General features: G+C 43.0%; 2 protein-coding genes across 9 annotated transcripts in view; both read left to right on the forward strand.

The window, feature by feature from the left end:
- Positions 1-5694: 5694 nt before the first annotated feature.
- On the forward strand, positions 5695-32526 carry LOC125911112 (thiamine transporter 2-like). 8 transcript variants are annotated; one of them, XM_049614773.1, is made up of 7 exons: positions 5695-6032; positions 9150-9532; positions 24772-24923; positions 26676-27501; positions 29354-29546; positions 30996-31137; positions 31990-32526. In XM_049614773.1, the coding sequence occupies exons 2-7, from the start codon at positions 9418-9420 to the stop codon at positions 32164-32166; spliced, it is 1605 nt and encodes a 534-aa protein (XP_049470730.1). In that variant the 5' UTR covers positions 5695-6032; positions 9150-9417; the 3' UTR covers positions 32167-32526. The 8 variants fall into 8 exon arrangements, with proteins under 8 accessions (XP_049470730.1, XP_049470734.1, XP_049470731.1 ...); XM_049614777.1 differs by having other exon boundaries at positions 9150-9212; XM_049614774.1 differs by having other exon boundaries at positions 5695-5999.
- Positions 32527-55642: 23116 nt separating this feature from the next.
- LOC125911113 (thiamine transporter 2-like) overlaps positions 55643-72089 on the forward strand; it is a 24629-nt gene continuing 8182 nt past the window's right edge. The window contains 5 exon segments of the mRNA XM_049614781.1: positions 55643-55796; positions 57799-58239; positions 58241-58616; positions 62783-62975; positions 69220-69361. Coding sequence (XP_049470738.1) covers positions 55647-55796; positions 57799-58239; positions 58241-58616; positions 62783-62975; positions 69220-69361 — 1302 coding nt within the window. The 5' untranslated portion in view covers positions 55643-55646.

Below are 72089 nucleotides of genomic sequence, written 5' to 3' on the forward strand. Positions count from 1 at the left end.
AAAAAGAAAAAAAAAAAAAGAAAGAAAGAATACATTGTATGGGCCCTTCAGTCAGTTGCAGGGATATGTGAGTCTTATCAGAACCCTAATTAGATAACTGTTTTTAGAGTAAGATATGTGTGAAAATTTGAGCATGGCTACTTATTAGAAGTTAATTAAAAATTACTGTTAATTGTTAAGCATAACAATGGTATTGTAGTTATACTTTAATTCTTACAAATTGGCTTCAAAATAATTGGCTCAGAATACATCGTTGAAGCTGGATACATGGGAGCTCATTATATATATTTGCATCCATAATATAAAACACATTTTTTCTTACAATGAACTTCACTAATAATTAAGAAAAACATGAATTTTTCTCATCTGTTATATTAACAAAGCATTGTTTTAATCATGTCTAGTGCTGGTTGCAGAGTATAAGGAAAGCATCACGCACAGTGGATGGGAACAACTGATGAACATTTTATAGAGAGCAATTTTGTAACTTTCATCAGCAAAACGGGGATAACGTTTGATCTAGCAAATTCCACCTTTAAGAAGTTGCTCCAAGGAAATATCAGAAGAGAGAAAGGATGCAATGCACAGCTAACATTTAATAAGCTCTTACTTTTTTGTGTTGGGCACTGATTCCTTTAATCCGCAGAATAACCATTTTGGTTAGGTTTATTATTATTATTATTATTATCATCATCATTTTAGAAATCAGGAGACCAAAAAGGTGAAGTCACTGCAGAACTAGTAACTTTAGAAAGGGGATTTGAACCCTGGGATTTGAACCAATGCCTGGGTGGGTTATGTTGGACATTCATTACAGCATCGCTTATAATAGCAAAATATTAGAAACCATCTACAGTTGAAAACCAGATTCTTGATCTTCCTACCAGTACCCCCCCCCCCCGCCCCGACCACCAAAAAAAAAATGCTTTTCTCACAGATACACCCTTCCCGGTTAATCCTCTCCAGCATGACTTCATCCTTCCTGTGACCCAGGCCAAAGAGACATTGGCACCCCTTGACTCCTATCTTGTTCGCATGTCCTGCGCTAGATTGATCAGCGAAATGGGTGGCATCATCGGAATCCAACCCGCTCACCCCCTGCACCCCTCCCCCAAAGGTCTGGGCCCCATCGCCACCCCCAGCAAGAGTTCCTCAGACTCAGGGTAGAGCTGCCCCCATCCAGCCTCTCCCCATAGTCAGCTCTCAAGGTACAGTTTACAGTAATCCTTCTGCAGTGAAAAGGCGGCTGATCTCATCTCTAACTCGCACCCTCCCCAGGTTGCCCAGGACACTCAGCGGCAAGGCTGACGTTTGCAGTGACTAACTGCAAACTCTCTGCAAAAGTTAGTTTCTGCAAAAGTTTGCAGAAACTAACATGGGGACCTACAATCTCCTCATCACCTTGCTGAACTCTTGCTCCCAGCACCCTCATCTGTTACAGTCCCACAGTCCACAATGCTCTTGACTTTTTACCACTGGATGTTTCACTCCTTGTCTGCGCTCAAATGTCACCCATACTCTCCATGAGTCCTATTTGAATCACTCAATTTAAAATCGAAGTCCTGGGGCACCTGGGTGGCTCAGTCAGCTGAGTGTCTAACTCTTGATGTTGGGTCAGGTGGTGATGGCTATGGGATCGAGACCCTAGTCAGGCTCCTCGCTGGGCATGGAACCTGCTTTAAATTCTCTCTCTCCTCTCTGTCCCTCCCCCATTCTCCTTCTCCCTCTTTTTCTCTCTCTCAAAATAAATAAACTTTTAAAAATATATATTTTAAAAATAATATGGATGCAAAAAAATAAACTTTTAAAAATAAACTTTTAAAAATATATATAAAAAAATAAAATTGAAATCCTACTCACCCTCCCTGCAATCCAAATCTCTCATATACTGCTCTTTTTCCCCCCATGATACTATATTTTAATACAGTACTTTATTTTTTAAGGCCTTTCAAAGCCCAGAAATCAATGAGCCATAATCTCTGATTCATAATACACTCTAAGCATAGTCTTCTTTATTTAATTTGCTAATTATTTTAGTAATATAACGGGACAAAGCCTTGACATCCTAGTCTAACTAAAAGTCACCATCCCAACCCTTCTAAAACTAAAACTAACCCATCCTAACTGAAAGGTCGCCATCCCAACCCTTCTTTCTGCACCCCTGCACCCAAAGTAGTCATTACTCTAAAGTCTGTGCTATTTCTTTGCTTTTCTTTGGACGTGGATTTCTTACATCTATATGCATTCTTTTATGTCAACATACTAAGATTCATTTGTTCATCTACTCTCTGGATGATGGAAATTTCCATTGTTTCCAGGGTTTTCTTTTTTATTTTTTTATTTTATTTTAGAGAGAGAACATGCATGAGAGGGGCAGAGGGGCAGAAGGAGAGAGAGTAAACCTTGTGGAAATAAATGAAGACCGAAGAGAATAGACAAAGGTTATTTATGTATTCGGAGCTCACTACGGCAAAGGGGTCGGCCACTGTCTCTTGCGTTTGGGCAGAGGCTTGAATGTGGGAGAGATTTATAGTGGAAAAGGAGGGGTCTCAGGTGTGCCCTGCTGGACCCTGTGACCTGGGGAAGATGGACACCGACTAGAAGCGGGGCACCCGATGTTACTGGTTGCGGGGGGGGGTGCATACGTGGCTCTCCATGGTTAGTCCTAAGCTGGAAGCGGGGATGAGAATTTGGGAAGCTGGCAGTTACTGATCAGGTCCTGACCGTTTGGGGTAGATTACAGGAGTTATCATCTGGCTTCCTGGATTGTTTGCTGTAGACAGTGGTCAGACTATGTAAGTCTGACTCGTGGGTAGTACATTGGCTGCCTCAGCAGCTTCCTTAAATCAAGGTTGGTTTCCTGGCTGGTTGCTGCCCATTATGGGTGAGAGTTTTGTTTTATATCTGGTTTGGCCATTGGCCATTTGTACATGTAGTCTTTAACCTCTAACATATCAGATAATGTACGTATTCATTAAGGATATAGTCCCACTCCCACAACGAGCATAATAGTTCTAGGATGATAAGAATTTTTATCTGCTTTGTTCATTGAAGTACCCTCGGTCCCTAGAACAGCGTCTAGCTGCTCAGGTCATGGGTTCAAGCCCCACATCGGGCTCTGCATGGTCAGTATGGAGCCTGCTCAGGATTCTTTTTCTCTCCCATTCTCTCAGCCCTTCCCATGTTCGTGCTCTCTTTCTCTCTCAAAATTAATAAATAAACTTTAAAAGAAAAAAAGAAAAAACTATTTAAAAAAAAAAAAAAACAGACTTGGGCCAGGCAAGAAGTGCCCATTTCTTTTTTTTTTTTTTTTAAGTTTATTTTTATTTATTATGAGAGAGAGATAGGGAGCAAGAAGGAGGTGGTGGGCAGAGAGAAAGGGAGAGAGACAGAATCCCAAGTGGGCTCCACACTGTCAGCGCAGGGCCCGATGCGGGGCTTGAACTTACTAACGTGCCATCACAACCTGAGCCAAGGTCAAGAGTCAGACGCTTAACTGATTGAGCCATCCAACTGCCCTAAGAAGTGCCGATTTCTGCTCGAGTCTTTTTCTTTTTAATTTTTTTAATGTTTATTTTTATTTTTGAGAGACAGAGAGAGACAGACAGACAGACAGAGTGTGAGCAGGGGAGGGGCAGAGAGAGAGACTGAGACACAGAATCCAAAGCAGGCTCCAGGCTCCGAGCTGTCAGCACAGAGCCCGACGTGGGGCTCAAACCCACAAACAGTGAGATCATGACCTGAGCCGAAGTCAGACGCTTAACCGACTGAACCACCCAGGCGCCCCTCAAGGCATATTTGAAAGCTACTGACATGACCCATATTGCACGTTCCATATGGTCTGGTAGAGAATGTGCAATATGCTGGCTGTATTCCCAGCCTTATTCCTGTCCTAAATCACAGACCAAATAATGGCACAAAATAGTCCACTATAGAACCTCCTAGCAAGGAACATCATACATGTCAGGAGCTGAATGCGACTTCATTACTGAGAAATAATTTCTTTCACCAAGTCTCAGGCAACTATATCACTTTGAAAAACTACATGAGAAAATACTTTGGAAAGATACAACAGTGTGGTTGGGGTTCTTAACCTCGGCACTGCCGATATTTTCAGCCAGACAGCTCCTAGTTGTGGGGGGATGTCCTATGCATTGGCCTCTGGGCCTCAGCTAGCTGGTTGTGACAACCTCTCTCCCAGCTATGACAACCCAGCTGTCTCCAGACATTGCCAGATGTCCCCCAGGGGGCAGAATCGCCACCCCCTCCTTGAGAACCAGAGGCCCCACATCAGAGCACTCTGGCAAAGGATGCATGTTTAGAAATAGCCCCTTGAAGGCTGCAAAAGCGTTTTGCACGGAATCCTTCTTTCCTTTTACGTGTTTGGAGAGAACCCCTGGGACATATGATCGTGAAGGAGTGGAGTACGCGGGGTGGCTGGTGAATGAGTCCAGGAGGGCCTGGCCCACTCTTACACAGCCCTGCCACCGTGCTGATGAGGACTCAGTGCTCCAGAAATGCTGTTGGAGTGAATTGATTTGTGCTCTGATTTGTGCTCTCATCAGTTTCTTTTCTGTCAAATACCACAGGGAGGCAGCAGTAGGAACACCACAGCAAAGTCTAGTGATGCCAACAAAACAAAATTCCAGCCCCTTCTTAAAAGTGAAACAGAAAGAGCACCGGACTTCACCTCAGGTCACGATCTCATGGTTTGTGAATTCAAGCCCTACATCGGGCTCTGTGCTGACAGCTCGGACCCTGCTTGGGATTCTCTCTCTCTCTCTCTCTCTCTCTCAAAATAAGCAAATAAACTTTAAACAATAAATGAAGTAGAAAGAGCAAAGCACACACACACTCACACACATACACGAAAGCCACAGGACCTATCTCGTTTTAGCACAACCCACCATTCCATCTTTCATCCCCATGGCGGGGCCGGGGGAGGAGGGGGGAGAGAGAAAAGGAAGATGGAGAAATGCCAGAGATGCCTGGTGAGGGGAAGGGGCGGGTGCCATGGTTGGACCAGCAGGCTTGCCTTCTGACTCCTGGCTGCACGATCGCTGCTAAAAAGGGGCCTGGGGACATAACCTTTTTATACCATTGTGCCCCAGGGAACCCAAAATGGCTTCCACGAGGCCTAAGGTGCAAGGAATCGAAAGGCAATGCTCCAGGAAAGACGCCGTAAAAACGGAGCTGGAGAATGCCGGGGACAGATCTGACATCTCGTTACTTTGGCCCAGGCCGTACCCCAGCCCTCTTTCCCCCTCAGTTCCTGTTGCTGACAGATGGGACAGGAAGACCCCATCTTTTTCAAGGTCTGTCACTTCCTCTTCAGTTTCTTTTTGGAAGCCTCTAGGATGACTCTTCTTCGGCCCATGCTATTTTGTCCGATCACATCTGTCTTCGTTTGGGTTGCTCTAACTAAATACTGTAGACCGGGTGACTCGGTAACAATCACGTTTCCAAAGGCTCAAATACGAGATGACGATGCCAGCATCGTGGGTTTGGGTGAGAGCTCTCTTCCTAGCTGCGAACTTCTCAGTGTATCTTCACAAGGTGGAAAGAGGCTGAGGGAAGTCCCTGGGGTCCCTCTATAAGAGACTAATCTCACTCATGACAGCTGCACCCTCATGACCTAATCACCTCTCAAAGGCCCCGCCTGCTCATACATCACAATGGGGGTTAGGGGTTTAGCACATGCATTTTGGCGGGATATAAACCTTCAGTCCATTGCACCATTCTCAACTCTCACCAGCCTGCCCCTTTATCAATTCACTTCTGTGTTCCTGGTACCGGGATGCGAATAGAAATAAATATGATCCCAGACTTCAAGGAGCTCAGTCGGGGCAGTAACGCAGAGAAGGTGACATGAAGACATCAGAAACGAGTAGAAAAAGTGGGAAGGAAAGAGTGAGTGATGTTCTGTGGGCAATGATGGTACACAGAAGATGTTTTCATTGAGCCTTGAATAAGAGCAGAAATCTTCCAAGAGGCCACAGGTGAGGAAAACAGTGGTGTCGAGGTAGCGTTCGGTAAGTATCATTTTTGTTAGTGACCGATTATGGTATACTACAAAGTATGAAAAAACAACCAAGAAATTAAGCTTGGTCATGAAAACAAAGGTCATGCGCCATTCCCCCAGGCTTTGCCACCTACGGTGACGTTTGCAGAGGGCACCCAAGCAGTAAGGAGACACGGGAACTCCTTCGGAAGTGACGCGTGACCGAGTAGGTGCGAGCCATTGCAGGCATTCCCGCAGAGAAAACTCAAGTAGCCGTTGTTCTACACAGCGTATGTTAAATATGATCGGAGGTAATTGTCACCATTGCTCATGATGTCAAACCTCAAAGCTATAACTGAAAGGAAAAACAGAGCCTGGAGATTTCAGCTGTAGGTTCTGAGCACACAGAGCAGATCTTAGAATCAAAGGGACACGATCGTCCCTTTGCTCTGTTCCGCCAGAGTGAGGCAGAGCTGAGTTGGAATCCTGGCTCAGACCCCAGATGTGACACTCAGCATGTACCTTGACCCCTTTGAACCAGAACTGCTAATGGCATTTACCTCTGAGGACTGTGCCGACACTAAACATGACAAAGTACCTGGAGTGGAATTATGTATTGTATACTCCTGGTTAGTTTTTCTTCTAGAAAAGCTAGAAGTAGAAGCTACAGTGGCAAAGTAAGTTTCCCATATTTACTAGGAAGCCCAATAAGTAATAGTCAAGGTCTTGCTGTGATCATTTTATGTGTGACAACACGAATCTAGGCAGGATTAAGTTATATACAGTTGACCCTTGAACAATGCAGGATTGGGGCGCCAGAGCCCCGCACATTTAAAACTCTACATATAACTTTTGACTCCACTAAAACTTCACTACTGATAGCCTGCTGTTGACTAGAAGCCCTCATGTTAACATACAACATCGATTAACACAAGTGTTGTATGTTGTGTAGACTATATACTATGTTCTGACTTGAAAATAAGCCAGAGAGAAGAAAATATTATTAAGAAAATTGTTAAGTGGGGAGCCTGGGTGGCTAAGTCTGTTAAGCGTCCAACTCCTGGTTTCGGCTCAGGTCATGATCTCACGTTTTCATGAGTTCGAGTCCCACGTTGGGCTCTGTGCTGGCAGCACGGAGCCTGCTTGGGATTCTCTCTCTCTCTCTCTCTCTCTCCCTCTCTCTCTGCTCCTCCCCCCTCGCTCTGTCTCCGTCTCTCTCAAATAAATAACTAAACTTTAAAAAAATAAATTAAAAAATAAAGTAGACATAACTTAACCTAAACTAAGGAAACTGAGTCACAGAGGAACCGTGGCTTTCTCTGGGCCTTGGAGCCAACGTGGCTCTGTCCACTACCCCATGAGCACAGAACACAGGGAGTCATGAGCCGGCGTGGGAAGCTCATGCTGAAATAAATCAGCACAAACCCTCTAGCCCCAGAGCAATCCCTTTCAAGTGACTTTCCCATATTTGGACCCATGAGCCAAGGACAAAGTGAATCTGAAACTCGAGAGAAACTCTTTGGAGTCTTTAGCCTCAGAACTTCTGACATGTGAAAAGAGACAAATGTGGGTGCTTTGCTTCTGCACATGGGGTCCCACCTTCCCCGGCACCCAGCAAAGACCATGTGCAAGCAGAGAAGGGGCCCCGTGCAACCAAGGAAAAGATAATCATTGGCACCAAGGGATCCTGATGCTCACAAAACAGATGAGCTCTGGCCACGTGAGACTCGTGTGTGTGTGTGTGTGTGTGTGTGTGTGTGTGTCTTACTTGCACTTGAAGGCTGCTGGATTCAAACAAGATGAAACACCTGAGAAACGCGTTGTTTTATTAGAAGCACAACTTGAGGAAGAGGTGAATGTGAAAACAAGCGATCCTATGAAGTCACAGGTGCTCGGTGAGGAAATACATTCAGGGTCTTGTGACATTCTGCCAGGGAAGCTGGGGGAAACCACAACAAGGAAGTGGCCACGTGCGCTCGGTGGGGTCCCAAAGAGGATATATAAGCCCCTCCCCCTGCAGAAGGCGGCACCAGACCTCCCTCACCTCCCGAGTCTCCCTCCTCCCCTCTCCCGAGTCCTCTCTGCCGACACCATGGGGTGCTGTGGCTGCGGAAGTTGCGGCGGCTGCGGCGGCTGCGGCGGTGGCTGCGGCGGCTGCGGTGGCTGCGGCGGCGGCTGCGGCGGCGGCTGCGGCGGCGGCTGCGGCGGCTGCACCACCTGCCGGTGCTACCGGGTGGGCTGCTGCTCCAGCTGCTGTCCCTGCTGCTGCGGCTGCTGCGGGGGCTGCTGCAGCGTCCCCGTGGTCTGCTGCTGCCGCCGCTCGTGTGGCTGCGGCTCGTGTGGCTGCGGGAAGGGCTGCTGCCAGCAGAAGTGCTGTTGTCAGCAGACGTGCTGTTGCAAGAAGCAGTGCTGAGCTAGGCGGGCGGGCGGGCGGCTCTGCCTCCAGGGCAAGAGCTGTCCGGGGCTCTGCTCGCATTGGGTAAGACTTCCCTCCGTCCTTCCGCCCCCCTGCTCCTGTTCTGTGTCCTTGGATGTCTTGGAGCTACTCATGCTGTCCTCGGGCTCTGAGGTTTCAGGGCTGGCTCTTTCCCTCCAATGTGGTATCATGACGACACCAGTTTCTTCACCCTGGGTTTTCCAGAAGGTACCACGAAGCGCGTAAATACTCTCGGTCACCCGTGTAATCCCGTCTCCATTTGAAAGAAAGATGAATAACCACCTATATTGTGGCGACATCAGCCACCCGTGTCAAAGATCGATTTATATCATAAGCTTGGTAAAGTGAAACCATGATAGCCAAGATTTCTTTTTCTTCAAAAAATTACTTTTGGTCAACTTTTCTATTGTACATTCACTAACTTCCTCCCATTTCTATGTCTCTCTAAAAAAAAAAAAAAGGCAACTCTTTCTTAATAAAAAAAAAAAATCTGCTTATTCTAATGTGTCTTTCCATTCTATAAAGATGTGTACCTTCCCATGACTGAGGCCAGTACAGCGACTAATCAACTAATGGATGATCGGTCCTATAATGTCTTATAATGGATTCTATAACAAAGATAGAAATCGGGGGGGGGGGGGGGGGGGGGGGGTAGAGCCCCAACTTTTGGTTGTCAGTCTCATTGAGGGAAATTTCTGTGTTTTCCTACAGATGACCTCCTGATGTCTGTGTTTGCAACCGAATTCTGGTTGTAAGTGTTGGACACCCCACATGGTAGGTCATTGTTTCACTCCATCGCTTCATGTCCATTTTCCTCACTCGTTCATCCAGCAGATACGTAAGTGCCGTGTTAGGCCACGTATTTAGGCCAGCACCGGAGATCTAAAGAAAAACAAGCCTTTGCCTTCCAAAAGTTCATATCTGAGAGAGACAGAGAGAGCATGCGCGCGAGAGAGAGTTCATTACCAAACAGCATCCCATGTCAGGTTTCTTTGGTCCCCTTTTTTCCACTCCTGTGTCAACTTTTTGTGAATATCATTGCCGCCATGATGTTGAGTACCTACAACATAAGAGACTCTCCATTCATTTGCTGGGTAAGATGACCAAGTGAGAAGTTGACACTGTCTATGGGGTTTTTCCCTTGGATCCCAGTGGCATTTGACACAACTGAGCACCTGATCCTCCCTAATAAACTTTCCTCTCCCAGGTTTTCATCCTCCTCCCGGTAACTCCTTTACATCTTCTATATGTGCTTGTCCAACATGCACACCCTAGTGCTCAGACCCTAGCCCTCTCCTGCATCATTCTACATCCTTCTATCTACTCTGTCTTTTTTTTCTTTTCTTTTCCAGCACACCTGAAACTTTCTAAAATACCATAAGATTCAAGAATTTCTCCTGTTTACCTTGTGCTGTCCTCTCTACCTCACCCCATGCACAACTGAAATGTACGTTCTACAAAGCAAAGATTTCTCATTCTCTGGTTGACTATCTCAAGCACCTAGAACAGCATCCGGCATATAATATATACTCAACAAACAGCTTCTTTGTGAAGAAATGATTTTTTTAACGCTTTTGGTATGGAAAATGCCAAACATAAACAGAAGTGGTGAACAGTACAATAAATTCCTAAGAACCACCACCCAAGTCAACAGTTATCAACATGGCCAGTCTCTTATCGCGTATGGCCTCACCCATACCCCTCCCACCACTGGATAATACAGAACCAAATCTGGACCTCAGGTCACCTAATCAGCAAATATGTTTATGTCCCTTCAAATGAATGAATTCTTCATCGTCTCTCTGTGACTTAGACTATGGCCAAGGGCTATCAGAGAAACACAGAGGTAAACTCAAGGTCCAAAATGAGGTCTTCTCTTGGCAAGAGGTAGGGAGGAAATTATGACACCCTCGACCTTTAAGAAAATTCCAGGGTTCTCTGGTAGAGCCTGGCAGTCAATGTACAAGGGCACTCTGTTGCACAATGAGCAGGGTACTCCCATCCCCAAGGTGTATCTTGGTAACTTATAAATCGATTTTCCGCAAATCACAGAAGGATGAGAATAGAAAAATCCAAGCCAGCAGGACAGTCACCCAGAACGCCTGGAGGACTCTTAATCAATTTCATTTCCAGTCGTAGTCCTTAAAATCAAACAGTATTAATCTTTGGGGAGGGTTTTCCATTTCTACCAAAAGATAACAAAAACATTTTCTTTTCCATTTTAATCAACGAGAACTTCATATTGCTTTTTAAAACAACCTCCGCTTAACAAAAACTACTTAATATTTGAACTATTTGTTCAAATTCTCAAAGGGCAAGAACCCCACGCCATCTCACAACCTTGAAAAATAAAGCAAAATAAAAGAGCACGGTGATTATAAACATTAGCTCTGGAGCCGGGATGCCCAGACAAAAATCCAGACGTCTCCGTTTACTATTCCCACTGCCTTCTGCCTCGCTTTCTTCATCTGTAGAATGGGCTTCCTAGCTGTTCCTCTCTCACAAGATTTGGGGAAACGTAAATGGATTTGTAGGCAAGGATCTATCTGTAAATAGATCCACACTGTACTCAGTTCATCCTGCTTTATCACACTGATGTATCAGGATAATACTTTTATTGTTATAAAAGTTGCTCTTTTGGGGTACAGAGGGTAGCAGGTATGAGCTGGCCCTCAGACCTCAGACCTCAGATTTACTTCTCAGAGTTTCCTCTTATAATTAGCATATGCAAAACGTGGGGCGGGGCCTCGGGGCTTCATGTGTGGCAGGCTCCCTCCCCCGCCCCTACCTTCAGCTCCTGGCCGGACCCAAAGGGACGGCCTCGCGGCGGAAGGGGGCCCTTCCCGGGGGCTCGTTCTCCCGGGATGTGAGAAATTTGGCGAGCAACAGCCCCCTCCTATAGGTAAGACTGCCTGTGCGGGAGGCGAATTCCTGGGCGAAACACCATCACCCCTAGGCTGCAGCGCTCCCCTTCTCCCCGGGCGGGAGGCGTCCCCGCGCTGCAGCGGGCGGGTTGGGACTCGCCCGGATTCCCCGCGCCCCGCGCTGCCTCGTGCTGCGCGGCCCCTGCGCTCTCCTGCCAACTCGGTACTGAAGATTCTCCCAAGCGGGTCTGGCGAGAATCTCACTTTCAGCCATCTGCAAAGCAGACTAAGACTACGACTCGGGGAAAGGGCCAGCATCCCCCATGGTTACACCCGCGTGCACAGATTTTCACCGAAAAGAAACTTCAGCGCAGAATTCTAAATCCCAATCCAAGAAGGGAGACAGGGCTCCCGGTGAGGGAAGCAGCAGCCGGGAACTTTGAAGGGCAGAGCCCTCTCCGCCCCCCCACCCCCGCCCTCTACTGAGACTACCATAATTGAAATTAAAGGAAAACACAACCGTACCTTACAATGATATTTCTGGAAAGGAGGCCTAATTCATGAAAGAACATGCACAGCAATTAGTTGGCAAGTCAGTGTTGCTGCTGTAAATGTGCAAAAGGCTTGTGGTTGTGGCGTGGGTGCTTAACGTGTGCAAGGGGTGAAGGAAATGTTTTCTGGAAGTACTCACCAAGCCTGGAACACATTTGTATCTCCTAAAGCAAAAAGGGGTGTTTTCAGTAAGGTACATCTTTTAAATAGACCCAAAGGTAACCAACTTCCAAATGTGTCTTCGTAGTAGCTGAAAAGGGCAAAAATACCGACTTTGCTCAGTCATTGTTGGTCAGAGATCGTCAGTGGTTTCTCAAGGTTGGGTAATGGTGAATCCAATTCAAGGAGGAATATTCAAATGAATTGAGGTGAAGTTATTTACTGTGTACCTTTTCTGAAGTCACTCTTCCCTGAACTATGAGTGCCAAGCTGTTTTCATTCTGGATGAATTTGCTCTGTGGCTTGCCGGAGGCAGATGGGAAGGAAGCTTTATTGAGCAACTAATGTGTGCGGAGAACCAGATTGAGCAGTTCCTGAGACAACAGTGGGAGGTGGGTGTGGTTATCCACATTTTAAGAGCTGACTTGAGGGAGGTTATAAGTACACGCCACAAACAGGGGTGGGGTTAGGAGAGGAGGGTGGGGGAGGTGGAACTTGAGCTTCAGACCCCCTTGTCGCTGAACCACACCGGCCACCAAACCTGGAGAGAGAGAGGAATGAAAAAGAGAAGCCTAAAGCTGGGAAGGTCTGCAGTAAGAGGTCAAAATATTAAATACTGTATTCAGTAATTAACAACTATTAGCAAATCATTTAGATTCAGAGGAATAAATTGGATAGGCTGGAGATAATGATGAATGGTAATAAGAACGAAAAGATAATTTTTGGAAAAGGATAATTTTTGTTAAAAGTTTTATTAATTCATAAATAAGGAAACTGGTAATACTGTTACCACCAGATCAAAGAAAAACGCAAAGAATGGGTATATTTCTAGATCGGTAATATTGAGAGGTAAAACCGGTTTTCCATGGGGGTGGGAGCAGAGGTCTGTCCCTTCATTGGATAGAATTCATTTGCGTGTCTGTAGTCAAGAATTATTTCATATTAGGGGCGCCTGGGTGGCTCAGTCGGTTAAGCTTAAGCAGCTGACATCAGCTCAGGTCGTGATCTCACAGTTTGTGAGTTCGAGCCCTGCATCAGGCTCTGTGCTGACAGCTTGGAGCCTGGAGCCTGCTTCAGATTCTCTGTCTCTCTCTCTGCCTCTCTCCTGCTCATGCTCTGTCTCTGTCTCTCAAAAATGAATGCAAGTTAAAAAAAGTAAACAAAATTTTTTTTTCATATTGGTATTGGTTACTACAGTTTATATAGTTGAAAAATAGCTCAAACTATGCATAGTCTTTCCTTGCAGCACAATTTTTTCCCTAGCCGGGTCCACACAGCTAGCTACCCACAGGTGTTGGGCTAGTTGCCCACACGGCATTTCAGTGGCCAGACATGGTCAGTTGACTTGCCATGTAAGCCGTCTGCCAGTTTTAGCCCTCCAGCTACACCTGAGACTAGATTGATCTAACCGCAGACAAACAGAGAAGAAACAGCCTGGAGAGGCCTGAGTAATTCATCAGCAGATGTTTCACGCATTTGCAAAACAGAATGACACCATATAGGACAAAATGGAATCTGAAGCCTGTCTCTTTTTTTTAATTTTTTTTTAACGTTTATTTTTGAGACAGAGAGACAGAGCATGAACAGGGGAGGGGCAGAGAAAGAGGGAGACACAGAATCGGAAGCAGGCTCCAGGCTCTGGGCCATCAGCCCAGAGCCCGACGAGGGGCTCAAACTCGCAGACCTCGAGATCGTGACCTGAGCCGAAGTCGGACGCTTAACTGACTGAGCCACCCAGGCGCCCCTGAAGCCTGTCTCTTAAAGATCACTTGTATCTACTGTTGCCATGGTTTTGACCAAAAGCAGAACTATTCTGGTCTGCATATTGAATCTATGGACCTAATTCACACCTTTTGAAGCTGTGTGGACTGCTTAATTTCAGCAAAGATGCCCTAGTGTTTGTTTTTGTTATGGTTTTTTTTTTTTCGGGGGGGGGGATACATAAAGGATTATGAGTGGCTGACAGTAGATAGTACTGCTTCTTGGTTTTCTGAGGGTCTGAGTCACTTAATACAAAACTTTAAAGACACTAAATTAGACTATTTTTTTCTCTTTTTGTCTTTTTAAATTTTTATTTCATAACGTTTACTTATTCTTGACAGAAAGAGACAGAGCGTGAGTGGGGCAAGGGCAGAGAGAGGGAGACACAGAATCCGAAACAGGCTCCAGGCTCCGAGCTGTCGGCACAGACGCGGGGCTCAAACTCGCCATCTGTGAGATCATGACCTGAGCCAAAGTTGGACGCTTAACTGACTGAGCCTCTCAGGTGCCCCTAGACTATTTTAGTACTAACCTTCAGGTGAGTGTTTTTGATATGTTTAACTCCCTAACTGTCTGTGTCTCACAAAGATCGGTTTCTCCTTTTTTTTTTTTTTTTTTCTGATGAGATTCCAAAAGAGGATGTCTGCGGAAGAGGGTGGGTTCTAGTGTCTCAAGAAGGGGGTGGGCTTTGCTGTATAAATCCATTGCTGTTGACAGCTCAGTTCTGAAGGACTCTAGACTCCCGGAGGGGTGGGTGGGCATAGCGACTAGGACTCCCAGCAGGGGACGTCAGGAAGGAGCTGCAGTTGAATCTGAAGGCAGGAAACTGGATTTAGTTCTGGAAAGAAATAAACTCAGGACACAAAAGGAACAGGTAACTCTGATTCCCTCTGTTTTATTTTGAAGCGTATTCTATGTGGCCAGACTTACAAAGTTTGTGGTCTGTCCTAGTTTTGATCTGTGGGCACTGTTTTCCATTCCAAATTTTCTAGGACAGACCCAATTTGAAAGATGCTGTTCTGTTTTCCGATTGTGCCTGGTAGAATTTGGAAAAACCTTAGTGCTTACAACAATAAGCAAAGTCCAGGGCTAGGGAGGGTCCCACACAATGAAATGCTTTAAAAAACATTTTTTAAAATCTTTATTTATTTTTGAGAGAGAGACAGAGTGCGAGTAGGGGAGGAGCAGAGAGAGGGAGACACAGAATCCCAAGCAGCCTCCAGGCTCCGAGCTGTCAGCCCAGAAACCAGTCGGGCTCCACGCGGGGCTCGGTCAGGCTCCACGTGGGGCTCGACGTGGGGCTCGAACCCACGAACCGTGAGATCATGACCTGAGCCGATGTCGGATGCTGAACCAACTGAGCCACCCAGGCACCCCACAATGAAATGCTTTTAAAGATTGGGGAGTGGGGAGGGGAAGTACGATGTGTTTTTTTTACTTGAAATATAATTTACATACAACATAAAATATGGATTTTTAAGTTCGAATGTTTATAATTACACCCATGTATCTGTATCTCATCAAGACATAGGATATTCCATCACTCCAGAAAGTTCCCTTGTGTTCTTGTGCTCTATTGCAATAAGTCCCTCCACTGTCTCCCCGTCCCCCCCCCAACCCCCAGGCAACCACTGATCCAGTATCTATCACTGTAAGTTACTTTTTGCTGGCTTTAGGACTTTACATACCTTAATGGAATCACAGTTTTGTGCCTGGATTCTTTGGCAGAGCATAACTTTTTAAATATTCACCAAGGTTTTGCAATAGCTCATTTCTTACGTTGCTGATTAAATCAGCATTCGTTGCCTAAATACACAATATTGTTTATTCCACCCCCATTCACCGTTTAGGAGACATTTCGGTTGCTTCCTGTGTTTTCACTATTGTGACTATATGGAATTATTGTATAGATTTCCAAATGGTTTTCCAAAGAGTTGTTGGTGGCATTTTACTTTCCCACAAGCGATGTGTACGAATTCTGCTGCTCTAAATCTTTGCCAGCATTTGGTTTGCTAGTCTTTTTGTGCTTAGGCATTCTAGTGGTCGTAAAGTCTTCTCTGTAGTTTTCCTTTCCATTTTCCTCATGGTATCTCTTGATAAGGAGATACGGTTTTTTGATGAAATCCAGTTTATCAATTCATGTCTTCTAAGCTGAGTCCTTTATGTCATTTCAGTGATACATTTCCCAACATCTATGTCATAAAGACGTTTTCTTCTAGACAGTACTCTGTGGTTTCTAGAGCTGATTATGTCAAATTAGTTTTTGTGTATGGGGTGAAGTAGAGGTCAGGGAAGTGCGTTTTAAATCAGATGAAGCCTAAAATACAGTAGGGCAAAACTGACCTCCGATCCTGATTTTCAACAGAGGAACAGTAATTAAGCAATTCCCTGGAATCATTTCCCCATACTCTTCCAGCATCAACTTGCCTGGATTCAAGCAGGCTGTGGCTCCTTGACTTATTTGGACGTTTCGCTCAAAGTTATATTCTCTTCTTTAGTAAGTAAGTGGTAAGTAGATTGAAAGGCGTAACTTCAGGATGTTGTTCTACTCTGTTGTCCGTGAAAAGGATACATTTCAGTTTTCAGTAATCAGACTTTGGCTTTGCTTCTGACTGGTGAGGGGCTTGGGCCAGCAGTGTTGAAAACCTGAAAGATGGGTTTTTGGAAAGTGTAACAAATACCTCCCAAACTCTGTTTTTAAAAAGGCTTTGGACCCTGGGGAGTGAAACTGTTTGCAAATGTCATCTCTCTGGACCAGCTGCCCAAGTCTTTTGGCATTTAGAGGTTGTAAGATTCATGGTTATTTTAAATGACCAGTCTGGTGCTCTGTTGTTTGAAATTGGTGTTTTGACTGCAGCAAACATTCTGGAGAATAATGTGAAAATGAGGCCAGCCCATTTTCAGATGCTAGTTGACTTGTCAGGTATCCTCTCTGAGATGACTAGAATGTTTAATAGGGAGTACTGGGCAGGAATTCGGTGGAGACTGGGGATTCTGGATAGTTTTCTCCTCAGTTGTTGGCACCTCGGTTAATTCTGGCAATATCTTCAAAACAAGCACGAAGGAGGATTTGATAAAATGATGCCTTTCCGCTGACCAAGTCCCTGACACTCCAGGCTGTCTGTTATAAGAAACCTTTGGAAAACGGGGTTTGGAAAAGATCTTTACTCGGACTAGGTCATCTTGTCCCCTGCATCAGGGAGCTCACAGCTCTGAAAGCTTTGGCTGTGGGAGGAGAATTCCATCTTCACGAAGTGGGTGGTGGAATCTGATCACCTGGAGTCCCCCTAGCTAAGAAGTCTACCCAGTCCACTCCCCAAGGAGCCAGGAAGCCCACCAGCATGGGCCGGTGTCTGTGGTTCTTGCTTTTGAATAGTTGCCTGTTCTACGCAAATGGAAATATACACTCAGAAATATTTGCGGCCACAAAGTTTTTACAGCTATACTTACAGGTGCACACGCATAGCCTATCGTTTAGGAAACAGGACACTGGCAGGGCTTGCAGTTTGGATAAAGTCCACATTGGCCTGGACCCACTGGGGTCCCCCATGGCATAGATAAACAATACGTGACAACTTTTGTGTGCACAAATATGGAAATGGTTTCGTTCACACAGTGAGTCGATACGTTAACTAACTGAAGGAAATACAGCAAAGTGGATGGCTGTAGACTTCAGCAAGCAGAAAATGTGAGTGCTACGTCTACCTTGCGACCCGATCCAAATGGGATCCTGGCAACCGTAAAATCAAGTTTCCTTTTCGCCCTACCATAGAATGATAATGACGAGTATCACTCTTTTGCAGCCAATATAAGAAAGTTGGGAATTTCAGGGACAATATTATAAATCAAAGAACACTTGAGATTATTGGTAAAGCTATGCACATTCGTGTGGAAAAGCCAGTTGGAAAGATTTAAGGCTGTGGTCAAAGAACAGTAGGAGTGGGGAAAGGTCAATAATGTGGTAACGATTGGAATGAAAGAGAAGACAAAAACATGAACTCTGATATCAAGAGACTGGAAACACGTAAGAAGATGCATAAAAAGACATTGTTCCGAGGCAGATGAAAACAAAACTAGTGAGAAGTCGCCCCAGCCCAACCTGATCATAGCTGAAACACAAGTAAACCTTGAAGTTTTTAGGAGATGGAGAAAAGTCTCCGAGCACCTTAAAACAAAGTTGGTTTAGATACACTAACAAAGGGATTCTCATTCTGAAGGCTACAGCATCCCACAATACCCTGAAGAAAGGGAGGTGGCCGGAAAACCACGAGATCTTCCAGAACCGGACCCCACGTAGCACTTGAGAGAAGAGACTGCAGACCTGGCTGAAGGGTCCCTGGTGGACGTTAATGAAAAATAATCACTGTTTTCTTGCCGCCAAAAAGAGAAAGGAACGTGTCACTTCCAAAATAAGTTAGGTGGGTCTCTTCCCAATGCAGAAGTGTGGCCTCCAGAGCTCAGGCAAGGTCACAGGTGCTGGCTGATAACCCCAACAGTACACGTGACCATTTACTACTGGGGCCCACGTGATGTGATGGAATTGCCGAGGTGGTGCAGTTGGTTGGAAGTAAGTGCTCTCTAGTCCACTGGGCAGGGAGAACACTGGCACCCTGCAGTGGGGGGTGGGGGGGAGAAGTAGCTGGGGGTGAAGCCGAATTGCATGCTCAGTGCTCGCCTCTTCCAGCGGCTGCTGCTAAGGAGAGCTCCCCCTCTGAAGCGCTTTCCCACGCGGCCCCGCCAACCAAGGTAAGTTCGGTGGTTGACTCAGCTACGGCTCCAAGTTGCCTCCAGAAGGAGCAGCTGATGCATTGAGCCTCTCTGGTTATTTCTGGCATTTTCACTCTAGATTTCAAGCCACGATCGTCCGATAAGCTGACTTTTGTTTTGGAGAATGTCCTTGTATTGTATTTTCTTTCAACCACCTGCCAAAATAGTGTTCTTGTGCCTTTAAAAAAAAAAAAATAGTAATGGAGCATATGAGTAATATGTGAGAATTATGACTGCAGGAGCAACTTTTAGAAGGATTATCTTAAGCACAGAAAGGGGAAAGGTCAACATCTTGCTTTCAGAGGCATCAAGTCCGAAAATCAATACAATTCATGACCTTGAGTTGGAGTCAGTGAAGTGAAGGAAAGTTTAGAGTGTTCTCTAGGGGCAAGATAATATTACAGGCTCAAAATTAATTATCAGTGGAAAAGTAGCAAAAGGACAGTCTTTTCCATGATGGTGCTTTGCTGTGGAGGCTGAGTGCTTTGGAGACAGAACAGGTGTTCTATGATGTTAACAGGTATGCTTCTGAGGGACATGTGTAAATATTTCGTCCTATATTTTCTTCTATAACTTCTTTTTTTTAAGTTCTTTTTATGTTTATTTATTTTTGAGAGAGAATGAGCGTGTGTGAGCAGGACAGGGGCAGGGAGAGGGGGAGACAGAGTATCTGAAGTGGGCCCTGCGCTGACAGCAGAGAGCTTGATGCGGGGCTCGAACTCATGAACCATAAGATCGTGACCTGAGCCGAAGTCAGACGCTTAACCGACTGAGCCACCCAGGCGTCCCCTCCTGTGCAACTTCTAGCCCTATGACTGTGTCCCACAGAAAGATATAATATAAGGTGTGATCATTTTTCTATGTTTATATGTTGATAACCCAAACGAAGCCCAGAAAAAAATAGCCTCACTCCGTGGTGCACTTGGATTTTTAATATATTTTTCTGCAACATAAAAAAAAAATAATTCTGTTTACAACTCACTGAATGTTCTTGACACCCACGATCTGAAAAACACTCTCCCAAAACAAACAAGGAATTGGAATCTTGAGGGTACGACCAGTCCTCTCCACGCAAGGGGTAAGATTACTGAACTTGGAATTGGAAAAAACAAGTACAGGCAAGTACAGGAAAAAAAGTCCAGGCTCTAATGTTCATTAAAGGTGAAAACCTGCACAAACATGACTGCCTCTGGCCCTCAATTTTCTCGTCTACACAATGAGGACAATACCGTCTCCTCTATCTACCTCACAAAGTCTTCGAGGAAAAAATCAGATAATTTTCCAAATATAAAAAAGTATAGACTGTGTAATCTGATTATCACTATCATCGTCTTGGTGACAGAAAAGAGTAGCATCTCTTCAATAAGATAAAAATAAAAGGTAGTGATCAATACCGCCAGACTTTATGAGACCATTAGCCAGAGGTTTCTCCAGGAGGAGAGAATGATTTGGGCAGTACCTGGATTGTTGGGTTGGAAACCCAGGGGCCACATTGACAGTGACTCTGGGGACACCTGGCGAGGAAATTTGAGGAAAACGTCCAAGAGGTGAAAATGGTGCCCTAGAAGTAGGAGATGCCTACCCATCCGAGTAGAGGGAAGATGCAGACGTGGCACCAACAGACCCGATCCTGAACTCAATCTTAACTTTCTTAGCGGAGTGGCCATGAGCCATGAGGAGGCTCCATTCCCATGTCTGAGAAATTGGCGACATTTTAGAGACACGTAAAAAATATGGAATTACAATTGATCCTCAAACAACATCGGGATGAGGGATGCCAATGCCCTGTGCGGTTGAAAATGCACGTAGTAAGCTTTTGACGTAATAAACGTCCTAAACTTAACTACTACTAGCCTACTGTTGACTGGAAGCCTCACTGATAACAAAACAGTCGGTTAACACCTATTTTGTATGTTATATGTATTATATACTCTATTCTTACAATCAAGTAAGCTAGAGAACAAAATAATAAGGAAGAGAAAATAGATTTACAGTACTGTACTGTACTTATCAAAAAAAAAAAAATCCACCTGTAAGTGGACCCATGCAGTTCAAACGTGTTGTTCAAGGGTCAACTGTATAACCCATAATATGAAATATAATAAATTAGGGGCACCTGGGGGGGGGTTCAGTCGGTTAAGTGTCCGACTTTGACTCAGGTTCAGGATCTCGCAGTTCATGGGTTCCAGCCCCGCATCAGGCTCTGTGCTGACAGCTCGGAGCCTGGAACCTGCTTCTGATTCTGTGTCTCCCTCTCCCTCTCCCTCTGCTCCTCCTTGCTTGCACTCTCTCTCTCTCTCAAAAAATAAACACTTTTAAAAAGTTAAAAAAATATATAATAAATCTGTATTACATATTATATAATTATATGTATATTTATTTCACATAATCATAGCTAATATGATTATTTATATAATAAATATCTGCATATGATTATTGTGTTATATGAAAATCTAATAACTATAGATAAATACATATAATGTATATAATTAGGATCGTTCTAAGGATTAGAGACAATCATTAAATGTCTAATACAATGCTTGTGTCTCATACAATAACGGATACGATGCTTGGTGTGAAGCAGGAGGCAAGCGAACAATAGCTGATAGATTGTTGTCCTCTTACCCGTGTGAGTTGCGGGCTTTTACATAAGGAAGAAAAAATAAATCAGTGCCTTCAGAAGGTGGGTGAAAAGTCATGCTGGGCTGGAGAATTTCAGATACCCATCTGTGTGCTGTGATAACTGAAGGAGCCAGAACCTTGCTGTTGATTCAGTGCTAGATACAGGCACTCCAGGGTCCCTGCTAGAAACAGATTTGGGCTGAATGGGACAGAACGGGTCACGTGATGTGTGCACATGAAAGGGTTGGTGGGTCGAGGCAGACAGAGCGTGAGAGGCATATTCAAAACACCACGGTCGCCTCAGGATTTTTCCACCTGTCCTGGACTCTTCAGGCCCTAGAGAGCCAGAAAAGAACTTCAGGGTCTTATGTGTCTACATGTAGTTTTGCAAAAGCTCCCTGGACGGTTTCCATCCACTTCGCCCTCCACCCTGTTAAGATCCAAGGCTGTGGCGTGGAGCCGGTGTCCCTGGAGGGTTGAGTAACGGGCGAGTGGTCCTTGGGCCTCCTGTGTCAGAATCTCTGTGTGTATAAACACAGATTCCTGGGCCTCCATACCTACTGACCCACGAAGCTCCCAGGCCATCTGATATGCCAGTCAAGTTCACACAGTCCTTGTTAACAGACCAGGGTAGGAAAGGATTATGGAAAGAAGCTAGTGCTAGACAAAGAGAACTTGGGGTAGGGGAAGGTGAAAGAACAGCCATTCGCCTCTGAGAAGTCTCCCAACGGGCAGTCACGATGGCTGTGGCCCTGAAGAATAGACACTAGGCAAGACATGGCCTTGGTAAGGGTCTGGGAGCTCCTGTTGCCATTAAACCAGGAAACTTGAACTCCTCTGCCCAGTCCTTCTTGGTTAATGGATACCTGCTATTGTTTGGTTAGATGCCTTCTATTTCCTCTGGCCAGAAACCTAGCTTTGGAGCATGTGTTTGCTGTTCTGTGGGGCAGAGGCTTGAAAAGGAGTGAGGAAAGGAAGCCCAGCTTCCTAGGATGCAGGGATGAGCTCCCCAGATATTTCCCATTATCTTCAGCTAAGGTCAGACACCTTCCCTCCTTTTCTCCTCATTAAGCCAGAATCACTGTGGATCCTTGAAGCTGAAAAAGAGCAAAGGGAAGAGAAATTCCTTGTGTTTGAGCAGCAACCCTATGCCTAACATGGCACCAAATCCCTTGCAGATATCAAGTCACCTGATGCTCATGGAAAGCCCACACACGTAGTTAGCATCATGACCCCATTTTACAGATGCACAACTAAACTGCAAGGTGCTTGTAGAATTAAGGACCTCCCTCACCTTTACCTGATGCAGCTAGCAGTACATTCTGGAAATGTGGACAAATCTTTACTAGATCTCAGTGGCGAGGTTTGACCTTCATCCCCTTCCTTCTGCAAGTCATACCATGTGTTGGACACTCTTCTAGGCACTAGGCTTAGAGCACTGAACCGACCAAACAAAACACCCCGCCCTCCTGCTTACACTCTAGTGGGACATACAGTGTCTTTTTCTGTGTGACCTTCCTCACCAAGTCCAGCTGGGTAGCATAATAGAACAGTTAAGAGAGGAAGGGGCAGATAATCCAGAGGGCTCTTAACAGCCCAGGGAGCCCTGAGAGCAGTGCTAGTTCTCTGAGATGCATGGAGAAGATGAAGGGGACAACTTGAAGTCAGTGGACAATCCATGGTCAACATAGATGGAGAGAATATTCTAGACGTGGAGTCCACAGATATTACCCCATTAAGACCACCCTTTGAAAGACGGGCAAGCCTCAAGAATTGCCGACCTCTGATAGACTTTTAGACTTTTCCACGAGAACGTTACTTACAAAAAAAGAAGGCCCCAGCAGGTCTCTGGAGCTTCTAGCAACCACTCAGGAAGAGATCAATCCCAAGCATTGAGGGCCGAGGGCAGTCAAACCCAGTATGCTCTTGGCAAAATTTTCACATTGTCAGCCTTGCTTGCAATTATGATCCCATCCAAATTCTGATTTCCGTTGTCTCTGCGCTGCTTCATTGGGGGTTTTGTTGACATAAACAGACAGTGTTCCCCTCATTTAACTCCAGATAGGAACCATGCAGCGGTCTGAGGTCACCTTATGAAAAGATGGGGTGGGTGGCAGACCCATGGTGTAACCCAATAGCCCCTCCCCACATCCCTCTTCCTCTTCCTGGATCTCTGGAATTTCACTCAATGACTTGCTCCTCTGGAGTGAGCATTACTTTCCTTCTCTTGGGTCCACTTTCAAACTACAATTGACCTGGGAAGCTCTATGTAGTAAGTCATAATCTTTAAGACAAATGTGTTCGTGAAAACACTTTCTCCCCTCACTGCAAGGGGAGGTTGTCAGTAGCTTACTAGTGAAATAGTAAGCCCAGTGAAATAGGGCCACCAGAATGAGACAGAGTGGAGCAGGAGAAGGGACCCAGAGAGAAGTCAGGGAGATCTGTATTCAAATCTTGACCGTGTGGCTTGAAGCCAGTTGTAGGACACCTTGGATCTCCCATAGGCTCACCTGGGAATTTGGGGAAATAGTGTATATTTTATAGCTATTATTAGGACTTAATTAGATAACGTGCAGAAAAGCCTCATACTCACAACAAGTTAGTTTCCTCCCTATAAATTATCTCAGAGAACTTAACCTCATCCAAGGCCACCAAAAATGTATATATTTTGTAAGTAAAGCTTGATCCAAAATAGGAAGGAATAAGAAGGAATTTTCCTACTGCAGATAATCCATTGGACTTTTTGTCTGAAATTTGAACTTCAAGCAATCTCATTTGTGGGTTAGGAAGAAAGTATAAACCATTAATGAGCTGCCTGCCCCACTGAGGGGTGTAAAGCTGTAGACTGAGACAAGAAATGGACCCAGTCATCATGAAAAGCAGAATAACAGTCTACAAAGCGATGCCTTTCATTCCCAACATAGAATTAGCATCAATCTGGGAAAGGGGGGAAACATGGAAAAATGGCCAGTTGGATCTGTACCTGGTTTCATTTTTTTTTAACTGAAGAATTATAAATTCTCAGATTGGAGACCCCTAACAAAAGTATCTTGGGTGTCCGTTATGTGTCAAGCACAATACTAATCAAGGGATAGTGTAATAGAGAGATAAATGTGTGAATAAAGACGTGCCATTCGACGTGTTAAAGATTTCACGGTCACGGTGCAAAATATAGTGGGCAGATTCGTAGCAACTTGATCGATTAAATGGGTATTCAGTTACATTTGACCTCCGGAAGGTACTTCACCTACCACATGTACACCAGTAATTCACCAATCAATGTTTTACTTACTCTCGAACACTGATTAACCCATTGTTTACCATTTATTAGTAACTACTCGTTATCATGTTTGTGATGGAGAACACTAGGGAAGTGTGACCCTGTCCCAGCAATAGTGAGGACCAAGCCCGTTGACAAAGAAGGGTTTCACTGGCGCACCTAAGGAATATCTGAGAACACTTACTCATCACTCACCTATCCATTTCAACTGCAGACAGGTGAAATTTTGTCCTTTCACAAAATGTTTAGCAGTCGGGTTTTCTTTATATCCAAGATACCGAAAATAATTAACCATCAGCTAATTTTGGCTTTGTTTCCATTTGATCAGCAATGGGTTGTTTCAAAGCTTCACCGAGCCATTCCTGGATTTATCCCACCGTGATCCTGTGTTTATTTGGATTTTTCTCCATGATGAGACCCTCAGAACCCTTCTTAGTCCCGTATTTATCTGGACCAGATAAAAACCTGACCAGCTCAGAGGTAAATTGATACATGTACATATCTTAACGTGGTTTAATTTTACAGCATTTGGACGGGACTTTGGGTTAGGGTTTCTTTCAACTTGAGACATTAACACACTGACCTCAGTGATCCTATTTTCATGGTATTTGTCATTTAATACAACTATTCAAACTACTCTTTCCTCCTCACACTTGCAATGTGTGTAATATGTGTAATAGCTATATGTGTAATAACTATCTTAACTCTTGTGGAGTCCTACTATTAGTCTCAACGCATGGTAACTTTCAGGTCTCAATGGATTCTGTTAAACAAATCCTAAAGCCAAGTCTGTGCCAGGCACAGGATCCAGTCCTAAGAAACTTTCAGGCTGCCGAGGTAGGAGCAGGATCTGGTAAAGAATTGCATCATTTCTGTAGGACACTTACTCAGTCTTGAAAAACTATTAACCAGCAGGTGAGACATTAACAGCTTTATCTCCCAGTTTTAGCTTCCCCTGAAGATGGAATTCTCTTACGTAAAAGATTCACCTCCCTTTTTATAACAAGGGCAACGAGAAAATGCACTCACCCAATGGGAGCGCTACCGTGGGCTGGTTTTGTAAGCTCCAGCCATAGCCATGAGAAACACTGCAGGGTGTGCAACTCTGCCCAGAAGGCTAATTGATGCTAATTATTTGGTGGTGAGGTGCGAAGGACAGGAAAGCAAACTTGTTGTGGGGTGATGTAATATCAGTTAGGGGCGACTCTGTTTCCAGTTTTGTCCAGATGGAAGCCTGTCAGGACTAAGACAAAACAAAGGACAAAGACAGGTCCAAAACCAGCCAATGAACTCGCTGGGGGCTGCTTCTGTGACCACTACAGACCAGTTAATGCACCCATGCTGAGAGGTGCCGCTCAGTCCCACTAGCCTTTCAAATCACTGAACTGTTTCTCATCATTGACCTTGGGACCCATGGAGGTTGCTGTAGACAGCAGAGAGGCACAGGACAAAGGCTGGTGCGAATGAGTCTCAGCCACACCCATCCTGCCCCAAAGATCAACTCCTTTGGTCGGTCTTTCCTTTCTTTGAATGATCACTGAGGTCCCCTGCATTTCTGACGATAGCCGTGTGATGCCCACATCAAACCGAGGCCAGAATTGAGCAAGCAGAGATCAACCAGTAGCATTGGGAGAGAAGAAGGTTAAGGAGCCCAGCAAATTTGGCACCGAATTTTCTGTGCATTACTTGTTCCCACTTTGTAATTCTGCAAGGTTATTGAGTCTTTGCTGTCTTCGCGTGAGCTCATCAGACTGTGGATTTTTATGACGTGGTGATGGATCAAATAAACGTAAAGGTTGTCCGATTCTTCTAACATTGGGGCTGCTTTGTCTAACGTTAAAACCTTTGAACAGGAAGGGGACGGTATATTTTAAGAGCCTGAAAACCCCAGAAGTGTCTGTTGAACGATTGTTAACTAATTTAACTCAAATGTACGTACTATTTAAATTTTAAAAGAGTTCGGATTGCACATGAAGCAAATACATTCTGGTGGGATTCGCATAAACTGATAAACTGGTTTGGTTTTAGAGAAGGGGGAGGAGCTGTCTTTTCCTTGAAAATCCGTTTTCTGTCGTGCTCTTCGCTAATACGAACACTATGCTATCCAACTGGACGCAGAATTTGATAGTGGGCGAGCCACCTACACTATAGCAATGTACTACCTAAAAAGGTTTCTGTCTCTTTCACCTCCTGGCGCTTCGTGGTCACGTGATCCATCTTTCAACCTCACAGATCACAAATGAGATCCTTCCCATCTGGACATACTCTTACCTGGCACTGCTGCTTCCAGTGTTCATCGTCACCGACTACGTCCGCTACAAGCCAGTCATTATCCTGCAGGGGATCAGCTTCGTCATCACCTGGCTGCTGCTTTTGTTTGGCCAGGGAGTGAGGGCCATGCAGGTTGTAGAGTTCTTCTATGGGATGGTCACCGCCACCGAGGTGGCCTACTATGCCTACATTTACAGCGTGGTCAGCCCGGAGCACTACCAGAAAGTGAGCGGCTACTGCAGGAGCATCACCCTGGTGGCCTACACGGTGGCCTCGGTGCTGGCCCAGCTCCTGGTATCCCTGGCCAGCCTATCATACTTTCACCTCAACGTCATATCCTTGGCCTCTGTCTGTGTGGCCCTTCTTTCCTCCCTGTTCCTACCAATGCCTGAGAAGAGCATGTTTTTTCATGTACAGCCCAGCAAAGAAGTACAAAAGCCACCAAACAACACCGCAGTGTTAGATGAAACTTACAAGGTTCCCACACCAGGCGGCGAAGAGAAACCCACTTCAGAAATACCCACCATTTCACGGACCCTGGAGGGTCGGCGGGTGAGCAGTCCGGTGCCAAGAAATGTCGCCTTGAGTGTTTTTGTGCAGTGGTTCCAAGATTTGAAGGGATGCTACTCCTCACATCATCTTTTTTACTGGTCTCTGTGGTGGGCCTTTTCCACAGCAGGTTTTAACCAAATTCTGAACTATGTTCAAATCCTGTGGGATTACAAGGCACCATCCCAAAATTCTTTCATCTATAATGGGGCAGTAGAAGCTGTTGCAACCTTTGGAGGTAAGTAAACATTGATTTATCTTCCTTTGATGGGCTACCCCCATTGAGTTTATGTCTCCAGTTGCTAAACTCAACTCCACGGTGGTTCTGTTCAGAAAGCATATTAATCTTCTCTCTCTCTCTCTTTTTCTTTTCTTTTCTTTTCCTTCTTTTCCTATTTTTTTTTTTTTGGAATGGAAGGTACAGGAGATAAAAAGAAAAAGAGGACCATGACACTTTTATTTAATATGGTAGAGTTACAATGGATAACTCGAGAGCTCAGGATTAGGCACCAAATGATTAAAATCTAGCCAAATTCCTAAGATTCCATTTCATCCTCAGGAAAGGTACTAATAACTCCCCTTGTTCTTCCAGGATTGTTTTTAATATCCAAAAGAAAATACCCACCGTGTATATAAGTGAGTAGATTTTATTATTTTAGAAAATGGATGAAACTCTTACGACTTCCGAATTACCAGGGAAAGAGTTTTGTTAATAAAAGATTTGATTTAGCTCATGCTCACCTTTAGCAGTTTTAGGTTCTACACCAGATAGCTCCAAAAGTAACTTTCTTAAGAGATCTAAATGAGAAGTGGGATATATGTGAGAGTCAGGATTCTAATGTCAGAAGGAAATCTGCCTTTGAAGTTTACAATAAATATTTATATCCTGGTAAATGAGAACTTAAATTCAACTGAGACTTTAAAGATATTTTCTAGGAAGTAAGAGATTTCCACACCCTGACATTTACAAAAAATGTCAGAAAACTCATGGAGTGTCTGTTCTCTTATTGTCTCTCCTTTGGGAGGCCTCATCTTAATTCCTGCAAATCAGGACTGCACTCGAATTGGTTTATTGATATTATTTCCCCAATGTTCCAAATTCAGGGCGAAAAAATAATTTTATTTCTTTGTAGCACTGGTTCTTTCCTGGATCACATGTGGAAAGGGAATTAATCAAACATTAGTCATTTGAAAATAAATACCTTTCATTTTGTTAAAGAGAACTATAAAGACTAACCCTGATTACTGTCAATTACTCAATCTCTTTTTTTAAAGTTTATTTTTTATTTATTTGTTTTGAGAGAGAGAGCATGCTCAAGTATGAGTGGGGGTCAGGGCAGAGAGAGAGAGAGAGAGAGAGAGAGAGAATCCCAAATGGACTCCATGCTCAGCACAGTGCCCGAATCGCAGAACCCCAACACAAGACTCAATCCCACGAACCGTGAGACCATGAGCTGAGCCAAAATCAAAAGTCAGACACTCAACCAACTGAGCCACCCAGGTGCCCTAGTTACTCAATCTCTTAAACCCCATAAGTCAATATCAGGTTCACCCAAATGAGGCCAGATCTCAAAGACACTGAGATGGAGACTAAAGGACTAAGATTACTAATAAAGACCAAAAGGTTCTACTCAGTGCAACACATCTGTTACCCATTGAAAAAATTTACGGTAAAAAGGCAATAAAGAAAGGCAAGTGTGGACGGGCTAGGTGTACTATCTAAGCAGCTGTCTCATTCTTCTCTATCCCTGCCCTACAGTGATCCCTGTAGTCACTGACTGGTTTGTGTGCTGTGTACCCCAGTCTGCTGTGGTAAAGAAACTTTCTGGCCCCTCTGCAGGGTGCAGTTCATGGCATGTAGCAGATACGAATTGAAACTGATTGGAAGAATAGGAGGTAAAGGGAGAAGCCAGAAGAAAGCACGGTTGAGAAAAAGATAAATCCACATTTAGGTGGATCACACTATTTTTGTGAAAGCCATATATTCATCTTGTAGATTTACCTATGACCTGGATTTTTGAAGGGAGCATGTTGACATATCCTGTGTGTAAAGTCATTGTGTTGGATCTCCCTTAATGTTTCTTTTCCAGGGGCCGTGGCCGCCTTTGCTGTGGGCTTTGTGAAAGTCAACTGGGATCTCCTGGGAGAGTTGGCTCTAGCGATCTTCTCCATCATTAGTGCAGGCTCTCTGTTTCTCATGCATTACACAACCAACATCTGGGTATGCTATGCTGGCTATTTAATCTTCAAATCCAGCTATATGCTTCTTATAACCATAGCAGCGTAAGTATTACCAGCCATATCTCTCCACACCTAACCCCACGCCATATTCTCCCTTCGGTTGCATTTCGAGAGTTTCTTTCAGAATTTCAGAAGGATTTTAATCGATTGCAGTATTAAATGTTGATTACATATTAAATTGGACACAATTAAGCCGTGTTTTCATTTAACCGTTTGCCCTCTGAATGTTGTTAAGGTCAGTCATCAGAGAAAAAAAACAAGGCTCTGTGGGTTCATAAACCAAAAGCAATGATACACTGTCAGGTTGTGATTTTTATTGCAAGCCATTTGCCCTCACGGGGTATGGTGCAACCTGATTTTGAATGATCACACGTAGATTTCATGACCGATTTCATTGGTTTATGTAATTGTAGGCATATGCTTTTGTGTGAAGCAAAATATACTCAGAAAGTTATAAAAAGTTGTATTTTGAAAGAAGTAGATGCAACAATTATAAGAAACTGTATACCCCAGAAATCTTTTTTTTTTTTTAACAGTGAAAAATGTGTTGTTACATATATAGAAGTGCAGAGAAAGCAGACTATAGGAAATAAGCTTTGGTATTAACCAAAGAGATAAGAAACATTTGAATTTCAAGTCACAGGAAAGAGGTAGAGCCAAAAGCTGTATTAAGTTTTGGTTTTTAATGTGTGAAAAATATTTGATAAGCAATTGATGAAACACGGAAATATAAGCACCATGGGAAAAGATCATGGAACAAAAAAAAGAAAGTTTGTTGGCAGGTTTACTTTTTTCATGGAAATATGTCAGTTTAATGAATCAAGTTTCTTTTTTTAACGTGAGGGCATTGTTAAGGTAGGATTACATTACTTCTTTTCATTTTAAGGATATTCAGAACCCAAAGCCTTTCACCTTTGTTCCAAGGGAGAGCGCTCGAGAACATACATCTGCCACTCATTCATGAGTTGTAAGATGCAGAATCTATCAAATTATCAAAAATAAATTACAGATTCACTCAGCTGCGTAGCCAGACATGATCTGATCTTCCAATGAATAAATAATTCACCTACAAAAATTTGAAACTGTGAATACAATTGACAATAAAAAGAATAACGCTCCAAACGATTCCGTAGATGGGGCGGTGCTTACATTTTCACAAAAATTTGCTGCGAAAGGTATCAAAAAACAGATAGCGTTGAATATTCTCAGGTTATGAGTGAGACCTGAGAACATTTAGGTTTCATTTCTGGAAGCATTAAATTGGAGAGGAGGAATTTTGTCCTATTCCCTTCAACTGTATTTTAATTCGGCCTTCAAATGTATTTTTTAATTCCCTTTCTTTGCTCTGCCCCTTTGTCAAAACGGGAGGAGATTTAGACAAAAAGTGCGGGTAACAAGTCACCACGTTTATCTTCAGTTTCTGTCTTTTAAAGGTAAGAATCCCACGTGTACTTTGTTTCCAAAAAAATGTAATTCAACGTTTAATGATAGATTTCAGATTGCAGTTAATCTGAGTGTGGAGCGCTATGCCCTGGTGTTTGGAATGAACACCTTCGTGGCCCTGGTGATCCAGACCATTATGACAGTGATCGTAGTAGATCAGAAAGGACTCAACCTGCCTATCAGCATTCAGGTAAGCTGCAGGATTGCTGTTTCCTACTCGGGTGTTGCGGGGAGTGTAGAATAACCAGGTTATCGCAAAGGGTTTTTGTCAACCTCACCACTGCCAAGCCTTCGTTTCTTGACTTGCTTAGCTAAATGCTTAAGTCAGCAATTTCCTTTTCCCTGCTCCACTGAGGTACTTGAAATCAGCCCAATCTCACATTTTACGTATGGATCTGGAAAAGGCAGGGATAAGGCATGTAAGAAGTAACCTCATTATCTAAAATTCATTCTTGGGGACATTACATATGGCGTCGCACTGTCCTGCAAACATACACACATATCAGTGGGATTTAGTGGGGTTTTTTTCACTATTGGTCATGTCAGCTGGCGTTTGAACCCAAGCAACCTTGGCTCCAGAACCCGCATTCTTAGTTACTGCGTTTCTTTTTTTTTTTTTTTTTAATTTTTTAAAAGTTTATTCATTTTTGAAAGAGAGAGACAGAGCATGAGCGGGGGAGGGGCAGAGAGAGAGAGAGAGGGAGACACAGAATCCGAAGCAGGCTCCAGGCTCTGAGCTGTCAGCACAGAGCCCGATGCAGGGCTCGAACCCACAAACCGTGAGATCATGACCTGAGCTGAAGTCGGACATTTAACAGACTGAGCTACCCAGGTACCCCTAGTTACTGCCTTTCTTACACTTTCATACTTGATTCCTCTAAGATAGAAGAAAGTATTGTGCAAATCTAAATGACTCCTATTAAGATCCTGGGTCTTAGTTATCTCATAATGCAAGAAAATCAACGGCACCACTATGTATTATCAATAATAGACACAGTCATATTTTGTGTGTGTCTAATTAATTCTACTTGTTTTTCTCTAGTTTTTAGTTTATGGGAGTTATTTTGCAGTTATTGCTGGCATTTTTCTAATGAGAAGCATATACATCATTTGTTCAACCAAGTTCCAAGAGCAGCCACAGAGCTCTGCTACATGTCAGAATCCAGCTGAGCCCCACCCAGACGGACCCAGGAATGTCAACATGGAAACAAAGCTCTAACCTTACGGCAACCACTGCATCCACTGAGAAAGGACCCGCCTGGTCACAAAGCCACTGAGTGACACAAAATGACACACTTCCTAAGTCTGGATTTCAAGGAACCTTTTCAAAACCCCAACAAAATATCGGTTTTAGACCAGCTGTCTATGTGCCCAGCTGGATGCATTCAGCAGGTCCCATCACCTCAGTCAAACAGTCCGTGCTGGGGACCCCAGGGAGTAGCAAGGACTGGGAAATTCTGGTTTTGATTACTCGTTAGGACATGCAAATGGCATGGAAACAAACCACGAGAAACTCCAGCCATTCTGGAGTTGATGTTCCCGACTCCAGAGCAGAAATACTAACTAGATTCACCCTGTTGCTTGGCTCACATCTTTGTTTTATCTTGCTGAAACTGGCAAGAGATGGGACATTTTTTGTCACATGGCCATTTTCCTTCTTCTTCTATTCAGTATATTTCTATGTAGCATGCAGTTCTCTGAGAGAATTTCAAGGTTTGGTCCCATTTCTGAGGATCCCTCTTCAATCCCGATAACATGGCATTATTCACAAGCTGAAATTTGGTAATATCACCATTTAATTTGGTCATGATTGTTTTTCGCTTTGTGTTCTGCTGAGCTTTGTTGTTAAAAATCTACCTCAGGAATAGCTCCAGACGTTCCTGGATATCCACAGAATGACATTCCAGTCAATTCCTCGTGACCATAGGGGAGACAACGAGCTTTCTCCCTACCATGACCCCAGACGGGTGTTTTAATGCTGTGTCCGTGTGATCTCTGTGTAAAACAGAGAAACTTAACTAGAAATTTCTAGGACTTTTTAAGTATTTTTAAGTAAGAAAATACTAATAGGGTGGGGGAAAAGCCTAATTTTTAAAGGGCAGTGCTTGTGCCAAATAAAATAATGTGGGCAAAAATATTGAAGAGTCTTTCTAGTTTTTGGATGAATTGTGCTGAGAATCATCTGTGCTTGTCCTTTGCAACTTCAATAGAAGACATATTGAGCAGTCTGCCATGGAAATATAGAATGCCGATTCAAGATTTGTGTTTCAGATATACTTTTCTCCAAATTCTAAAATCCAATCCCTGGACTGAAAATAAAACTCAGCCCCAAAGCCAACATTTACTTACTAGGGAAAAGTAATGATATTCCTACTTCTATCAAAACCAAGGAGGGGCGCCTGGGTGGCTTAATCGGTCAAGCGTCCGACTTCAGCTCAGGTCACGATCTCACGGTTCGTGAGTTCGAGCCCCGCGTCAGGCTCTGGGCTAATGGCTCAGAGCCTGGGGCCTGCTTCTGATTCTGTGTCTCCCTCTCTCTCTGCCCCTCCCCTGCTCATGCTCTGTCTCTCTCTGTCTCAAAACTAAATAAACATTAAAAAAAAAAAATTTAAAAAAAAAAAACAAGGAAAGGATGACCACTATTATTCTTCCTATTTAATTGATTGGACTAGTGGTATAAGCCAACACAGTTAGACAAGCAAAAAAATGAGAAGTGAAAAACTGTATTAGAGGAGGCAAAATTATCATTATTCCAGAGACTACAAGCATACACCCAGAAGACTCAACTAAAAACTAAGATAGAAAGTAAATATATAGCAATCGACAGCCTTCGTGGTACAACAACCATTTAGAAGATGCGTGGGACTTACAGACCTGAGTTATGGTAGGACAAAAATAATACAACAATAATTATATTTAACCTATTTAGTAATTTAATAAATGTGTAAGGCATATATGAATATGCCTGGCAAACACTTCTGAAGATTACAAAATAACACCTAAACATATAGAAAGGCCTATCTTGTCCTTGGTTAGGAAGAAAAATTATATAAAGACATCATGCTTTCTAAATAAGTTTATAAGTTAAATCCTATACCAGAGGAAAAAACACATTTTTTTTTCAGAACTCATAGGGTGATGCTACATTTTACTTGGAAACCTAACAAAGAAGAACCAAGAAAATGCTTTGTCAAGGGAAAATGAGATTAAATTATTTGCAGAGAATAACATGCTACACTAAACTCTTAACTACAATAACATAGCAACATGAAGAGACAGTCCACTGGAATAGAGTAGAAAGTTCTGATTTAGTCCCTAGTTTATATGGGATTTTAGACTATGATAAAGATACCATCTTATACAAAGGAAGAAAAAATGGAATATTTAATAGGATTGGCAGAATTTTTTTCAAAGAAAAACTAAATTAGGTGCAAAAGTGATAAAATAACTTTATCAATATGCAATATATATATTAGTACACAGATATAAAAAATGAAACCACAAAAATAGTAGAAAAACCACGTAAACACTATTTATAGCCTCAAACCTTTCTAAAGTTGCATAAAACCTCGAAGACAATTAGAAAAATGAATTGACACCATAAACTTACATGTGGGAGAAAAATCACGGCAAACAAACCCAGAAGACAAACAGTAATCTGGAGTAAATATTGCAACTCATTAAAGCTGCTTTCCTTAATTTCTAAAGAAGCAATACCAACTGATAAGAAAAAGATCAGTCATCTAATAGAAAAATGGGCAAAGCATGTGAACAGGGAATTCAGAGAAAGCAAAATAAGGCTCAGACACGTAGATGTTGAACTCCTAAGAAAAATGTATATTAAATGACAATGAGATACCATTTGTCCCCTGGCAGACTAGAAAATAATCCAGAAGAGTAACAATACACTTAGTTCTCCGGCAATGGGTCCACGGGCAGTCTCAAAGATGGTTGGCGCGTGTACAAATCAGCTCCATTGCCGTGAGGGAAAACTCCACACTCCCAATTACAAATGCACGTATCTTTCCACCTATAGATTTCTCTGGTAGAAATAGACACTATTGCTATACTGCACACCTGGGAAATGACTCACACAACTGTTTTTCATGACAATACTGTTTCTGAGAACACAGGAGTGGAAACTATTTAAAGGGTGTTACATGGAGACAGGGATGATGTATTATGGTCCGTCAATATGTTCACCTGTAATACTATTAACGGGATAAAAATGAGGAAGATCATTACATCGTGGTAAAGGCCTATAAAATAAATCATTAGGTGGAGAGAAGTATGAGGTGGAATAAATTATGAGGTGGAATAAATCATTAGGTGGAAAACAATGAGTGTAGTAGCTCCTCATTTGTGTAAATGTAAGTGTGGGTAGTGGCTCATATACACATACAACTTTTCTGGAAGGACAAACAAAGCTAATAACAATGACCTGACACGGGGGAAGGAGAAATGTGGTGGACGTGTCAGCTTCCCATGGATTTTGATGCTTTTTGCACCGTGTAAATGACTCATAACCAAACTGAAATGCTAATTTAAAAAAAAAAATGTTTAGTCTCTTGAGAAATAACAAGGGAAAATAAGCTGCAGATATTTTTACACGTGACCGTTCTGATGGTTTTTTTTCCATTTTTTTGCAATATGAATGAATATCCTAAATGCACATTTATAATTAAAAGGAACAAACACAGAAGGCGAAAGAGTATTTTGAAATGAAAAATTTTTATTTGGTATCTCATTAAAGAGAAAGATTTATATATAATATATATGTATGTATTATATATGTAAGATATATATAAAATTTATATATATATTTAATATATATAATATAATGTATTATTATATATATATATATTAAAATATATGTTTGCTTTGTAAGGGGTAGGTTTTCTTGATTGGTAAGAGCACCTTAGGGAGAAATATCTTAAATGCTTCGTTTTGTACATAGAATGACTTACAGAAACAACAACAAAAACAGAAGTCATGGGGCACCCGGGTAGCTCAGTTGGTTAAGCAGCTGACTCTTGATTTTGGCTCAGGTCATGATCTCACAGTTCGTGGGATCGAGCCCGGCATTGGGCTCTGCATCGACAGCACGGAGCCTGCTTGGGATTCAGTCTCCCACTCTCTCTGCCCGCGCCCCCTCCACACGCTCGTGCGCAAACACACGTGCTCTTTCTCTCAAAACAAATAAAAATAAAAACTAAAAAAAAAAAATCATAAACAATAGAAGTAAGGGGAGAGAAATGACAAGATGGGGGCTCCTGGGTGGCTCAGTCGGTTGAGCTTCTGACTCTTGTTTTCAGCTCAGGTCATGATCCCAGGGTCGTGGGACAGAGCCCTGCAGGGTACTACATTGAGCGTGGAGCCTGCTTGAGATTCTCTCTCTCTCTCTCTCTCTCTCTCTCTCTCTCCTCTCTCTCTGTCCCTCTGCCCCTCTCCCACTCATGTACTTTCTCCTGCTCAAATAAAAAATAAAACTTAAAAAAAAAAGGGGGGGGTGCCTAGGTAGCTCAGTCGGTTAAGCGTCCTACTTGGGCTCAGGTCATGATCTCATGGTCCATGAGTTCGAGCTCCGAGTCTGGCTCTGTGCTGACAGCTTGGAGCCTGGAGCCTGTCTCGGATTCTGTGTCTCCCTCTCTCTGCCCCTCCCCTGCTCATGCTCTCTCTCTCTCTCTCTCCCAAAAATAAAATAAAAACATTAAAAAACATGAAACAACAAAAAAAGAAAGGAATGGCGAGAGAATAACCATTTCTGAGAAGAAAGAAAAAGGTTACGGTTTTAGCCCTTTGCCCTGATGTAGGTGAAATATTTAGATCTGGCTTGAGGAAATTGTCGCTACTGGGCACCTGACCCACATTTGACAAATGAGTAGGGTCACTGGGCCTTTCGGGAAGAGGCACACAAGGCAGTGGGTGCTGAAACGTCTGGGGGAAGTGCCTACCAGTCTCAGGAGATGAAAAAATGACAGGTGGCTGGGAGGGGAGGCCCCAGGCCTGGCGGTGGCCTGCCCAGCAGCCCTGAGCTCCTTCTGCTGCCATATACACATCCGTACAGCTCGGCCAGGATGACAGAAACTTCCTGCAGGCCCCCTGTAGCCACAGCAGAATAAAAGCAGAATCACTTAGGGCTGTTTTCTGCATCTTTGATTTTTTTTTTACCCCCCTTCCCCTGTTTGTCCCACCCTCACCCCCGGTAACCACCTACCTCTTCCCTGTATCTATGATCTTGTCCTTTTTATGATTCCACATACAAGAGACCTCAAACAGCAGTTATTTTTCTCTGGCTTCTTTCACTTACACACACGCACACGTATACACGCATATCACATCACAATTTCTTTGCCCGCTTGTCCATCTGTGGCTGTTTTCTGTGTTTCATTTGGAAATTTGGGCAATACCTACATGGTGACTGGAAATAATAGTGAAAGTAATGGAAAACGGTAATAGTAATAAAAATAGTTTGTGCACAGGTGCAGAGCAGTAGAAGGACTAAGTTGGGAGACCACATGAATACAGCTCAGAGAGAATACTCAGGATCGTGATCCCTTTGGCTGGGCTCAGGGAGTCACTGATCTTCAGGTGTTGGCTGGGTTTCCATCCTTGCAAAGCCCATGACTTCTTTGGGATTTTTTCAAATAAAATGGTTTGGGACCATTGAGTTGATAGAGAAGGGCACAGAGTTCAAAAACCAGCAATATTGTTCCAAAGAGGAAGTCCTGGGGCGCCTGGGTGGCTCAGTTGGTTGAGCATCGACTCTTGTGTTCAGCCCACGTCATGGTCCCAGGGTCGTGGGACGGAGCCCCGCATGGGGATCCACACTGAGCATGGGGCCTGCTTGAGATTCTCTCTCTCTCTCCCTCTGCCCCTCTCCCACTCATGTACTTTCACCTGCTCAAATAAAAAATAAAACTTAAAAAAAAAAAAAAAAGAGTGGGGCACCTGGGTGGCTCAGTTGGTTAAATGTCCAACTTCGGCTCAGGTCATGATCTCACATTTGTGAGTTTGAGCCCCACAATGGGCTGTGTGCTGACAGCTCAGAGCCTGGAGCCTCCTTTAGATTCTGTGTCCCTCTCTCTCTCTGCCCCTTCCGTTCTCACACTCTCTCTCTCTCTCAAATAAACATTTACAAGATTAAAAAAAAAAAAAAAGAGTAAGTCAAGGGCACCCAGGTGATAGCAAGCGGGGAGGTGTGGGAGCAGAGGCAGACAGGAAAATCTCATTAACTGGAGGGAGCGGATGCCCCACGGCCTCTTACCCCCCAGCCACCTAGCAACAGCACTGCGTCTTGCCCTTCCCACAGCCCTTCCCGCAGCCGCAGCAGCAGGGGCAGCAGCCCACCCGGTAGCACCTGCAGGTGATGCACCTGCCGCAGCGACCGCCTCAGCCACCGCAACTTCCGCAGCCACAGCACCCCATGGTGTCGGTAGAGAGGACTCGGGAGAGGGGAGGAGGGAGACTCCGGAGGTGAGGGAGGTCTGGTGCCGCCTTCTGCTGGGGGAGGCCCTGGAATGCCATCTCGAGGAGGATGGTGATAGAGCCACCCAGGACACGTGACAAATGGCTTCTTCTTTACTATTTATTCCAACATCCAGAAAAGAATGTAGCGTCCTTTCTCATTTACATCCTTACTGGAAACATTTAGAGTTTTTACCACATGGAGGAAGGACGGTCCCTCTACTGGGCAGAGTTCACCTGCATGAAATAAGAATTATTTCATGTTGCATGTAGTTATCTACAGTGTGCAGGTCTGGAAAATAGCCCACCTGGCGATGAAAGGCTAGGATCAGGTAACTCGGAAGAATGTGCTTCAAAGTCGAGATAATGTCTAGTTCTTTCCGGACGCATATAGATTCTTCCCTACATATCAAAACACCTCCTATTCGGGTGGAAAGTGAAAAAGCAAGGTAAAAGCAACAACATTGTGAGCTGACCATCTGATGCCCCTTTACTCTCGCAGAGGCTGGAAAACATCATCTGTGGGAAGGGGGGGAGGGGAGGGTTCGGGTGGCGTCTACACCAGGTGGGAGGCGGCGCTGGGAGTCTTTTCTAAATCTGGTTCTAGGACTTTAAGCTACTGAGCACAAAATTCTAAAGAAATTCTGAATTAGGTTTCTTTGGTCACAGCAGTCTGGAAAAGATGTTGGCCTCCACCCCCCCCCCGCCCCCTTTCCCCCACCCCCAGACACCTATATTCCCAGAAAGATCTAGATCCCAAACCCGAGTCTCTGTGTGACTTTACAAAGGAAGTTGGCTCGAGCAGGGTGCACACTTCACTGTGTGGACTATGCCCCGACAGCTTGGCCAGGGAGGGAGGGGGCACAGAGGACTGGGAGCTGGGCCATCTCAGATACCGGAAGCAGGAGAAGCAGAGATCAGGACTCGTCCAGAAAGGAACAGAAACCAGCAGACCTGAGAAAAGCTAATTGGCCCAATTTGCCAACGTCCTGTGTCCCCGACAACAGAAGAAGGAAGGAGATGGCCCGAGATGGTCTTTGATGGAGGGACATTTGTTTCATTCGTGCAGCCAACCCGCCCCGCTGAAGAGAGTCCGGCATGCTGCATGACCTGGGGAAAGTTACTTCACTTTTCTGCACCTCAATTTTCTCACCTGCAAAATGGGGACAAGAACAGTCATACTTCGTCAGATTGTCGGGAAGATTAAAGAGGTTAAGACGTGCGTCAAGTGGCCAGCCCACAGGCAAGGCTCGGTAAGTCTAGGCTGACGTTACTGTTAGCAATTATTTTTCGAAATGTGACATGGCCAGGCACCCCTTTTCTTGGGCTGCCTGAGGTTTGATGGCAAGACCACATTACTAGCATTTTGCTAAGACAGTCGGAATTGGAACATCTCCTGTTACTGCCTAATTACATCGCAGAGCATACGTGTGAGTTTGGGAACCCACAGCCATTGCACTAATGGGAAAATGAGAAGTTTTGAGACACGACTGCATGAGGAGGAAACTACTGAATGGCATTGGTAGAGATTCCTTCTAACGTACTAACCCCCCTTATTAACAATTAATTCAGGGCTTAATACAAACTAGGCATTGTTCTAGCCCCTGCAACGAGCGTATTTTTACTCAGAGGTCTTAAAAAAAAAAAATCCTCCTTTGTTTTCTATTTGCGGCAGAGAAAGAGAAATTAAACAGCTCTCCTTACTTCCTACAGCATCAGCTTCTCCTCCAATTGATCCTGGCCCGGATTAGAACAACATATGCTGGCTTTATCTAAATTTACCGGGCTTTTCCTGCTTTAACACTAAAGAGTAAACTAAAATGTTATTTTATTTGAAAGTATATGGAATTTAACTAAATGCTTAAATTTCATTTACAGGTGTCCAATTTTGGCAGACCGTATCCCCACCTTTGGTCTGTAACTTTCTAGTATAGTTATTCTGAGGACACTGTAGGAATTGGGGGGGGGGGGGTTATAAAGAGGGTGTAAAACATAGTTGCCAAAGTAATGTAGGCATTTTTGGCAGCGGGAAGCAAATCATTCTACAAATTCATTATCTCTAGCTTAGATTTTCCAGATCTTGGGAATTTAAAAAAAAGGCTGGGTGAGGGGAAAAAACAATATTAGGAAACTTAACTGTGTCCACTCCACAGACACTGTTATCTGAGGTATCACACTGGATACCTCTTGGTATACCCCTCTTGGGGTTTCTCTTCCACAGTCAGGGTGACCCAGAAAGCTAAGGAGAGAATGTTGAAGAGTTGGAGGGGGCTAAAATACCCACAGCAAGTTCTTACAGCATTGGGGGGCGGGGGGGTGGGCATCCCACACACACCCTGTTCTCTTCTACTAAACACAAAAGGAGAATTTTGGACAACACTGGTTTCCTTTCCTTTCCTTTCCTACCTTTGGAAACAATTATAAGGGCAACTGACCTAATCTAAGAATGTATGTGAGTTTCAAGGTCATTATCTAAAATCCACAGTGCTGACTGGCCAGTGCCAGCCCTGGGAGCTACACCCACAAACAGGGAGAAGAATACTGGCCTGGAACCAGCTGCAAATGTCCGGAAGGAGGTGGCTCAAAAGCAGGTTGTAAGTGATACAGCAGAAAAAAAAAAAAAAAAAAAAAAAAAAAAAAAAAAAAAAAAAAAAAAAAGATGTAGCACATTAACAATGGCAACAAAGAGAGGCAGGTGGCTGAATCTTCATCCTCAGAGACCAAATTGCTGTGGAGATTCTGGCAATGGAGCCTTGCTCGAAGGAAATGGTTGGGGGTGGGAAATGCATCAAGCTTTGGAGATAAGCATTCAAGTAAAATGTCATGGAAGAAAAAGGCAAGTATGTGCCCTCAAAAATTCAACCCAATTAGATGTTCCAAGGAAGAACACTGTGACTTGGGAAAAGACCCGGGGTGTGAGATCCAAATACGAAGCTAGTAAAATAGTAGCAGGAGTGTGACTGACTGGTCTTCCTGCCACTAACAAAAATAGGTGCTGAGAAAATCGGAAAACTTCGCTTCTCCAAGAAGCTGTTAATATGATAGCAGTGATCCATTTTTAATACAAGGGAAAAAGTCAGTTCTCTGCGGATGCAAAGGCGGAGGGCTCATTAATCCGTGGTAATGAACTCTGCCCGGTCCTTCCGGTCTGCTGCGGATTGCAGCACGCCACGGCGTGCCTCATTGCTCAATCAAGGTTTTCGGCAGGTGTTGCAGATCTGCCCTGCAGACCGGAACTTGGACATCGCGGCTGACGGCGGCTGGCCTCGTGTCCCAGCAGAGCAGAGGACAGAACGCTGCGCTCACCTTGTGAATTTTTTTTTCTTTTTTTTTTTTGCTGACTAATGCTCTCCTTCTGTGCAAAGCGTCCTCTTCTCTCGCTTTTAAGACCACAAAGGTAAGCCCAGACAAGCTTTACTTTTCTGCTGGAGGGAACAGCGTGTGCAAAGACCCTTTTCCAGTGTCTGCTTCAGACACCGGTTTCACCCAATAGGGGACCACCCTTGCTTTGTCCTAGTAGGGCAAAATAAAATACGGAGAAGTATTCCTTCCAGAGAGGAAAAAAAAAAATTATATCAGAACAGAGAGGGCCATAGGAAAAGAATAATGTGTATAGAATCCTTATTTCTACTCCTTGTGATGGAGAAGGTATGTGAATCAAATAATAATTAAAATGTCATTGCTTTTTATCATTTGCCCAAGGCTGGAGGGGGGCTGCCACATTTACTCAAAATTGTATGCTGTTGAGTGGGGTGGTAGAGGCAAAGCATCCTGGAAACAACTTCTGAAAGTCGGCTAGCAGTATCAGCAGCAGGCTGGAACAGAAGGGGTCGATGCCTCATAGCATCCAAAGGATAGAGCTGGCTGTCAATGCAGACGCTCTTCCCCCTACATCTGAACTTTCAATCTAGGAACCTTTCCAGCTGGGAATTAAGCACCCCATCCCGGAAAGCCTGACAACTCTTAGATGCCACTAGCAATAAATAGCGCAGGATCTCTTCGGCCCAAGGAACAGCTTGTGGGGGGCTTAAACTATTCAAAGAAAACCTCTGTAAATGTCCACTGAACTGATTTCAAGAATACATGCTGCATTACTCAGCCATGAAATGAATGAAATCTCGCCATTTGTGACAAAACGGATGGATCCAGAGAGTACAAAGCTAAGTGAAATAAGTCAGAGAAAAATACTATATGATTTCATTTGTATGTGGAATCTAAAAAACAAAACGAATGAAACAAAACAGAAAGAGACTCACAGATACATAAGCCAAATTGGGGGAGGGGGGGCTGGGAAGGGGCAAAATACATGAAAAGGATGAAGAGGTACAAACTTCCAGTTTTAAAATAAACCATGCCAGGGCGCCTGGGTGGCTCAGTTGGTTGAGCCTCTGACTTCGGCTGAGGCCATGAACTTGCGGTTCATGAGTTCGAGCCCCGCACTGGGCTCTGGGCTGACAGCTCAGAGCCTGCAGCCTGCTTCAGATTCTGTGTGTCCCTCTCTCTCTGTGTTCCTCCCCCACTCGCGTTCTGTTTCTCTCTCTCTCTCAAAAATAAAGATTTTTTTTTAATTTTAATGAGAAAAAGGGTATGCATGCCGCATCTTATAGCAGTAGGGATAGATAATACGTGACATTTAATGACGGGCATCGTTGTAGACGGCAACCTGAAGCTGTACGTCACACAGTGGAAATTTGGGGGTGGGGGGAGGGCGACCTGGACAGAGGAGGAGGGAAACAAGGCTGTAGAACAACTTGAAAGGAATGAGAGAAGGGAACTTCAGATCAGCATGCCCCACCCAGCAGGCAGAAGAAGATTTCGAGCTTTACATTCTTAATGAACTGGATTCTAAACTGCATGACCCCGGGCAAGCCACATTATCTCTCCTGGAATGTCTGCCTGCCCATCTGCCAGGATGAGACAATATCTGCTTTGTGAGCTTCCGAGGATTCAAAATGAGGCGTAGAAAGCATGTAGTATCAATGCCTGTCCAAGCAGGTATTAGGTTAAACGGCATGTGCTGGAGGTATTATTTTTCTGTGCTTGTTGATGGTATGTGTTAGGAAGCACTGATTTGGTTTTGATTGGGAATTGCGTCCTTGGAGTACACGCTGAGCACTCAGAATCTCAGGACATGTGGACAGACCGGTAAAGCCAGATTCTAGAAGGTCGCTAGAAGTAATAATTATGGGTGGTTATTCAAAGGTATCAGGAGGAGACAGGTTTCACTTGACTACCCACGTGCTTCCAGGGGTGCGGAGTGGCTGAAAGTCTTTTGTGGGCTGAAGAAGTTCAGATATTTGTGTGCACAAGTCATTTAAAGAGCGTGGCCCTCCACACTCGCCTCGTGCAGCACTAAATCCGGCAGCGTGCAGACCTGACCCTCAGGGGCTCCCTTTTTGGGAAAGTAATCTGGGCAGAGGTCTCGGAGTGGTTCTCGGCTTGGGGGTGGGGTGCATCGGAATCTGGAGAATCTCTGAGTAGCGGCTGAAAATTGCACCCAGGAGAGTCCGGTACTTCCTCTTGGAAGGGCACTCCAGGAACTCCATGAAAGATGGGGAAAGCCCTGATGGAGAACTCAGCCATTCATCCAACAGATGAGATAAAGAATGCAAAATCACCAACTGAGAAATGTTGTCCAAACAAAAACCCTTAGAATGAGGTTTTTTTCCCACACAGATGTGATCTAAACATGGGCAGGTGATGGAGCTTAAGGCATTGGTATGATTGTTGTAGAAATAAGGGAAAGAACGAAAGGAGAAGGCTGGAATATTGGGGGGCGGGGGGGACAGATATCCCAATGGAGCTAAGGAATAGTACAGTGACCGTAGCTGATGACATAGCAAGAAGAGATGTTTGTAGACACAGCCAGACGACTGGATCCCTTATTAGAGGGAGAATACAGTACAGCCATGAGAATGGGGAGCTGAGGTAGAATGGAAAAAAGGGTCCTTGGAAATGAGGCCTAATCCTGGCACTGTGGCCTATTCTTCTCCTCCTCTCTCCAAAGAGGCTGTGGTCCTCTTCCATCCCCATCAAGTGGGAGATTGTGTTTCTTCCCTTAGATTGATCTCTGGTTTTCTCAAGCCAAAATTCAGAGTGTGGAGGAATTTCAGCTTCTCCAGGACAGTGGAAATAGCTGTAGGTAGGCCCATGGAAGTCGGGGAGAAGAAAAGACCAGAAGTTCAGCTCAAAGTTCAACTGTAGAATTGTGCAACAACCCACAGGCGGGCTGAACAGAAATATGATGAATGAAAGAAGAGAGTAGGCTTCCAGATGGCTGTCAGTATGGTTCATCGATGGCTCCACAGATAGTCATTTCCTCAGCCACTTACACAAGAAACACCTAGAACACCCCAGAAACGTTCCATATGGAAGAGCATATCCCTACTCTCTGTGAAGTAGAAGTAAATGGAAAACAGATCTCTCAACCCAACCACTGGCAAATAGTTTTCATTGTCATTATTCGTCTTGACTGATGTAATTGAGCATCTATCATTGCCACCTACTCCACTTAAGTAAGAGCTTTATTGATATAATTTGGACCAGCATTTATTTTACCTCAAAGAAGAGGACAGTCAATGTAATAGGTCCCCAAATAAGCCAGTCTTCATGGGGCCCACCTTGTGAAGGAACAGAGTGGGCGGTAGATAACATGGGGTAATCCGGAAGATCATCCCTCCCAAAGCTCTTTGCCCACGGAAAGCCGAAATTCCACCCAAAGCATCTCACTCTTTTCCAGGGAACTTCATCTTCTATGGTGAACGTTATCTCTAACCTCCTTTCAAAGTGAAATTACCAGACAGCCAGGTGATTGTTACTAGCAAGTGTGTGCGAACACACTTACGGAACTACGTGTGTTGCTCACTGTAGACCGCACACGTGTAGATCGCTCCCACTAAGAATACCAGAAGCCAAGTCCTTAAGACAGGAGTTCTTTAACACAGCACATCGATTTCCAGGCTTTGTTTTCTATCTAAGACACCACACACGCATACACACACTCCCTGCCCCCATTATCTCAATGGTCCGCAGGGCAGGAGGGACCTTGTGAGTCAAGGAGAAGGGATAAAAAAAATTCTGTGAGACTCAGCAGGGGAAGGCTCCTCAGAAGGTGGATTTTTATCTTAAGCTCGTTCAGCTCACAAACGTCTGTGCTTCTTTGTCCGTCGGCAACTCCAGATCATCCCCACCACAACCACCTGTCAGGGCATCCTCCCTCCTGCACGGAAGAAGCCTGGAATGATATTTGCCTGAACTCGCTTCCACTGTGTGGTTACAGGTCAACCTGCTTACGAGAAGCACCCCTGTGAGATTTGGAAGATGGAAAATTCAAAAAAAAAAAAAAAAGTGGCCAGAATTTTCCAAGGCAGTTACCTTAATTGCAGTAAAATCCAGTGTAGAATTCCTTCTCAGAGAGGCCTTTGGATACATACAAAATCCCCACTCCCTTAATAATATTTGAATCCAAATTTCCTGAAGCCTGGAAGAATATTCTCTAACATACCAGGGTGTATAAAAATAAAATATGATTAAATTTAAACAGTTACTGGAAAGTGTCAGATGTTGGAATTTTAAACCCAGAAATGCAAGTGGAGATTTTTCCATAAATTCATATAGTGTTTGGATTATCTGGGTCCTGTCAGAACTATTTCGTAAAACACACCAGTTTTTGCCATTTTAACACGCAATATATAAAACTCCTATTGGTTCTATTTCTCTGGAGAACCCTGTTGGGTACAATAGTCAATCTTATGCTATATTCTTTGATAGCACTAGGTAATTTATCCTAAAAAAATGCTAATTGAGGACCTACTAAATACTAAGAATATAGTAGACACCACAATGGATGGATACAGCTCTTCTTTTTAAAGGGAAGAAATAGGGGTGCCTGGGGGCTAAGTCGGGTAAGCCTCTGACTCTTTGATTTCAGCTCAGGTCATGATCTCACAGTTCATGGGTTTGAGCCCCGCATCAGGCTCTGTGCTGACAGTGGGGAGCCTGCTTGGGATTCTCTCTCTCCTTCTCTCTCTCTCTGCCCCTGCCCCCCAAAAAGATAAATAAATAAACGTTAAAAAAAAACAAAGGGAAGACTTGAACAAAAACCATTACGCATATAGAGAGTGACAGAAAAAAAAACAACCATCTCGGACAGGGTGTTTTTGTTTTTTTTTTTTTAATTTTTTTTTTTTAACGTTTATTTATTTTTGAGACAGAGAGAGTCAAAGCATGAACGGGGGAGGGTCAGAGAGAGGGAGACACAGAATCTGAAACAGGCTCCAGGCTCTGAGCTGTCAGCACAGACCCCGACGCGGGGCTCAAACTCACGGACCGGACCGCGAGATCGTGACCTGAGCCGAAGTCGGCCGCTTAACCGACTGAGCCACCCAGGCGCCCCTCGGACAGGGCGTTTTGAGAAGTCAAAAGGGCCATTGGAGCACAACCTGTATGAACGTGTGGGATGCAGCCCACCTTCAGGTGCCTGAAGGAAAAGTATTCCAACAGGTGGAACAGGAAGGAGTCAAGGCCCCCAAAACCAAGTGCATTTGACTCACCTGGGCATGGGCAGCACATGGTCGTGTAGGTTTTTCCTGTGGAAGGTACGCTGAGCCTCGGTCAGGAGACAGGCCCTGTCATTACCCAGCAGTCACGTTATCTTCCAGTCTCTACTTCTTTCTAGAGACATGAAGAATTAGGACCAGATTGGTGTTTCTTTCCAAAACACTCACTGTGGCTCTGCATTCTCTGCCCCCTCTCAAGGAACTCCAACGTACACATAAAGATTGTGAGGAACATTCCAGCAAGGGAACTCTTGTGACTTGACTTAACCCAATGCTTCTGAACTTACTTGGTCTCAAAATTCTATTTCTATTATGAATCGAATTTGAATTCGTTGAAAACACTCTTAGAAACGCCATACTCTAAAGAGCCCATTTATCTTTCAATTCTAAAGCAGTCTGAACAATGGGACATAAAATCACACCCCCCCCCATTCACCCCTCATCTCCAGCAAAAAGAGAGCAGCTTTTAAATTTATTCCTGGAAGTAGAACCTTTCTTACATATAAATTCATATGTGGAAAAAAATAAATACATTCCGGGGCGCCTGGCTGACTCAGTTGGTTAAGCGTCTGACTTCGGCTCAGGTCACGATCTCACGGTCCGTGAGTTCGAGCCCCGCGTCGGGCTCTGTGCTGACAGCTCGGAGCCTGGAGCCTGTTTCAGATTCTGTGTCTCCCTCTCTCTCTGCCCCTCCCCCACTTGTTCTCTGTCTCTCTCTGTCTCAAAAATAAATGAACATTAAAAAAAATTTTTTTTAATTTAAAATAAATTCCTATGTGAACGGTCAATAAACAAAACAGATAAAAATCAGAGATGTCTGGGCTGAAGCAAAGGTCTGGATTTGATGGGACATCATCTGCTCTCTGTCCCCGTGTGCCGGGATCACACCGCCCTCTAGTGTCTAATCTTCAAGGAGAGTAAAGCCAAAACCAACCCCAAAATCTCATTCAAACTTCCAGCCTCAGAACTGCCTCCAAACTGCTGTTTGCTAAGCTGTGACTCTCAACGTGAGGTCCCCCAAATGGCAGCCTCAGCATCGCCTGGAAACTTGTTAGAAATGAAAATTCCCAGTCTCAACCCTCCAGGCTGAGACCTGCTGAATCAGTGAGTGGGGAGAGACCCACTAGATGGTGTCTCCCGTTTTAGCACATTCTCCTACCAATTTTTTTTTTTGTACCATGCTGCTTTCAATTAAGGGGTAAAAATGGACTCGGGACAGCCTGTCAAAACCCAAAAATTCACAAAGGAGTTTCTTCTTTTTTTTTTTTTTTAATTTTTTTTTCAACGTTTTTTATTTATTTTTGGGACAGAGAGAGACAGAGCATGAACGGGGGAGGGGCAGAGAGAGAGGGAGACACAGAATCGGAAACAGGCTCCAGGCTCCGAGCCATCAGCCCAGAGCCTGACTCGGGGCTCGAACTCACAGACCGCGAGATCGTGACCTGGCTGAAGTCGGACGCTTAACCGACTGCGCCACCCAGGCGCCCCCACAAAGTTGTTCAGCAATTTTCACTTTACACCATTCTTTCTGACTCAATAGGAGTTACATCCATTCCAACAATACACTGGACCCAATGTATTTGTAGTACCGCCATGAATAATCAAAGAAGGTTCTAGAATGAACCTGGTCATCTTTTCTTTAACAGAAAGTGTCTGCAGTGATAATGCCCATTGTAAAAAAAAAAAAAAAAAAAAAAAAAAAAAAAAAAAAAAAAAGAGGGTTTGCATCGTGAAATCCCTGTAGCACTAGCCCGAGTTTATCGCGTGTGCAGGATGGTGTTTCCATCGTTAAGTCTTTTAATCTGGCCAGCCGTGCTGAATTTATGCTCTGTTCAGACCAGGAGATCAAATAAAGGTGCATGAATGGTTTAGAGCAATTTTCCTACAGCTACAATAAAACTGGCTTCCTTCCTTCCTTCCTTTTTTTTCTTCTTTCCCCAAAGGCTTCCTGAGTACTTGGGGGTGGATGTAGGCTCTGTTGGCTGAAAACAGAACCCTACTCAACGTGCCCTGGGAACATCAGCCTCCCGTACAAGAGACACCTTCATTGCCACCGTCACACGCTTCTTTCTAAAACTTGATAACTTGATAAAGAAGACAGATTCGGTAAAAAGGAGAGCAGTTGTTATAAGCATCAGTATCTCAATGGAAAAATCAATATAAAACTTACAAGTAGAGTAGTGACTAAGCCATAGGGAAATTTATAAATTTTTATTTAAAAAATACAGTTTAATGGAGCACCTGGGTGGCTCAGTTGGTTAAGCGTCCAGCTCTTGATTTCAGCTCAGGTTATGATCTCATGGTTCATGGGTTTGAGCCCCACATTGGACTATGCACTGACAGTGCATAGCCTGCTTGGGATCCTCTCTCTCCCTCTCTCTCAGCCCCTCCTCTGCTCTTTCTCTCTCTCAAAAAGTAAACAAACTAAAAGAAAAAAATTTTTAAATTATAGTTTGCTTAAGCGGGTGACCTAAAAGGGTAAGTATCATTTCTGCAATTCATACAACATTAAATTTAAGAAACTAACATTTCAGTCTTTTATGAGAACATTTCAGTTTTTGAACAACCACCATATGGGGTATAAACAATGTTTATTACCTAGCTGAAGATGTTTATAATTAGCTACAAAAACAAACTGGGAAATTTCACTCCGTATGTAAATAAAGATGCATTTTCCTTTTTATATTTAACAATAATGAAAGTATGAATACAAGGAAATCTGGGCTAGAATATGTTTCATGAAAAATTTTAAACGTGAAATACATCATACATTTTGTCCAAATTATCAAAAATTCCTATTAGGTATATCAAAGTCAATATCAGCTTCCTAAAATGACTGTAAAAAAAAAAAAAAAAAAAAAAAAAAGCAAGTAAGTGCGGGGCGCCTGGGTGGCTCAGTCGGTTAAACGTCCGACTTCGACTCAGGTCACGATCTCGCGGTCCGTGAGTTCGAGCCTCGAGTAGGGCTCTGTGCTGACAGCTCTCGGAGCCTGGAGCCTGCTTCCGATTCTGTGTCTCCCTCTCTCTTTGCCCCTCCCCCGTTCACGCTCTGTCTCTCTCTGTCTCAAAAATAAACGTTAAAAAAAAAAGTGCCACAAAACTGGGTGGTTTAAAACAACAGAAATGTATTCTCTCTCTCATAGTTCTGGAGATGAGACATCTAGAACAAAGGTGTCAGCAGGACCCTCCACCCTCTGAAATCTATAGGGCAAGAGCCTTCCTTGCCTCAGTCAACTTACGGTGTTTGCTGGCAATCCTTGCTGTTCTTTGGTTTGTGGATGCCTCTCTCCAATCTTTTTTTTTTTTTTTTTAAGTTTATTTACTTATTTTAAGAGAGAGCAGGGGAGAGGCAGAGAAAGAAGGAGAGAGAAAATTCCAAGCAGGCGCCCAAGTGGGACTCAAACTCATGAACCATGATATCATGACCTGAGCTGAAATCAAGAGTCAGATGCTTAACCTGCTGAGCCACCCAGGTCCCCGTGCCTCTCTCCAATCTTTGCCTTGTTATCACATGGCCACCTTCTCCCTGTGTGTCTTTGTACCTGTGTTTCTCCTTAAGCATCTCAGTCATATTGGAATAAAGACCCACCCTACTCTAGGATGACCTTATCTTAATTATATCTGCAACAACCCTGTTTCCAAATAATTTCCATTTTGAGATGCTGGGAATTAGGACTTCAACATACTTTCTTTGTGTGGGGGACACAATTCAGCCCATAACAGTCCGCCTTCTGGCCTCTCAAAATTTACATCCTTCCCACATGCAACATTACGTTCACCCATTTCCCAACATTTCCAAAGGTCTTCACCATCCCAGCATCCACTCTAAGTCCAGGCTGTCATCAATTCAGAGTCCCAAACTTCATCATCTAAATCATATAGATCAATATGGGTGAGACCCAAGGGATATGATTCATCCTTTGGTAAAACTCCCCTTCACCTGTGAACCAGAGAACAAGGTATCTGCTTACAGAACACAATATCACAGGATAGAGTAGACATTTTCTTTCCAAACAGGAGATATTGAAAGGAAAAAAGGGGGTAATGGGTCCTAAGGAAGTCTTAAAAATTATCAGGGCAAGTTCTATCAGATTTCAAGCCCTGAGAATAATCCTGTGTGGCTCGATGCTCTGTCCTCTGGGCCAGATAGGGCGGCAGCCTCCCCGTGTTGGCCTTGAGGGGATCTCATCAGCCCAAACTTCTGCATCTGTGCCTCTGCCTTCAGGGTTATTCTTTTTTCATTTCATGCATCCCCTGCCCCTGTTAGTCCAGGCTAGTAGCGATTCTGTGGATATAAAATTCTCAAATATCCGTCAGACTCCTGTGCAATTTAGAGAGATGCAAACCATCAGGCAAGAGGGCCCTCCACGGAGCATTCCTGGGGAACCCCATCTCTATTCCCAGCTTTTGCTAACATGGTCCATTGGATCCATTAGCCACACAGCCGAGCTCTTGAGCAAATGTTTGTCCAGCTACGCTCTTGGCACTGTTTGCAAAGTATGCTATCTAGATGGGCTGAGAATCTTTCAGATCATTGAAGACTGGTTCCTTTTTGCTTCGCAGTTCCTTCCTCAATTTCTTTCTTTTCCCTCATATTTTACTATAACCAGCGAGGAGAAGCCAGGCTGCGCCTTCAACCCTGCTTGGAGCTCTCCAAGCAAAATATCAAGATTCGTTTCTTACAAGTTCTACTTTCCTTCCAACAACAGAACAAAATTCCACCATGTTCTCTGCCATTTTCTAACAAAATTCACCTTTCCTCCAGTGTCCAATGGCGTGCTTCTCCTTCCCATCTGGGACATCATCAGAAACACCTTTACCATTCCTATTTCTAGCCACATTCTGTTCCTGGTGATATAGGTCCTCTTTAAGACAATAGGCACTTTCTCCGTAGCCCTCTTCTCTTCTTTCTGAGCCCTCGACAGAATTGCCTTAAACAGTAGTATTTCCACCAACAATCTCTTCAAGGCATTCTAAATGTTTTTCTATCAAATACCCCCAAATTCTTCTAGCCCCGATCCATTATCCAGTTCCAAAGCCGCCTCCACGTTTTTACATATTTGTTACAGACCACATCACTTCCCAGCACCAACGTCGGTATCAACAATGCATTAGTCCTCATGATTTCCTGGATGCGAGGGAAACGTGCCAATGAAATGAGTCCCTAGTCCTACCTGACGGCCTCCGAACAGCAAGATGAGTGATGTGGCCGTTGAAAGTCAACTAGAAAGAAATCTGTCAAATCGCCATTAAAAATGATGAGGCCACGTGGTCACCGTGTGTTAAACAACACTGCCGGTTAGAAAGGGCAGAGCAAGGTCCAGATGGAAAATGCTGGCATGGAGAGCTGATTTAAGAAATCTAGATTTTAGAAAACACCACCACTTTTAATACTTAGTCATGGTGAGCTGGAACATAGAGATTATTTTCTTTTAATTTTTAATAACTATATACAGTAAATGTTCACTAATTTAGAGACGATGCTAACTGAATTTAGTAAAACATCATGGAAAAGAATAGGTGTGGACAGCATGTATTTGGAGCAGAACCTAACGAAACTGACCAAGTGTTCTCCGTAATGGCCTGACCATAAAGGCCTGATTAAAAGGCAAATACGTATGACTTATGACCTTTCATATGTAAGTTAATAGTTATAAAGGGCTTTCAGACTATTTAGGTCCTTAAAGGAATAGTTTTCCTTGCAAATCTAATCTCAAACCATAAACTTACTTTTTCAGTGTCTTCTTATTCTCTTAAAATAATTTTGAAATTACTTATACATTTTGTACTGATGATCAATGATTCAACTTAGCTGGGGCTATCAATATGAGCTGTTAATGTTATCAGCAATTCATTGGTCTTGTGATTTCCTGAGTCATGGGACTAGATCAGATTCTCAGAGAAAGGCTAGGGGAAAACCCTGGTATTTATCGCGTTACGCAGAGCCCCAGTCCTCTCCTGTTGACCTCATTTACTCCCCGGAAACAATAAAGTAGATCATTGTTACCTTCTTGTAATCAGTGGGACTAGGAGAGGTAAAGGAATTCAAGTAAGTTCAGCCAGCTATGGTTAGTTAATACAACAGAAAAAAAACCTATTATCAGAAGGTGCACGGCACAGTAATAGCCAGGATATCTATTAGATGCCCACCCAGTCCTTCCAGTACAGCAGCTCCACAAAGCGGCAGGACTCCCCACCTGAAGCAGCTGAAATAGCCCTGTGTCCCGAAACAGAAGCCCACTGCGTTCGATGCACCTGACATCCTCAGGAAGACTAGAAATTTGCATTTTGACATAATTAGGAGCAAATCGAAGCATCCGTTTGGTAACGTTTTAACTGATTTCCAATGACCTTTGAAGCAACAGGTTAAAAATCAACTACGAATTATCATCTGTTTGAACTATTAACCACACCACTAAGATAACCTGGGATTGTAAATTCAGTAGTCGTCCCTTTTTCAAGCAGTAACTCTGCCATTAATTTTAAAAAGCGAAAAATGCCTTGGAATTAACAAGGTCCGAGGAAGGAATGTTTGCATCTTTCACGTTGGGTTCTTTGCTCCCTTCAACCTCAGCAGAGACCTCATATCAGGGAATAGCGTATGCTTCGTGTTTCAAGGTTCTTTCTAAGGAGCCATTAGTTTTCCACAGGCCATAGAGCAAGCAGTTCAATCCAGAAGGTCTGTGCAGGCAAAACACCACAGAGCTCAAATGACACCGTCTTTTTGCAATAAGCGGAGATACCAGCAGGGGGCGAACTTGGAGCCCGTCCTCACACCCGCAGTCCAAATTCCGTATTCAAGATTTGTGGTAGCTGTTTCTCCACATGATCACTTGCTACGTGAAGCCTTCCATCGCGGTGGAAGAGACTCCATAGTCTAGTCAAACCAACCCGTCCACCCATTTTGAGTTCAACATTCTTTGACACCCTGGCTGCCAACACTTGGGGTAGAATGGGAAGTTATCCACTCTACAGGTGAGGAAACCTGAGGCCTCGGTCCATTAAGAAACTCGTCCAGGGTCACACAACTTAAAAGGTGGATCGGAGATCTGTATTTGCTCAGCTGCAAAGCCCGTGTTCTTCTCACCAGGAATTCCCCTTTCATTACTCCAAAACGATTTTCAGAGTAACCTCCATATTCTTGAAAATCCAATGGTGGCTTCTAGTTCCCACTCCAGAGGACAACTTTAAATAACCAGAACACTTGGGAAACATCTCATTATTATATGATTTTTTTTTGCTCAGTTAGAAAACCCTGGTTGGTCCAATGGATGTACTTTCACCAAGGAGTTGAAGACACCTTCCAGGAGACCTTTGATATATATGATTCTGTGCTAGACTCGGTGACAAAAAGGAATCCCTGCCCCCACGGAACTCCCAGGCTAACTAGCAGATATGGATGTCAATACATCAGTGCCTCTGAAAGCCATCCACCCCGCAGACTGCATAGTTTAGGCTTACTGATTGGCATCGTTCTAACATGTACTGATGTGGGTAGTCTCCACAACGTGAGGTAGGTATTATTTTCCCTATTTTACAGATGAGAAATCCGAGGTACCGAAGAGATCCGGTAACTTGCCAGAGTTTACATGCTTGTAAGCAGCGGAGAAGAATGTGGACCTTATTGACTCCAGAGCCCTGCCCTTGACTTCCATGCCATAATGCCTCGCCAGGGCTGTAACGGAGACAGAGCATAGACTAAGGCAGGAGAGGAGCTGGAGAGGGTCAGGAAGCTTCGGGGAGGAAACGGTCGAAGACTGAGCGAGGGAGATTCTCTCAGAGCAGTGGATTGCCCTTCTTCGGGCTACCCATGTCTTCCTGCAGTCAGCCAACCTTAAGGTTTATCCTCCCGGACGGAAGTTCTGACATTTCAGTGTTAGCAACATCAGTGGGGGAAAAAGTAGACCAGGAACCAAGTATCAACTCAGAAAAATACTTTTAAATACCGTTGAATTTCATCCATGGTGCGATATTGTCATGTAATTCTTCTGAAAGTAGGTATTACAAACAATCCAAGTCACCTGGGTGGATGACAGTTTTAATTAGTTGAGGCTTCTGATGCTAAACCAATGTTTACTTTGAACTCAATGCTTAGAAGAAGCAAGGGGTCTATCTGCTTTATAAATCTTTACTCCCCCAAAGGCTATTTTATTCACCATTTTAAAGCATTCATTAATGAATTTCCAGGTCATCAACCACTACAGGGTGATAGGCTCAGGATGGGGACCATGAAGCAGACGTTTGCTTAGCAACTGTGTCTATCAAAATTCCACCAATCTTATCTCAGGCCCAAGATTTCCGCCTTAGGAGAAATTCCCTGACTTTTTTCTACTATGAAAGATTACAGGAGAGCATGGCTGACTGGCTTGCAATGCTGGGGACTGGTTTTTCATCAGCGACCCTGCCATTCCAGCTGAGATGAAATTTAATCCTGACTGCAGTGTTTTCAAATAATCATTAGTTTTCTCTTTAAACCAAGAAATGCAAAGGCAAGACTCAAGTTCCTGCGTTTTGACCTGTGGTATATATTTACTGTCGCAATGCTTTTCGTTTTCTCCTTTTTGGGACCAAAGGACAAATGGAACATGGGGAAGAGAACACAAGTTTTATGAAAAGAAACCATCAATCTTCTGACTTGCTTTTTTTTTTTTTTTTTTTTAAAGTGTAACCATCCATGAATTGTTGCCAGACATCACCAAGCCATTCCTGGGTTTTTCCCACAGTCATCCTCTGCTGCTTTGGATTTTTCTCAATGATGAAACCATCAGAACCATTTGTTGTACCTTATTTAGCAGGACCAGATAAAAACATAAGCCTCAGCACGGTAAGAGTACTCACATGTTGATCTTAGTTTTACGTCTTGTGAAAACCGGCGTCTAAAGTTTTGGGTAGAAGCAAAATATCAGAACTTCTTGCAAACTCAAATGCGAACAAACGGGTCTTAATAATTTCTGCATGTCTGTCGTGCAAAAATGTAAAACTTTTTGATACAACAAAAATGGGGTGAATTCAAAACAGTCTTCCAGCTGCACACAAATCATACTCCAGGACGTCATTGCTGATTATCATGAACCTTTAGAAATAAAGCCATCCTTAGGTATAAATACAAACCTTACAGGGTAGTGTAAGATTGGGAAGGAAAAAGTTATGCAAAAGCATCTGAAAAAGTCCTCCGAAGATTTTTTTTGCCTCTTTACATATCAATATTAAGGCCGTTGTCAGCTGTTAGGCCATAGGATCTAATCCTAGGGAGCCTATTAGTCAGGGGGTCTCAAAGTGTGGTCCTTGGACTAGTGCACCAGCATCACTGGGAAACTGGTTAGAAATGTTCATTTTCAGGCCCCACCCCAGATCTCCAGAGTCTGAATGTCTGGTGTTTAACAAACCCTGCAGGTGAATCTGATCTGCGCGAACATTTGAGAACCACCACTTTAAGCCACCGAACAATAACAAGGCCAGACAAAGCCCTGTATCAGTTTGATTTCTTCCGGGGGGGGGGGAGTCACACCTGTTTTACGGGCTGGTTATTCAGCAAATGGGGCATAACAATTGCATCCCCCTTGGCCACCCTCTCCCAGAAACTATGCTCGTGTCCCTACCCGACGCCAAAGAAACTGCCTTGTGAACCAATCCACCCTTTTCCCTCCCAATAAGAAAAGCATGTGCCAATCTTGAATGCCATTAGGTGCAGACAGGTTTGGCTGGGAGAGAGCCCCGGGCTGGATTTAGACTCCAGGGACAGTCACAAAAAGCAGATCTGGGACATATCTTCTCCCGGGTTAGTGACTACCCCTGAGTGTCAGGAAGAACAAGAATAACGTTCTACCAAACTGTGAGAACACGTAGGTAAAAGGGGACCTGGGAACTCAAGGGGTGAGGGCACAGATTAGGTCAAAACAAAGGGCACTCCTAGGCTCAGTAAGTGGGTGGTTTATGTCAGTGATCTGAGATCCTAAGGTTTGAGAGGGTCAGGGAGACCCCAAAAGAGGGTCTACCAGCCTTCTTTACAGCATCTTCTATCTGCTGCAGATTCCGCTTACAGAAGCGGAAATAATCATGTACTGTGGATGGGCTCAGATGATTGCTGATATAACCAGTGTTCCCTGGAAAATCGTGGCCAAAGCCGATTTGAGCAAGAGAGAGACAAGACACTAAGCAGTTTGGTTTGGGTTTTGGGTCCTCCAAAGCAGCCCAAGAAAGTAAGGCCAAGAATGCAGAAGAACCGAAGGACAGATCCCTTCTTCTGATACTGAGTCTTGAACTGGTCATTTGTTCTATATTTTCCTGATCACCCAGACGACAGCCTGATGGTCTGCACATTTTACATACTGATGGGAATCAAAGGTAAATATGGTCAGGTTCTGCCAGTGCCTGGAACATTCCTTTTAACCTTATTGAAGGAGAGGAAACTATCTTAAATGGACAGGAACAGCACCTGAGCAGCCCTGAACTGCCCCGGAAAAACTGTTGAGCTTAGTATATGCATTAGGGCCTCTTTTCCCAGCCTGGCGAGCGTATGCAGATCATATTACATTTCAAAAATGTAAGAAGCAGATCACTGAGAACGGCAACCGCTCTTTCTTTATACCTGGAGGAAGGAACCCACATGTCATGAGTTTCTATGATTTGGGGACTTCTTTCCCTTGAGTTTCAGTTTCCCGTTGCTTTCCATCATATTGTCAGAAAGTCCTGTGGAGGGTCAAACTGACGGGGGCCCAGCAATGCGTCCTGGGATGGATACGCGTCATGTGGATAAGATACATGTCAGGTGTGTGTTCCGCTTCCTCGTGCTTGTGTCCTCACACCCTCCCCGTTTAACCTCACAGATCACAAAAGAGGTCTTTCCCATCTGGACATACTCTTACCTGGCACTGCTGCTTCCAGTGTTCATCGTCACCGACTACGTCCGCTACAAGCCAGTCATTATCCTGCAGGGGATCAGCTTCGTCGTCACCTGGCTGCTGCTTGTGTTTGGTCAAGGATTAAGAGCCATGCAGGTGCTAGAGTTCTTCTATGGGATGGTCTCCGCCTCCGAGGTGGCCTACTATGCCTACATTTACAGCGTGGTCAGCCCGGAGCACTACCAGAAAGTGAGCGGCTACTGCAGGAGCGTCACCCTGGTGGCCTACACGGTGGCCTCGGTGCTGGCCCAGCTCCTGGTATCCCTGGCCAGCCTATCGTACTTTTACCTCAACGTCATATCCTTGGCCTCTGTCTGTGTGGCCCTTCTTTTCTCCCTGTTCCTACCAATGCCTGAGAAGAGCATGTTTTTTTCATGTACAACCCGGCAAAGGAGCTCCTCCCAAGCCACCGGGAAAAGATGCTTTCTCAAAGGAACCACAAAAGGATCGCAAACCGGTCTGCAAAGGATTAGTCACCTTTTCAGGGAACCTGGGTGACGACGATCCGCTGAACGATCCAAAGCCGGGAAATGTAACATTGAGAGTTTTTGTGCAGTGGTTCCAAGATTTGAAGGGTTGCTACTCCTCAAAGCATCTTTTTTACTGGCCCCTGTGGTGGGCTTTTTCCACAGCAGGTTTTAACCAGGTTTTGAACTACGTTCAAATCCTGTGGGATTACAAGGCACCATCCCAGAGCTCTGCAATCTATAATGGAGCGGTAGAAGCCCTTGCAACGTTTGGAGGTAGGTCCACCAGACTTTCTCTTTTCAGTGTGGCGGAAATATATTCTTTCAAATCATAGTCTCGGAGAGATTGGTTGTAGAGGTGTCAACAGTGAATACCAAATATTTCGAAAACGAAAAGAGCTTTTGTCACCAAATTTTACAAAGGCAATGAATTTAAGGGAAGATTGACAAAACTATCCATGGAAGATAGTGTAATCCACCCCTAAAAATAGGGACTGCGAATTTGTGTCCCACTGGCCATAAAGAGTTGGACAGTTTAAGGTAAAACTACCAAATCACTTTCCTCTCTAACCACTCTGTAACACTAGCCTTTAAACTATGGTTTGCAAACCATTAATAGAAGTGGGCAAACGATGGCCCATGGCCCACCAGAGATAATACTTTTTACATTTTTAAGAGGAAGCTGTAAGGGGAAAAAAAACAGTATATGACAAGGGTTGTAAAAGTAATAAATCCAAGCAAGCAACCAAATAAAAACAAAGAAGGCTATGTGGCCCACAAGCCTAAAATATTTACTCTTTGGGCCTTTATAGAATATAAGTCTTGAGATTAATGTAGTGGATTTCTAACCAGCATTTTTAAATCAAAGAACAGAATAGAAAATTTAGAACGGAATGGAATGGAATGGAATAGGATAGAATAGAATAGAATAGAATAGAATAGAGAATAGGGAGCATAGCAGCTTATAAGGATAAGTTTCATTTTATGAAAATTCTGTTTACGCTCACATATAAGTGTACCAGTGGACATATGAAATATATTTCCTTTTCAGGCTATGGTCAAAGAAGTTTGAAAGCTACTGTTTTTTGTTTTTTTTTTTTTTTGTTAACGTTTATTTTTGAGACAGGGAGAGACAGCATGAACGGGGGAGGGTCAGAGAGAAAGGGAGACACAGAATCTGAAACAGGCTCCAGGCTCTGAGCTGTTAGCACAGAGCCCGATGTGGGGCTCGAACTCACGGACCACGAGATCATGACCTGAGCCGAAGTCGGATGCTTAACCGACTGAGCCACCCAGGCGCCCCATGAAAGCTACTGTTCTAAGAGCTACTTTACCATTTCAAAGGTTCCCATCAAGACAACTTAAATAATATATTTAGATCTTTCCTTCATTCTACATGCGGGAATTTGCCAAAGCTTGTTGTCTTCTGATTAAGATTATTTTCCATACTCAGCTTCCCCATTACCTACCATATCCAAATATTTTCTAGAATAATAGTGAATCCAGCCTGGATTCTTACAATCTTCTACCCTATCTCTTCTCCGCAGCCAGGTTATTGTATTGTATAATTTTCTCTCTGGCCCTTCATATGTATTATACTTTCATTCAAATGTTTAGTAAGAGCCAGTAAGAAGTGCGTCCCTCCACAATAGCCCTTCACAAATAGTGATTTTTTTTTTAATGTTTTATTTATTCTTGAGAGAGAGAGAGAGTTAGAGCATGAGCGAGGGAGGGGCAGAGAGAGAGCGGGACACAGAATCCAAAGCAGGCTCCAGGCTCCGAGCTGTCAGCACAGAGCCCGACGCGGGGCTCAAACTCACAAACTGTGAGATGACCTGAGCCAAAGTCGGACGCTTAACCGACTGAGCCACTCAGGCACCCCAATAGTAATCTTTGATTATGGAGAAAATGGCAAGGTGGCAGAGGCGGGTCCTCCAAGAGACTATGTGTGTTTCTGACTATTTATTGCTTCTCCTTGAGCTGACTGGCAAGTGTCTGCTTCAACCTTATTCACCCATAGGTGGATTTCTGATACTGCATTTTGTCCACCAGAAAAGAGGCAGCAAGACTGAATGACCTTGAGAAGGTCTCTGGGGGATGGAGTGTTTCCAACTTGTGCCACTAGATTCACCCTTCAACCCTGTCCTGGGCTTCCTTCTTTTGAAAAATTTCCCTCCTGGCTGAGAAGCTACAGCAGTTTGGGGGGAATTTTAGATTCTTGTCCACGGACTCTTCCTTTTTCCCAGAACCTATTTTGTGCAGTTTGAAATACTTTTCCAAAGGGAGTGAGGTGAAAAGAGTGAGGGAAGGTGGGCTGACACAAGAGTTAATGGTCTAAAGTCAGAAGGGTAGAGGTCAGAGCTGTCTTTGAAGTGAGCCCAACAACGCACATGGATTTTCCTGACATAACAAAGCTTTCACATCAAATAAGACTTTGAAGATATTATTTTTGAAGTTGGGGTGTTCCACACCCACATATTTATTGAACATTTCAGGGTCCATTGTTGAGGTAAGAGTCTTCTCATTTCCCTTTCTAAAAATTCCATTTTGGCTCCTAGAAACCTGTTCTTGTATTTGTTTACCTTAAACCCATTTCCTCTCTAAGGACTTGCTCCTGGAGAAAAGGGAGAAAAAAGAAAAAATCCTCTTCTCTTCAGATAATGTGTAGAAAAGGTCAAGTGTTCATAAAGTTTATTCTTTAAAAGCCCCCTAAACACAGCTGTTCTTTAGTCTCTTTGTGATAGCGAGGATCCTAATTAGTGTCAAATTTTTAGGTAAAACCAGGAGAAAAAGGAGTGGTTTGCTGACTTAAGACCTCATGTAAACTAAGCCATGTCTTTAAGACAGGAAGCTAAGGGTAGTAAGAAACCTGACAAATGGTTACTTTGTTCACAGCACGTTATAGGAACACATTATAAGAACGTGTATATAATGCACATTGTATCGATCTGTCCTAAGGATATGTCTAGGGACTACATGTTGGGCTTGGGTCAAAGTTTCTCATCCTCAACAACATTGACATTTCAGTTGGGGAAATTCTTTGTCGTGGGGGGGGGGGGGGCTGTCCTGTGCATTGTAAGATGTTCCACAGCATCACTGGTCTTAACCCCCTAGATCCTGTTAGCATACCACCACCACCACCACCACCCCTGCCAAGTCATGAAAACCAAAACTGTCTTCAAATATTGCCACCTGTCCCCTGAAGGGCAAAAGACCCATGTGAGAACCACTGGGTTATGGCTTGTTTAAATTTGAGTTAGAATCAGTGTTTTTGCAATCCTTATCACACTCTTATTAACACTATAAATTGATAGGTCCAACTTCTCCAGTAGGCTATACTATTTTCAAGAGCAAGGATCCAACATTTACCACATTTTTCCACAGAGAAGCTCCAAAACATTTGATGGGTGAGTAGGTGAATGAGTGTGTGAACAAGTATAAAGGGGAATGATCAAACCAACAAATGGTGGGAAAGTGTATAGAGAGAATTCTTTAAAAGAAGTTTGGTACCTGTCAGGAATTTGAGGAAATTTTTAAATCAATGTTATAGAGAAGATAAAGAAAACAGAGACAGGGACACTGAGAGCGAGTCTCTCCTTGCTAGAGTAGCCGTAACGTGGCACAGAGAAAGACATGGAAGCAACAGCTGGCATTCAGCTTGAAAAGCTTGGCGTCTCACTAGGTCACCAAGTATTCCCAATTTACCATTCCATACAGTCTGCTTTGTCTTGACTGAACTTTACTCAGACTCCTCTCCTTACTACGGATCCCTGGACATTCTGCCTTCTCCAACTCTGAGTAAACACGACACAATATGGAATGTGCCCCAGCCCCCATCAGTTTCTCCTGAAAATTAGCTGACCACAGCAGGACACTTTCCTATCAGACTCCCCTGATCATTTCCCCTTGCTTGTCCAGCTTCCCCTTCAAAGATCCTGCTTATGTCTGCTTGCCCTATAGTGAAGGATTACCCTATAAAAGAAAATCCTTTTTCTGTTTGATTTCAAGATGCTTGCAGATTTTGGCAATCAGAGTGTTCTATTACAAGCCTTTCTTCTAAATAAAGCCTCTCCCTATCAAAGTCTGAATTTGTTTTTGTTTGACACCAGATTTCTGAGCCTGAGTTTTATCCTCTGCAAAGGGAAGAAGAAAGGAAAAACTGGGCTCTACGGGTCCATTCCAGTGTGTGATTTATGGACACCCAAATTCAGTTGATCTATTTCAAACTTGAAGAGGAGAAGTTATGTACACTTCACAAAGCCAGATCAAGTGATTTTCATTCAATTCAATCGTGATGTTCACGAGAAGTCTATTTTTTTTTTTTTTACCAAAGCCTGGAAATGCTTCAATTTCTATCCAATGTGAATTTTAACAAAGCGGCACGCTGCTTTGTTATGCACGGAATGACAAGATGTAATATACGTTGATTCCTTTCTTTCCAGGGGCTCTGGCAGCCTTCGCAGCGGGCTGTGTGAAAGTCAATTGGAACCTTGCGGGAGAGCTGGCTCTGGCGATCTTCTCAGCGGCAGATGCAGGCTCTCTACTTCTCATGCATCACACAACTAATATTTGGGTGTGCTATGCCGGTTTTTTGATATTCAAGTCAAGTTACATGCTTCTCATAACGATAGCAGCGTAAGTATTTGTCATTTCTTTCTTTATCTAAATCTGAAGCAACAAAATAGGTTTATTTATTCTTCCAGTTCTTCTGAATGGCATTTGCAATGTTATATTTAATGCTAAATGTAAACGACAACGGGGGGGGGGGCAGGGGAGAGGCACCTGGGTGGCTTAGTCAGTTAAGCTTTGGACTCTTGGTTTCAGCTCAGGTCATGATCTCACTGTTTTTGAATTCGAGCCCTGTGTCGGGCTCCATGCTGATAGCCTGGGGCCTGCATGGGATTCTCTATCTCCCTCTTTCTCTGCTCCTCTTTCTCTCTCTCTTTCTCTGTCTCTCTCTCTCAAAATAAATACATAAACTTTAAAAAAAATAAGAGACAATACAACTATATTCTTATTTTAACCAGCTCTCTCTTGGGACTTGGTTAAAGTTATTAATCAGGCAAAGAAAATTCAAAGTTCTCACAAGTAATAAACAGTGATCTGCCCTTACATTTTGATTTTTTTATCTTTTTTTATATTTTATTTACTTAATGGAATAATTTTATTGATTTTTTTTATTTTGTAGTCCTCTTTTTTTATTTATTTTAGTAAAAACACAGCATGAGATCTACGCCTCTTAGCAGACTTTTTTTTTTTAATTTTTTTTAACGTTTTTTAATTTATTTTTGAGACAGAGAGAGACAGAGCATGAACAGGGGAGGAGCAGAGAGAGAGGGAGACACAGAATCGGAGGCAGGCTCCAGGCTCTGAGCCATCAGCCCAGAGCCCAACGCGGGGCTCGAACCCATGGACCGTGAGATAGTGACCTGAGCTGAAGTCGGCCGCTTAACCAGCTGAGCCACCCAGGCGCCCCGTTAGCAGACTTTTAAGTGCACTCTACAGTATTGCCGTCTATAGGCACAATGTTGTTCATCAGACCGCTAGAAATTTTTTATGTTGCATTACTGAAAGATCGGTATTTATACATTAAGTAGCAACTCTTCATTTTCCCCTCCACCCAGCCCTTGGAAACCACCATTCTTTCTATTCTTCGCTTCTTTGAATCTGATTACTTTAGACACCTCACATAAATGGAATCGTGCAACATTTGCCCTTCTATGACGGACACATTTTATGTAGCAGAATGTTTCCAGGTTTCATCCATGTTGTCCCAGATTGCAGAATTTCCTTCTTTCGAAGGGCAAATAGTCATGTGTGTGTATATACCACATTATCTTTATTCACGTCTTGGCTATTGAGAATAGCACTGTAACAAACATGGGAGTGCTCGTATCTCTTCTAGACCCTGATTTCGATGCTGCTGGATAAATGCTCGCAAGTGGGAGCTTCTGGATTGTAGGGTAGTTCTCTTTTTAACTTGTTGAGGAACCTCCGCACTATTTTGTATTCCCACCAGCAGTGTACCAGTGTTCCAGTTTCTGCACTTTGATTTTGGTTTCTTAGCAGCATCATTTAATAATACGTGATTGTATCTAATTTTGACTAAGTTAGTTTGCACTCCCCATTTCCCCTACCCGCTTGAATAATCACGGCACATCGATTTCTTTTTGAAACAACTCATCGAATAGTCTCAGAGCAGTTGTAAAGGCGAAGCTGTTCTATAAAACCACATATGAATATAATAAATGTTAAATGACACAGTGGTTTAAACATAGGAAATATTTTATCTAGATTAATGAAAAAAGAAAGAAAATGAGCTGAAGAGGTGATGAGTGTTGCCTAAAGGATTAGGTAGGTATAGCTCCTCCTTTCCTATGTGGCAATGTGTTTCATTTTAGTTAGGAAGTTGATCAGTGATAAAGCAAGCAGCTGAAATAGTTTCCTTGACCTAACATTATGAGCTGCGTAATCTTGGATGTGCTCTTTGGCCTTAGACTTTTTTAGAGGCATGTGGAACATCATGAAGTGAATCAATATATGCATTATGTAGTTCCAGAAGAAGAGAACACAAAGAGAGAGAAAAAAAACATGTAAAGACATAATGGCCAAAAAGTTCCCAAATTTGATGAAAAACATTACTTTACATATCCAAGAAACCATAAATATTAATTTAAAATGTTAATTTACACGTTCAAGGAGCTCACCCATGAACTCCATGTAACGTGTTTAGGTTTAAGCCTACCAGTTTGTTATTGTTTACTATTTGTCCCACCTGTTCATTTGTCTTTATTCGTTTTTTGAAGTCAATTGAGCTTTCGTATTAATTCCATTTTATTTCCTGTATTGGTTTTTCTTGGCTAAGTCTTTATGTCTTTAGTGGGATTAGGGTTCTTAACTCATCAGTTTTCCTTAAATTAATGTTGTACCACTTCTTGTCTAAATACTTTAGAGCAACATAATTCCATTTACTCCCTGTCCCTTGTACTGTTTCACAGATTGTACTTCAGTAACTGTTATAAACCCTACAATACGTTATTATTCCATTTGCTATAAACTGAAAGTTATCTTTTAAAAATGAAGACAGGAAAAAAATAATCTCTTATGTGTGCTCATAGATTTACCTTTCTCAATACTTTTCATTTCTTTCTATATCCAAGTTTCCATCTGCTCTTGATTCCCTTCAGCCTGAAAACTTCCTTTAACATTTCTTGTAGTACAAACCTCCTGGTGACAATTTCTCTCAAATTTTATGCATTTAAAAATGAAGTTTACTGTCATTTCTAAGTACAGTTCTGCTGATCAGAATTCTTAGTTGATAGTGTTTTGTTATATTTTGTTTTGTTTTTCCGTTCAGCATGTTCAAGATTTATCCTTCCATTGTCTTTCAGCTTGCATTAAGGAGTTAGTTGTCATTCTCATTGCTGTTCCCCTAAATGTGATGGTAATTTTGCTCTAGGCTGCTTCTAAGATTTTCTGTTTTTATTTGGTTTTCAGAAGTTTGACTATACTTCTGTTTTCTTAATGGGATAGCATGATTTTTGGCTTACCCTGTTACTTTCTTATTGTTATTTCAGTCTTTTCTGACCTTCAACATCCTAACGAGATCTGTCTTCCCCCGCTTTTGTTCTAGAAGATATTTGGAATTGTTTTGTGTTGTTTTGTTGTTTGTTTGTTTGTTTTGTCTTCGAAATTTAACTCTTGATTAGGAAAAAGAACTCAAGCCAAACCTAAATCCGTTTGGTTTAACGCTCAATGGCTATATGTAGGAAAATGGAGAACCTGAAAGTTAGCAACAATATTTTTTCAGAGTTATTTGTACTGTCCCCGGCCACAGCTTCTACACAATGAAAAGATAAAAGTATTATTCTTGAATGTTTCAGAACAGATTGGTTCACAGCCATCTGCATTTCTACTGCATACCATGAAGCAAGTCAATATTGTTCTACTAAAGAAACAACTAAGAAAATTTGAAGGAAAAAAAAGCTAGATTAACTGTCAGAATATGAGATGGTTTCGGAAAAAAACACAACCCAAATGTTTTGGTGTATTGATAAATTCTCAGAATGATTTATTATAGACGTACAGAAGTAGAGGGGTAAGTCACACGAATAGTAAAATGCTGCGATTCTGGGAGCCCGTGACGATGGAACTCATACACTGACCATCAGGGTTTTCCCAGACGGTATGTTCAGAGCATTCTACATAAAACTCAGTGATCATCTAATTTGTCCATTCAGTCAGGTGACTGTTAAGTTTAGTGAAGGATTATTTTAGACATAATTAACTTTGGCTACATTATTTAGATTATCTAATTACTGAGCAGCGCTCAACACGTAGTATCTTAATGTCGGGATACACACTCACCGTGGGGAAAAGAAGAGAACTTAACTTCATAGATCTGTCAAATTTGGTGCTGAATGAAATTATCACACACATGTCCACCTTCAGAATACTGATTGAATATCATTTTCTCTGTAGGTGAATCCAATCACTCTAACTCCATTTACATCTTATTACTTCTCCAGCTTCTAAGAAAATTTCCAAATAAATTCGGCAAGTGTTGGAGACATGAATCTCTAGTACAAAGGGTTAGTGTTCAGATTTGGAAGGAATTCTAAGATAATTGACCAGCCATGGTTTCAACCATCATGTGATACAAGAAGTTCATAAAAAATAATTTGATTTTTCTACAAAAAGATATTTACTACCTATATCTTTTTCATGATAAAAACTGATAAATTTAATTAAATATTAGTCAAAGCAGTTCTCTGGTAACAGTTAAATATTCCCTGTTGGAGTATAAGCTCTGTGAGGATAGAATCAAGTTAGTTCATTGTATACCTTGGTGTTTGACCCTAGTTCTTGCTTCATAATAAGCATTTGGTTAGCACTTCTTGAAAAAAAAAAAAAAGTGAATACAATAATGCAATATTAAAAAAAAAAAACTTTGGGCTATTGATTTTTTTTTAATTAAACCATTCTATTTTTTATAGGCACAAAGTAATGTGCTTTTAAAGTTCATCGATTTATTTTTGAGAAAGATCATGAGGGAGGGAGGGGCAAAAAGAGGGAGAGAGAGAATCCCAAGCAGGCTCCATGCTGTCAGCACAGAACCCAATGTGGGGCTTGATCTCATGAAATGTGAGATCAGGACCTGAGCCGAAATCAGGAGTCAGATTCTTAACCGACTGAGCCATCCCAGCACACCAATGTATTTTTTTTTAATGCTTTAGAAAACGTTGCTATTACTTTCCTTTAAGTTATAAGGTAAATTGATAAATGCCAATCCTATATTTTCATAATATGTGGAACATAAATGATCAAATAAAATTTCAAAGTGGTACTATCTTATAAAATTATAGACTATCTCAGAGGTTCATCTGTATTTAGTGCTAAATGCCTCACGGATGAACGTGATACAATTCTCTTTCCAAGAACTTACCAGCCCTGGCCAGTGGTTGCTTTAGGCCTACATAGAAATAATCCAGTAGGAGCTTTGAAATAAGATTTTAATCAGGGGGTGCCTGGGTGGCTCAGTTGGTCAAGTGTCTGACTTTGGCTCAGGTCATGATCTCACCATTCGTGGTTTTGAGCCCCCTGTCGGGCTCTGTGCTGCCAGCTCAGAGCCTGGAGCCTGCTTCAGATTCTGTGTCTCCCTCTCTCTCTGCCCCTCTCCTGCTCATGCTCTGTCTCTCAAAAATAAATAATGTTTAAAAAATTTTTAAAACAAAAGATTTTAGTCAGTATTTCGGGTTTAGACTGAAAAAAATCTTAGGATTCAATGCCACAGTCAGCCTGATGTCAGTATTACGTCTCCATCTGAATCCACCACATGTAAAGGTCTTATCCCAAACCAAGTAATCACTGATAAGCTGTTGAAGCATCTGTAAATATTAAATCAAGATTCCAACCTGGAATAATTTGCATACTAAAAGGGAAGCTGCCATTTGACTTAATCTAGGTTTCAAAAGCATCTGTCTCCTGTAACATTTCTTTCCAAAGGAACAATTGTTAGCTGAGCAAGAAAATCCCAAAATTATAAAGCCTGTTTGGCCCACCCGTTATATTCACTTTGTGGGATCTAGGATTATTTATGGGCTTTGCTATGTTTAATTGGTAAGTTTTTGCACTGAAATAATACATTTTCATTGAATCACATAATTTTTAAATGCTTGGATTGTTTTTTGCTGTGTGGATTTGGGGAGGGGATGTGAAAATAGTTAAAACTTTCCATTTGTTTTCATATTTTTAAATAGATTCAGGTTATAAATGTCTTAGCTAAATTAGGTGGAACAATTCTAATGCATACATGTCAGTCTTGCCTGGCTAACATTAAAAACCCAATAAATTATTTAAAATGAACTAATGCCAGATTGAATCAACTGTGAAAGAAAAGAATTTGTGAGTTTTCCAGAGAAAAATTCCCCTATTAGACTCTGAAACCGCTAACGTAGACAGTCAATGATCCAGTGAACAATCTCCAAATAAATAAAAACTCATCAAAGGGGCTTGTGATTTACTCATTGATACGTCTAAGTTAAAAAGTGACTGATAAACCATAGCCACATCCAGTGATGTTCAGTGCTCCCTCGTTGCAGAACATTTGGAATATTTGGTTCAATTTTAGAAAAGGTTCATTCATTTTAAATTCTTAAAATACATCACATCGCATGGAATGTGAAAATACAACACTTCACTATTTCATTTACCCTTCACTCCTTTTTCTCTGCTAGAAGAGCTTTTAGCAAGAAACTGTCAACAGAAGCCTGGGCTTCCTGAGGGGAGCCAAGTCTTGGGAACAACACGATTCCTTGCTCTGTATTTAAAAGCCCACATATGTATGCTTTCAAAGCTCTTTCCATTTGTACAATGTTAGATTTCAGATTGCTGTTAACCTCAGTGTGGAACGCTATGCCCTGGTATTTGGAATCAACACCTTCGTTGCCTTGGTGATCCAGACTGTCATGACTATAGCTGTGGTTGACAACCAGGGACTGGGGCTTCCAGTCAGCATACAGGTAAGTGCATGATTCTGTGCTCTCACTGACACAGAGGCATACTTTGGAAACTATACACACACACACACACACACACACACACATTTATATTATTATACATAGTAATCAGACTTTCTGAGATATAATTTTCATACAATAAATTGACACATAAATAAATGTATATACAGTTCTGTTAATTTAGGCAAAAACACAGCTGTGTAGCCACCACCACATGGAAATAGAGTGCCTTCACCGAGAAAATGCCATGTCCCTCTGCAGTCAGTCGCCTCTCTCCACAGCACCCCCAGAAACCCACTCATCACTTTTCTATCCCTATAGGTTTGTCATTTCAGAAAGTCATATAAATGGGGCACCTGGGTGGCTCAGTCAGTTGAGTGTCTGACTCTCGATTTCAGCCCAGGTCATGATCTCATGGTTCGTGAGATCGAGCCCCACATGGGGCTCTGTGCTGACAGCATGGAGCCTGCTTAGGATTCTCTCTCACCCTCTCTCTCTGCCCTTCCCCTGCTCGCTTGCTCTCATTCTCTCTTTCTCTCAAAATAAATAAGTATTTTTTTAAGTCATAAATGGAATCATAGTGTCTATAGCCTTTTGTTTCTGGCTTTTTTCATTTAGCATAGTGTCTTCAATGGAATAATTTTGTATTGAGAGATATAAACATGATGAGGTTAAGATATATTCTAGTTCTTTTTTATTTTTTTTAATTGTAGAGATATAGAGCACGTGCTCACACAAGCAGGAGAGAGGGGCAGACGGGGGGAGAGAGAGAAAGAGAGAGAGAGAGAGAGAGAGAGAGAGGGAGAATCTCAAGCAGGCTTCACACTGAGCATAGAGCCCGACATGTGACTCAATCCCACGACCCTAGGATCATGATCTGAGCCAAAATCAAGAGTCGGACACCCAACCATTTGAGCCATCCAGGCACCCCAATGCATTCTATTTCTTAAGAAAATTTTTTATTAAACAGGTGACCTTTTCATTAAGTAGGTGCTAGAGTGAAAGAATGACCTAAAATAGAGCCATGAAGTCATTCCACTTTAAGTGGTTCTCATTACCCACAGCTAAAGGTTTTTCTTGCTCTGGCTAAAGTTCAATCTTATTAAAGCTTAGTTCACAAATTTCGTAAGCCTACTCAGTCTTACGGACAAAATGGTTGATCTTACATGTCTCTACATATCCAATGCAAATGTTTAGAATATTGAAATGTCTTCTTTAAAAAGAAAAAGAGAAAAAGAAGTCATTTCAAGAAACACAATTGACACCGGGACATTTAAGAAGTTTATTTTAGGGGCGCCTGGGTGGCTCAGTCGGTTGGGAGACCGACTTCGGCTCAGGTCATGATCTTGCGGTCCGTGAGTTCGAGCCCCATGTCGGGCTCTGTGCTGACAGCTCAGAGCCTGGAGCCTGTTTCAGATTCTGTGTCTCCCTCTCTCTCTCTGACCTTCCCCCCGTTCATGCTCTGTCTCTCTCTCTGTCTCAAAAATAAATAAACTTAAGAAAAAATTTTTTTAAAAGAGGTTTATTTTAATGTCACACTAGTTCAATAGAAAGAAAGACATCTTCATTGAATAAATACAACACTAAGATTGATTCAGACTCAATTCTTTTTGAGAACATAAAACAAACAATTGTTAGTTTCTAACATAAAATTTAAATTCCTGGTTTATTCCCCAGCTTGAAATTTGCTGTCCAGCTTTTTAGAAATTACTGGGTGTGATGTGATCGAGAGAGCGCAAGCTTGAAAACAACCAAGAGTGGATTTGAACCTTGATGTTCATTAGTGATTTCTTAAGAACTTTTTATTTGGGAAAATTTCAAATGCATTTTAAAAATGGAGAGAATAGCGTCGTGATGTCTCAGGCACCCGTCACCCAAACTTAGCAATTATCGTTTTATGGCCAATCTTGTTTTCTCTGCACCTGCCACCCAGTTCTCCACCCTTACCCTGGAGATGTAGTTTTGTTTTAATGTCTCAGGTTTCTGTTCAGTAACATGGAAAATATAAAACCTACTTTATGAGATCTTAGCTTAGATGCCCACCTGTAAAATACACCATTCCTGGCCGGTAGGGTACTCAATACATGGTTGCGTTCCTCTCTTTTCTTAATAGAAAAAAAGAATAATTATTCACCTTAGTCAACACTGTTAGGATGCGCTTATTGTTTCTAAGGCCTTCTTCATACATCACACCTCCAGATATTTCCTTCATTTTTCTACAAATCCATTGTGTCTTAATCTGAAATTAATGAATTCCTAGAACAGAAGGAGACAAAACAGAACTTGAGAAGAAAATTGCCCGTCAATCTGCCTGTCCTCCTCTCTGCCACTATTTTGTGTAATCTGATTTAAACGACTGCTTTGTGGGAAAATCAATACATTTTGACCTTTCTGAGGAGTTCTCGCAAACATCAAGAGCTGGGGGTGAAAATTAAATTTGGCAGTAAAAGTCAAGCTCCACCTTTGTTTCCCCTGATAATTCAAGATGTCCAAATGGTTTTATCTTCGCAACAAAGGGGAATCTGGATTCGGGGCACTCCTATAAAATCTTTCATTATATTTCTATCTATCTTCTTTTGTAGCCTCTGCCAATATCCTCAATGCTAGCACAATTTTCATAGACGTTCTTTCATGTAAGTTACTTAATGTAAAACTCAACTCCTGAGTAAAGGACTAGTTTACCTGGATGCCAGAGCCGGGTAAGCAAAAAATATTTAGTCCAAAGGCATAA

Source organism: Panthera uncia (genome assembly GCF_023721935.1).
Source record: "Panthera uncia isolate 11264 chromosome C1 unlocalized genomic scaffold, Puncia_PCG_1.0 HiC_scaffold_3, whole genome shotgun sequence".
NCBI classification, from domain to species: Eukaryota; Metazoa; Chordata; class Mammalia; order Carnivora; family Felidae; genus Panthera; species Panthera uncia.

What these genes read in the sequence shown, in the direction of transcription:
- LOC125911112 (XM_049614772.1), top strand. Translation starts at nt 11,196, where the DNA reads ATGTGTGGCAGGCTCCCTCCCCCGCCCCTACCTTCAGCTCCTGGCCGG. An exon ending in AAAACCTGACCAGCTCAGAG is followed by an intron (nt 24,924 to 26,675) that starts GTAAATTGATAC and finishes TCAACCTCACAG; the next exon opens with ATCACAAATGAGATCCTTCC. An exon ending in AGCTGTTGCAACCTTTGGAG is followed by an intron (nt 27,502 to 29,353) that starts GTAAGTAAACAT and finishes TTTCTTTTCCAG; the next exon opens with GGGCCGTGGCCGCCTTTGCT.